The 72089-nt window shown below is 43.8% G+C and overlaps 1 protein-coding gene across 1 annotated transcript; it reads right to left on the reverse strand.

The window, feature by feature from the left end:
• Nucleotides 1-12033: 12033 nt before the first annotated feature.
• BEND4 (BEN domain containing 4) lies at nucleotides 12034-41066 on the reverse strand. Its single transcript, XM_061164784.1, has 5 exons — nucleotides 40580-41066; nucleotides 32432-32998; nucleotides 19045-19136; nucleotides 15795-16035; nucleotides 12034-12251 (listed from the first exon to the last, which is right to left on the reverse strand). Exons 1-5 carry the CDS (start codon nucleotides 41064-41066, stop codon nucleotides 12034-12036), a joined length of 1605 nt encoding a protein of 534 aa, XP_061020767.1.
• Between the last annotated feature and the right edge of the window lie 31023 nt (nucleotides 41067-72089).

The following is a 72089-nucleotide window of genomic DNA, read 5'->3' on the forward strand; positions in this document are numbered from 1 at the left end:
CGGGGTCTTCCCTCGCTCCGCACCACGGCCTCCAGGTGCGTGGGCTTCAGCAGCTGCCGCCCTGCGCTGGGAAGTCCCAGCACAATGCTTCCTTAAAAGGGGGATGTCAACTTCGGAACAGGTTCGTCCATTTGTCTTTCTGATACAGCCTCTTTCTAGCCTAGTCATTTGGGCATACTACTTTTAATACGACATGTGTGACTGCAAAGTCTTTCCATGTAGCCAACAACTGCCAAGAAGAAAAAACAGCTGCAGGATCAGCTGCCAGGGAAAAAGTGATTCAGACCTGAGGAGAAGGTGCTAGATCAGTAGGAGTTCCTAACATGGGGACCACGACAAAACTTAGCGTAAGAATCCCTTGGAATTTCCTGGGAAATTCTCAGTGTATCTAGGGAGAGAGTCCCAAGTTTTCATAAGATTTTCAGAGTGGTCTTTGCCCTAACAGTTAAACTCTTTTAGTGTGTGTGTGAGTCCAGATAGACTAAGTTACGCCGCAGTAACAAGGTAACTTTGAGACCTTGGTAGCTTAAAACCACCGCTTCTCACTCCCTAAGTTACTTCTACTTCCCACTTGTGTCGGACAACAGGTCCTTGTTCAGAGGGGGTTCTGCTCAACGTCTCCTGACTGACTAGGGTCCCAGAGAGGGAGGGAGCAGGTACCCTGGACATCACATGTCATCACCTCTGGACAAGTTCCTCATTTTTCCTTATCGCCAGATTCAATTTGAATTATTGAAGTTTAGTTAATTTAAAAGTTGTATTAGTTTCCACTGTACAGCAAAGCAAGTCAGTTGCACATATACATATATCCACGCTTTTTTAGATTCTTTTCCCGTACTGGGCGTTTTGAGTATTGAGTCACGTTCCCTGTGGTCTGCAGTAGGTCCTTGCTGGTTCTCTATTTTATGTACTGGGTGTGTTTATGTCCATCTCAGCCTCCCAATTTACCCCTCCCTCCCTTCTTCTCCCTGATAACCGTGAGTTTGCTTTCTACACCTGTGACTCTATTTCTGTTTTGTAAATAAGTTCATCTGTAACCACTTTCTTAAGATTTCATATATAAAAGGTATCAAATGATATTTGTCTTTCTCTGTCATCCACCAGATTCTTATCCTCATTGCAGACAAAGAGGGGAGAGAATCCTGGCAGGGAAGTGACCACAAGGGTTGAGAAGATAGATTCCAGACAGGTAAGTTGGGACAAGTAGTCTGAATTGTTTTTGTTAGTGTTGGGGAGGGGTGGATGGGGTAGGTGGCAGAAAGAGGTGCCTTTCTGGGGATTAGCTTTTGAAGGTGACGATATATATTCTAGGAAGCATTTTAATATACTTATCCTCCATACTTCCTCTATTTCCAGGTAAAAATAGCTCATAATAATAAAGCACTGTTACAATAAGCTTTCAAAGATAAATGCAAAGACGAGAATACAAAATGATGGCCAGTGGTGGTGATTGAGAATAAGCAGACTGGAAAATGTGAGCTAAGGGAAGCTGCAGCTGGGCTATAACTTAACACTGGGCTTCCTGGCGGCCAAGGGGAAAAAGGGAAGAACCAACAAGAAAGGTGGACAAGTAGCTGTAAAAACTTTGTGGTTCCAGGGCCCTAGAGTTTTGATATTCATGCCGGCAGTGCTAGCAAACAGCCACATGAACTTGAACAGGTTACTAGAATGTTCTGGGCCTCACTTTTCTATAAGTGATAGTAACTGCCTGCTGAATTAGACAGTATCTAAATTTGTTTTATTCATAACTTCTCAATTATTAATGACACTTCAAAGAAATGTCTTCCTTTATGCATTTCATCAGGGTTACTCACTTCTTCATTAAACATATGTTTATAGTTCACAGTAGATTCATGAGATTTTCCTCATTAAGCATCCTTAAAGAGAAATGTGACAGAATAATCTAACCTTTACTAATTTTAAAGCTAACATATATTTCACATGTCACGTGCCTTGTTTTTACTTTGACATTCTTCTGCAGTCACAGAAAAAAAAAATACCCAAAATTACTTAACAAATGAAAGGGTAATTATTTAGTACAATGTGTTAGTAGAAAACATAACAAGTCACAATCAAACACAATTATTATGTTTTAAAAATTGAATTGAAAATGCTTCTGCGTTGCCAGGAAGGAGAAAGCAATCATTGTCATTGGGACCAAGAAAGAGACAGACTGGAACACATTTCCCTACCCCAGTTCCTCACATCTTGCCAGGGCCTGTGTTTCTTTCTAGAATCTCACAGATACTGAAGAATGTTTTAAATCTCACTTACTGCTGGGAAGTGGACCTTAGCCTTTAAAAACAGCCTATATTTACACATTTTCTGGTCTGTGTGTGTGTGTCCAACCACGCAGTTTATTGTTCACGATGATATTTCATTAGTGATATTCTTATATATACTGTGCCTTGACAAATTTTTAGTTTTTAGTAGTAAAGAAGTTAAAAAAAAAAAATCAAAACTAATCTGGTCCATGACATTTTTTTTTTTTTGGCCATGTCATGCAACTTGTAGGATCTTGGTTTCCTGACCAAGGCTCGAACTCAGACCTTTGACAGTCAAAGCCTGGAATCATAACCACTGTGGTCCGTAACATTTTTGTTAGGTGAGAATGAAAGTTGTATTTCAAGCCCACGTTTTAACCTAATTGATTAAAATTTGACAATGGATCAGAACAAGTTCAAGACAGTCTTTTTTGATGTTTCTCACTCTACCTTACCTATTGTGATCAATCATCTATTCACTCATTTATTTATAGAAGCAAACATGTGTTTTAAACATCAGGATCAGTGAATACAGAGGACTACTGATAGAGGCATTAAGACTGCGTCTCTACGGATCTTCAGGACTGAATCAGAAACAAGACTCACCTGGGACCCAGGAATTGCACCAATATTCATTGAGGCATTTTTTGTTTTTAGGATTTTGAGCAGTTTTCTCAGGCCATATGAACAGGTGAATTATAACTTGATCAAAGCTGGGTAGACTTAAGAGGTAGTTGCAGGCTTCCCGCGTGGCCCAGCTGGTAAAGAATGCGCTCGCAATGCGGGAGACCTGGGTTCGGTCCTTGGGTTGGGAAGATCCCCTGGAGAAGGGAAAGGCAACCCACTCCAGCATTCTGGGCTGGAGAATTCCATGGACCGCATGGTCCACGTGGTCGCAGAGTCAGACACGACTGAGTGACTTCCACGCCACTGTTTTATCAGCGTTATTGTTGCAATTCTTTTTTCAGCCTCGAAGGTCTTCAGAGATCAGTTTTACTGGCATGGGTGAGGCCTGGGCTCCTCACCTGGAGCTGGACTGCCTGGATGAGCATCTTGCCTTCAGCACGCCACCACCACTAGCTGCGACCCTGGGTCCATGTCTCTAAGCATTAGTTCACTCATCTGTTGAACAAGGGATCCTATCGAGTTTTCCTCACAGGCCGTAAGAAGATGCACCGTGACAATGGTAGCAGAGCATTAAACTACTGGCTTGAGATGTTAACTCTTCAAATTATTAAGAACTAAAATGTCATTTCTGTAAAGAAGTCAACTCTCAGGATTTCAGTGAAGGGGGCCCAAACAGACCCTCTGGATTCTCCAACTCGTCCCTTATCAGCTGTGACTCACTTCTTCCCTTGACCCCGTCTCCACCTTTGCTCTGAGTCCTGGGGGGCTGACCTGTAAGGGCTTCCGTTCCGCTGCCCTTTGCTTTCCAGGCGCTTTCGGCCACAGGCGCGCCAGGAGACAGAGAGAGGGAGGTGAGCGTGCTGACTCTCCTGGCTCCTTCCTGCAGGCTTTGCGGAGTCCAGCCGTGTCTCCTCTCATGGAGACCACATTTCCTAGCAGGGACTCCTGATTCCAGGGCCCCCACTGCTCACCTCTTCAGGCTGACGACGGCACCCTGCCGACGCGAGGTCTAGATACCACTCCCCACTGTAGTTTCAGGCTAACCTGCTCATGCCCTTGGACTGTGTTCTTATCAAATTCTTTTCAAATCGACTGTGCCCTCTATTTCCTGACAGACTGGCTGAAACACCAGGTCTGTATCACTAAGATGGTGTCTTATGTGAGGCCTGAAAGACAGCTTTAAGTGGAGCGGGGAATTACAAGAAAGAGAATGAGTCAACCAGGGTTTGGGAGCACATCAAATTATATATGAATAATTCCCTGAACTGTGCTGGGAGCCAGCACACGAGACCCTACCCATGACAAGGCCGTGAGGGAGAAAACCTGACGGGCAAGGCGGATCAGGTTTTCAGGGGTTTCGAAAAGGTCAGCTCATGAGATCCCACCCATGACAAGGTCACGAGGAGAAAGCCTGAAGGCAAGGCAGATCAGGTTTTCAGGGATTCTGAAAAGCTGCCCCTGGTGCTCACCTTAAAGATGATATCTTTCTGATGCCTGCCTCAATAGACTACTCCCTAATTTCTGTGACACAGGCAGAAGGCCTTCCCCGATCTCTTCCCAAATAATAATCAATTTAAAACTTTAATCAATGTTTCCCAGGTGGTGGTATTTTATGAGATTATCCAGGGTGAAAGGAGTGTTTTAATTTAAACTCCTTTGCTGGTAGTTTGTTAGCCAAATGCATTTATGCCCTTGGTACTAATATGCATGACTGCTCATAATACCCTAATCATAAAACAGCATAAAGAACCTGATCATATAAAGGCCCTAATAGACAAAGAGCCTTTTTGGGGGGTGAAGGAGTCCTATTAGAAAACGTAAGAAAATTTATTGTAAAGGTGGTGATTGGGTTAACATTTGCTTGCTGTGTTTTTGCTCTTAATGTGCTGAGGTTGTGTTATAGAAACCATTGTTAATATAGTTTAAGATCTAGAGAAATAAGAACTTAGCCCTACTGTGGTAACAATGAAATGGTTGTTAATTGTCAGCCAGGAGTGCTAGGCAGAAGCTGCCTCACCAAAGTCGCAGAGTCAGTGTGGGGTAAACTTCTTAGATAAACGCAACTGACAACTTCTGCAGAAGGATTAGTTTTTATGTTAACAAGGTTATACTCTACTCTGTACTGTTGCCCTGTGAGACTGCTACCTTTCAGTTAAGGTCACCATAGAAATGGAAAATAGGTCTACATTCACCTGACCTGCATAAAATGTTAATAGCCACAAGGCCAGAAGATCATGTGCTAAGAATTACTATAGAATTAGAAAGCAAAAAACATCCTGCTTTTCCTAAAACACAAAATGATGTAATACTAATCCTGTGTAATCATGAGTAAGCATCTTGTACCTTGAAAACGTTCTGAGAAAGGGTATAAAACCTGTTGTCAAAAACTAAAACACAGACTTGGCCCTATCAAGGCTGGTCTCACGTGTCTTCTCTCTCTCGCCGACGCCGTTCATCCTGAGGTTATCCCCTGGATCCTGCCGAGACTGGACCCCGACAGAACTGGCATGTAGTTTGGCTGCGATGTTCAGATTGAATTATCTTTGTATGACAGAGACAGACATGTATTTTCTCTTTTTATGACTGATGCAGTTTTTAAAAAATATATTGGGAGAACGAGTTGCTCAGTGGAACTCGGAATTTTCTCGTAATAGGTGTTGGTCCTTTTTCTCCTAATAAATTACTTAGCCATCAGCTAAGTATTATTCCATTCTTGGGACACAGTACCTGATATGGTGCCAGGCGATCAGGCTCTGAGTAAATATATTGCATGAATGTATAATCAACTTAAAAGGGTTCATCCATGTAGTCTGTATTTCATTCCTTTTTGATAACTGCACAACACTCCATTCTGTAGATGTATCACATTTGTCCATTTATCACCTGATGGATGTCAACTGACTTCACTTTTCGGTATCGTAAAGAAAGCTCTTATGAATATTTATGTACACGCTTTTGTGTAGACATATGTTTTCAATTCTCTTGGGTATATATGGAATTGATGTGGAATCGATGAGTCAAACTACATTTAACTTTTTAAGGAACTGCCAAATTGTTTTTCAAAGTGACTAACACCATTTTACATTCTTACCAGCAGTGTATGGGTATTTCATCTTTCCATACCCTATCTGATACATTATCACATTACCTTTTCCACTGCCATTTCACTGTGGTTTAGTTTGCTTTTTCCTAATGACAAGTGGTGTTAACCATCTTTTCACGTGCTTATTGGCCATTTGTATGTATCTTCACTGGAGATATGTATATTCAGAACCCTTGCCCACTTTTAAGTAGGTTATTTGTGCTTTAATTAACTAGGTTGTCTTTATTATTGAGTTGTAAAAGATCTATATATTCTGGCTAGAAATCTTTTATCAGATGTATAATTTGCAAGTATTTCCTCTCATTCTGTGGGCTTTTTGTTGCTTTTGGAAACATAAGTTTTCAACTGATGAAGAAGTACAATTTATCTTTATCAGTTATACTTTCCAGTGTCATATTTAAAAAAATTGTTTAACCCAAGATTTACTCCTGTTTTCTTCCAAGAGTTTTGTAGTTTTAGCTCTTCCATTTATTTTGAGTTACCTTTTGCACATGGTATAAAAGTGTGGGTCCAACTTCATTCTTTTGGGTGTGGATATCTTAGTGACTCAGAATAATTTGTCAAAAAGGCTATTCTTTCCTTATTATCTTAGCACCCTTGTTAAAAATCAACTGACCACAAATGTAAGCATTGTTTGCATTTCTATGAGAACTTTAGGATAAGGTTGTCAGTTTCTGCAGAGGTCACCTGAGATTTGGTTAGGAATTGCAATGGACTCGTAGATCAATCTGGGAAGTATTGCCATCTTAACAACATTGATTCCTCCACTTCATTATCATGGAGCATCTATCTTCCCAGTTATTTAGTAGAACTTTTAAAATTTCTTCCACTAATGTATTGTAGTCTGTCGAGTACAAGTCTGGCACTTAGTTTTTAAAATTTATTCCTAAGGGTTTGTTTCTGATATGATTGAAAATAAAATTGTTTTTAAGTTTCAGAGTGTTGCTAGTGTGTAGAGTTGATTTTCATATACTGATCTTGTTTCCTGCAACCTTGCTGAATTTGTTCCTAACATTTGTTTGATTTGTAGCTTTTACTGTGTGACCTGCTACAAAATATTAAAAACCCAAGTTGCTTAATCCTGTTTCAAGGCTTTAGAATAGTAAAATAATTTAAATTTCATTTTAATTGATATCCCAATTCAAACTCAAATTATTTGGACTAAATTTCTTTTGCATCCAAAACTACTGTTTAGAACACTCACCTTGTAGTGCAAAAATAAAATTTCCCCTAAATGAAAAAATGTATTAGTTTTTACTTTTACTTGGTCTAACTTATGAATGATACAGTCTCACTGCTCAATAATATTTGAGATGTCAGATTTATTTTATGTAATAACTAGTGGGAAGCCACCATGCCACCTTATTTAGCCACACTACTTTGCTTTTGGCTCAGATGGTAAAGCGTCTGCCTACAACGCAGGAGATCCGGGTTCAATCCCTGGGTCGGGAAGATCCCCTGGAGAAGGCAATGGCAACCCACTCCAGTACTCTTGCCTGGAGAATCCCATGGACGGAGGAGCCCGTCAGAGTCCATGGGGTCGCGAAGAGTTGGACACGACCAAGCGACTTCCCTTTTCACTTAGCTTTTGTAAGGAGGTCACTGTTCATAAACAGTCAACATCTGTTCACTGTTAAAAGGTCAAGAGAAACTGTAGCGCTCCTCCTCTCCTTGAATGATGGAACTATAGGAGCATGTATGTTTAAAGTGTGAATGTACAAAATGGTGGACAGAAATTTTGGATCACGTGTCACTTTTACTTCATCACTGGTTGTCCCTTTCATTCAATAGATCAAACGGATTTTTTGGATGAGTTCTGGTCAGTTCCCTGACATAACTATCTTTTACATGGGTATTACGCATGTAACATTTTCTTGGCATTCTGAGTCAAGCACAAAAGCTCTAGTGTCAAGGCAAAAAAAAAAAAAAAAAAAAAGTTTTGTTAAAGAAAAAAATACCCAGAAAAGCGTCTTGAATAAACTGGAGAAAGATGCAAAAAGCAAGCTAAAACACTTAACAGAAACTTAACATTTATTGTGCAATTTTATCTCCAACAGAACATGTGGCATTCTAGAGGTATATGAGGTAATAAAATCAATACTCCAATTAGAACACCTGAAATAACTGGCTCTAGTAACAAATGTTTCTTATAATTAAAAATATTGAATGTTTAAAAAACTCTTGTAACATTTTAAGTTCCTAAAAGAAATGTGCCTAACACTTAAAAAACAACTTACTCTTCTATATAAATTATTCACAAAAAATCTTGCTATCCTGTGTTACACTATGCATTGATAGTTTTATTAACGTATCTCTAGTGGGTATTAACTCTACACAGTACAATCAAATAGAAATTATTCATAGAGAATCAACGAGACTTCAACAATAAAAATATCAGGATCAATGGATTTGTCACAGTTTCTGCACACGTGTTCTTCATATAAAAGAGAGTAAAGGCAAGTTGGCCCCAGTGTCAGGCTGCTACAGAAGTTCCAGAGAGGACACACACGCAAAGGCAGTGCTTAATGGGGCGGGGTCGGACCGGAGCAGCCACCGCCAAGGTTTCAGGACCCCTCTCGTGGCCTGGCATGCCCTGTTCCCTAGACACAAAGCCAGGCTCTGATGGCCGAGGCAAGCTCTTGAAACTTAAAACACAGCCAGAGGTGTTAACAGCCACAACTACAGGAGAGTATCAACAGATTACTGTATTTTCCTACAAAATCTTCACGACAATTCTCACAGTGACATCATGGTTAAAACCCTCTCTTCCAAACCAGACTCATCAGATCTAAGGCTACGAATACAACAAACGTGAAAAGTGAATGAATGCTGGCTGACCGATGTCCAGTGCCACGTCTGCCATCTATCTGTTCCCAAAGAACATCACTTCCGTGAGTTCAAAGTTTTACTTTTATATCCCTGCATTTTTGGACTGGGAACCCTATGATGGAAATGTGAACAAATTAAGTCATTTTAGTCACTACTTTGATTAAACAAATCTATCCCAAAGTGTTGATGGGTTTTGAGAACTGGAGAAAACGGAACGAGTCATTCCACTTTCTAAACCCAAAGATTTCCCCTTGCTAGCTGAGTAATAAGCTCAATAAAATGGGGTAACAAGAACAGCCTAGGGGGTGCTTGTGAGGATTAAAATGAGAGGAGGCATAAAGTGCTTAGCAATACACCTGGCACACAGGGCCTCTGAACTGTAACCTACAGCTATTGCCAGTGGTTCTGAATGGGCCTGAATAGCTTCCCAATGCAGGCAAGACCCACCAGGCTGCTTGTGCTGGGGCAATTCTGACCATGAGCACGCTTTTGAGTAAGCCATCTTAGCAGATGTGTTTTTTCCTGTAATCTGGGGAACTGTGATTCAGTGAAAGCCTAGTGCTTGTATTGCCAGTTGTGGACGGTCATGAGGAAATTTAATCTGGTTCTTTTACCACAAAGATACGGTAGTTTAGGGCTATCAGTAAACCATACTGACCAAGCTGGTGATTAGATCAGTGAAGTCCTCTGAATGTTCTTTGCAACTGAACACACCATGGAGGGTAAAAGTGGTCTCTCACAGGTAAATATGCTCATTACAGTTTTGAATTTTAATAAGGACTCAAGTACTGGTGAGTTATTACCTTTGCACTTCATGTTGTCCAACATTAAACTCTTCACTGTCCTCTAACCACTGGCTGATAATTCAAGTAACTGCAGAGGGCCCTCGGCTGGGTGGCATTTTCCTACATTATTTCAAGTGAAGTGGTTATTTTTATCCAGTACTTACATGACTGAAAGAAGCCATCACTATGTTTACAAAAATATATCATAATGATACATACTGCTGTTTAGAGACATTTACACTAGCGTTCTGACTCAAGCATCCTATTTGACATGTTTTGCCAAGCAGTTTTGGCAAGTGTCACCACATTAAACACACACCAGCAAGACTTGCACCATATGTTGAAAATCACTATTACATTTTTAAAAACTGGTATAGAAGAGCTGTCAAAAATCACAAGCATCTGTATGGTGAAATGACATAGCACTTATTGAGCAAGGTTTAAATCTTTTCTAAAATGAAGCTATCCAAGAATGAGACTTTCTTAAAATGAATGAAATCTAAGAAAAACTAAGGAGGTAGTCTGTGGCATTAGGGTCAGGTTCGGGAGTACGTGTTGAATGACAGAATTCAAATGAGGGCAAGATTCATTCGTTTTTCTGAAAACTGCACCTTTCCTACTCGATACTCCATCTGTTTTCTGGTCACACCAGGAGGTCAAGCCATTAAAAGTGCCAGGAAAATGCAGACATCATGAACTTGCAGATTCTCAAGTTTGTACTGTTGTCGAGACTTGGGGGAAAAAATCTGCCGTTACAAGAATTTACTGGACTTAACCATCCTATCGCTATCTGACACGTGGAGAAGCTGGGTCAAGTAATACATTAATATATCACCTTATAATTCTGATGAAGGCTGATGTGCTTATGACTGACAAGAGACTACACAGTCGATGTTTATGACTAAATGAAGGGCTAAGAAAGATCCAGAATATAAAATCACCCACGTGCTCTACAGCTGTGAAGTAGCCACATATATAACATCTCTCAATTTCCCTATCAAAAGAGATGATGACTTTTTTTTTTTTAACAAATGCTCTAATGTTATCCTCTCCATTCCCAGTGAAGCCTAAAACAGCAGCAGCCTTTAATAAAAGCTGCCCACTTAGCCCTAAGCTTTACGAAGAATACAGTTATCTGGACTAGGGTGATAAAGGAGGCCGCCCCTCCTACCCACGCTTGAAGCAGAAACAGATTCTATCATCTCTAGAGCATCTGCTGACACGAAACAGTTCCAAACATGACTACAAACTTGAGCTCAACAAAATAAACTGGGGAAAGTAGGCGGGAAAGGCCAGTGCTAACTCAGCCAAGGCCAGAGACTCAGGGGAACATGGGGGGAAGCAAGTAAAACAACTGGGGTGAAACATTTCCATTGGTGACAACAAGAAACAAGATCTATGCAAATTCTAAAGATCAACTCAGCACAAAAAGATCCTCAAATTTCAGGGAAATGACAAGCCCGTTGCATAGTTGTCGGAATGGCCTTGAAGCTGTGTGTATCCAATTCCAGAAGTTCTGGGAACACCATCAGCCTCACCGTTTGCTTGGTCCTCAGCGTACCCAGCGACTAGCTGGCTGAGATTCTCGTTATTCAGCCCATCACTTTGGCATTGTGTCAACAGAGCCTGGTTTAAGGCTGTGGAAATTGTGCATCTATGAACCTACAACATCAAGCGTTTGAAAATGGTTTGGGATCTTTGGATGTTTCTTGATTGACACAGTGAAAACTTTTACTGTTTGTCAACTCCAGAGATCATATAGTGCCTTCCTTATCAACACAGTAGAAATTTTATTTTTTGGTAAAAAGTAACAGAAACAGCTAGCTTCCAACTCGTCGTTGTCTAGAGGTGACCTCTGATCTCTGGTTTCTGTTTGAGTAACAGGTTCTGTCAATGCAGACACAACATACAAAGTCACCTATCCTACGTATTTGCTGAGAAGTATAAATTCAAGTCTTTGGAAAACATAAAGACAACTTATCTGAATTAAAATGAGAATGCCTGTTCCTTGTCCCTCGGGACAATGCTGTGTCTCTACCTTCTCCCATGAGCACCAAACTAATCTCCACGGGGACCAGCCCTGCTCATGAAGCAGAGCTCACCGGAAGGTATCAGACAGGTGACCAAGAATCCACCTATCTTTTTCCCACCTTCACCATCTAACTAGTCATCATTTGAAATCAAGTGTAGGTTTCTCTTTGTATAATATAGTATTCTGAAAATCTCTGCAGGCTTCATACACTTTCCAAACAACCCGAAAATGGGCTTGTATTGGGAACTGTTTGGCAGTAGGTCAAGAGAGTTAAGGTTTAGGATGTGTAAAGTCTGACAGAGTGACATGTTTTGGATTCTAAAGTGATGGTAACAGAACATTCACCATTGGAACTCGAGAGGACCAGCTGCTCGTGTGCAAAGATTTTGTCCACTAATCACCAGATCCATCCTGGGAATTTTTATTGAAGACTTCATCCTGGGAAGGCTGGTGATCGATCCCTTCATAAAAGGAGCCTCCGTTGTGCAGGAAAGTGCCCACGGCTCGCCCCTGCCGGGCGTGACCCACAGCATCGCTGAACACCTTGTTTATCTGCTCCTCTGAAGGCATCCACCAGTCAGGGTTGGAGGTACAGTGCATCCTAATGAATTCTGTGGGAATATACACAACAGTAAAAAAAACAAACAAAAAAAAAAGAGAGAGAGAAACAGCTGGTTTTTGCAGTGGATGGCAGAAAGGATGCTTAAACAGCAGCTCTATAAGGAAAGCTTTACGGGACATCAGATGTAGTGCCATGATGACATCACTTATTAGACTTTAAAACTTACACCATCTACATTTTCTACTCATGTGCAAAAATAAAAATTATGTGGGTGATCCCTCTAAGACATGTTTGCTATGAAAGGTCAACCTGATTTGTGAGGCATGGTCTGCACCATGCTAGGTTCAAAACCCTGTTGTTACATGCCCACATGTTTAGAATGCTAACTCTTTCCAGAAGCACAGCAAGTATCATGAGCATGGGATTCTTTAACCAGCTACTAATCTGCAGATTAAGAGCAAGAAAATAAAATCTCAGTAAGAACCTGCCTAAGTTTTGGTTCAGAAGAGATTTCCACGTTATTACAGGCTGTATTTCTATAATTGTGATATCTATACATCTACTGACAAATATTTTTTAGATGAATTTTCCTCTAAATATTTAATTTCACCAGATAGCAATTAGGAAGAGATAGTGTATAAAGAGTAGCTAAGACTCCAATGAAACAATCTCAGCCTCCCTCCAGCTGAGTTCAAATCAATCTTTCCTGTTTTCTCAGAGTCAGGGGACATGCAGAGTTCCCAAACAGCTATTTCACTAACATGGGCATCTGAAAACTGAAGTGAGCATTCTAGAAAAAGTCCTAAGTTAAACTGTGTGTGTGTTTTTTTTTTTGCACGGCTGATGGAAAGTTCAGGGTGACTGCTGTTTACACACCATTTCTTCTCCAGCACTGTTCCCCTTCTAAGACCACGGTTCTGGTCATAGGACTGGATTTGTCTGAGATTTATTTACGGAACCCTGATCCTATTTGCCCTTAGAAGCTGATGCTTTAAGAATTTGGACCAGAAAAATCTCATGAACTGAACTGTGTCTATCTTAGCATATAAACAGGGGCATTCCCTTCAATTTCATGCCTGAGGTGAGAGACTCATTCATCTCGTCCAAGTCCCAGCTCCAGGGGCCTTCCCTGGGATGAGAACTGTGTTTATTCAGCATCTCACCCTGCAAAACTGTCAGGAGCCAGATGGCTGATGGTGGGGTGCAAGCCTAGGCAACATCGAAGGACACCCACATCCTCAAACCCAGGTCACGGTCACTACAATGCTGAAGAGAGAGAAAGCAAGTGGGACCACTAGGCCTCACGTGTCTAGATCTCTCCCTATTACCTTTCTTGTGTTCACACTTACTTACAACTGTGACCATCCTCAGATCACCTCCAGCTAGGCTGTGGGCTCCGGAAGTCAGGGACTGTTTTCTGCTCCTCTCTGCTTCTCTTGGGTTTCCCACCTCAAGTATTCATAAGTATTCCCTAACTGTCTAAGCAGGCTCCCGACCTCTGTCCAGATGCCCCACTCTCACAGGAACATAAAAAAATGAAAGAAAGGTGCGCATGAGCAGAAATCAAGGCTAAGTGTTGAGGGCCACCCTGAGAATGTGCTGCTCTGGGACACCTGCACTGCCCCTCCTCAGCACCCACTGCTGTGACAGGACTTTCCCCAACACTGTGCCAGACGGTTACAAGCTCAAACAGATCGGAAGCATTGTCACGTCACTGACCCCCTCTTCCTGCTGGGGTCAAACCACCCCAGGGAACAGGCCAGCCTAGAATTTGACTTCACTTCCTGAAGCACCCCGCTTTCCATCCCTCAAGCGTCCAAATGTCTGCAACTTCCTTGGCCTTCCCAGGCTCGCTGACTACAAGGACGTCACCCTGGGAGTCATCACACCTAAGCCTTCAGGAAGGGAATCCCGTTTAGGTCAAAGGCCCGCCCCAAGATTTCAGCCTCTGGGACACATACAAGGGCTCTAACCAGCTGCCCTGACACATCAGCAGTTCCTGCCTATGCCTTCTCCACCCAAGGGCAGGGGAGGCCTGTGAGTCCTGCCCAGCTCTCCCGTGCTGGAGAGCACACGCTTATTGGGCAGCCTGGCCAGCATCGCTGTCCCAGCGGGCCTGGCGGCATTCCCAGGGCAGCAACACTAGCGCTTTGGGATCTAAATTAATCCCTCAGTTTCACAGACATGCTCATTAAAATGTAAAGTGTTTAAAAGGATTTATGGAAGGGGACAGTGAGCCCCCTTATCCCGATTCTTCATAAGCCTCAGGGCAAATTCCTGAATACAAACTGAGCACACTCTCAGCAGACACCCCCCGCCCCACTGCTAAGCTTACCACCACTCTGGTACCTCTGTCTGCTCTGATGATATTGGGGAATAAAGGAACCTATGGCTAGTTTGCTAAGACAGACACTGGAAATTTCCATCATCCAGACACTCTAAATGGAATTCTTAGACTGGCCAACAGGGGGCGCTAGCGCACCAGTGCCAAGTTATTATTAACAACACTGGTATCTTCATTCCAGGTGGCTTTGTCAAGTACGGGCCACCTGAATCAATCACCTGGGGTGGTCACTATGCCTCCCCTGTCCTCACCCCAGACCCGCTGAATCAGAAGTTCAGGGTGGGTCTGGGAATCTCTGCTGCCAATAATACTGTGCATGCACCTCAGTCACTGTGGGCATCAGGAGGGGGAGTGGGAGTGAGTGTCTTTCTGATGATGAAGGCCTTATCAGTGACAAGGTTTTTCCACTGCGACTTCTTCACCAGGAAATATTTTGATTCCTATCAGGAGTAAATCATTACTAAGTCTTTCCAACCAATTAAATCACTCAAACTATACAGGTTAAGTCTTTCCAACCAATAAAGTTACTCTTGAACCATATGCACGTTAATGTTTTGACATGGACTTTTCAGGTGCGAGTGGAGCGCATGTTGGAGCTGTGATGTTTCCACTGGTCTGTGTTGACTTGCACCCACTGAATCAATCACACATGTCTGGCTTCCTCCTCCTCACCCTCTGCCTGGCCTATCCGCTGTGCGGATCAGCTTCAGAGTAATCAGCTGTTAATACCGATGAAATGGTGTTATCTGAGCAGTATTTTTTAAATATGGAAACTTAAAAAAAACTGGAACAGAATCTGACTGGGCAAGAAATACTTTAGGCCTATGGAAAATTAACTAAATAAATTTAAGGAGCAGGGGCACGTACTCTCGACAAGGGCAGCTAGACTGGGGGAGGGTGCCGTAGGCTTCACACGAAAACGGGGTGAATTTTAGAATCCCTTCTTTCCCTCTGTGCTTTGCCCAGTGTTCCAGTTTTCCTGGAGGTGGCCTTCCCAAGCAGCAAAGAAAATCTGAACTTAAAGTGTGAAACATGAGGTGCTATGCAGCGCTTACGTGCCACCAAGTGCCAAAGCAAACAAGGAATTTTTAAAGAACTTCTCGATACCAAAGAGATGGGCTACATGAAGCCTATAAAGTCTCAGCGGAAAAAACCAAAATACAGTCAAGGCTGAACACTTGCACGGGGAGCCACAGCCAATGCGGTGAAATGAGATCACAGATGGACACTGAGCGGAAGATGCGGTACCTCGGAGGCATGTTACTTTAACTGGATCCAGAGGGCGTCTTTCAGGACCTGTCTCTCCTGACTGCACTGACCTTTTCCTTTTTCCAAGGCCGCATGAGTACTTAAGCTCATCGGTAGTGAAAACAAATCTGATGAGGTATCGAAGGAGCCGCCTCCCATCTTTCTTGGAAGAATTTACAGCCTCATCCCACTGTTTGCTCGTTATGTAGACAGGATAGTTGTTCAACAGCTGCTTGCTTCCCTGGAAAAGCGAAACATTTTCTCATTACCTACTGAGCTGGCCAGTCGGCAGCCCGGGCGATCTCCATTTCAAAGGCAAACATGCTTTTTAACCAAGTGGCTATGCTGACAATGAACCGGGTACTGACGAGCACAAGTAATTGCTCACTCTCAAAACGGGCACTTTTCAAATTACATTTGCATTTTCTATAACAAGAGCCAATGAGGTTTAATGAACACCTTTGAAAGAGGAGCTATTTATAACTTGCATTTTAACAGGTAGGTTAAAACGTGTCAAGATCCAATGACAGGAAACACTATTTAAATATAACCTGTAACTTTCCTTTTCAATCTATTAAAATATGCAAAAATGACTTTGAAGAGGGTGATCAAACAGGTCTCCTCATCCTTTGGTTGGCGGTTAAGTACTTTTAGGAATGACGCTGGTGGGTTATTTCCATAAGGTATTTTTTTTGTGTGTTTAAGGTACTTAATATCTGATAGCTGCTGTATTTCAGTGAAACAATATTAAAAAATGAATTTTAAAAAAGTGGAATTGTGGAAACAGAAAAAAAATAATCACTAATAATAATGCAAAACAAGTTTTCTCAAATTATAGCTTCTGCAAATGCCACTATTTTATCAACTCAAAATTTTCCTTAGTTTTCACCTTTATAATTTATGTCTGCTATAAAATTCCCAGGCTAAATAGCTGCAATGGGACTAATTATAGGAATTTCTGTAACATTTATAAGCCATGTTTAGTCAATTGCACCTACACAACCATTATTTTACTTCTGGTTGTCCATAAAATTCTACAGTCCAGGACAAATTAATTAACCCATGATCTCAGTTTTAATGTACTTCTTCCCCAGTAATTAAGGTGTACAAAATAAAGAAGGGAAACTCATTCAGTTTTACAACTTTGAAAGTTTACTGTAGGTTATAAATTGGCACTGTTTGAGTCTCACGGGTTTTTATTTTAAAAAGTGCTCTTTTCACTTAAGGTCTGAGAAGGGCAAACAGTATAGGAGCCGACAGGAAAGGAAGAGGCCGCAGACACAGCTGTGAATCTGTCACTGAATCACAGCCACAGAAACTCATCACCGCAGCCTCACACTCCGTGAAGCAGGGGTGTGACTGAGTGTCCTTTTTATAGGAAGCAACTGAGGGACGTAGTTTGAGGTTTGAATTTAGTCAGTTTGGGTTTGAACTGAATCTTAGTTCTGCGTCTTACTTGGTGCTTCTTGAGCAAGTTACTTCAACTGAGAGGAAGAACTAAATTATCCTAGGTTTAAACTATGAGTGTTTGGGAGCATAAACCAACCCTTGGCTGTGTCCTACATGTGATGAAAAGATGGGCGGGAGCGCAGAGGTTCCGAAGGGCCCCGTGGCCCAGACTGCTGCTTCACGGCAGGCGCGGCGAGACAGAGGGCTGGCTGGCACGTGCGGCAGCGCAGACAGAAAAGCGAGGGTGAAAGACACAGAACCACGGGGTCAGGCAACCACCCCGTGAGCTAGGCTACGGGGACCGCGGAGTGGCTGATTCCCAGGTGAAACAAGGCGTCCTCCACAAAGGTAAGGCGCACAGGGTCGGGCTGGGGGAGGGAGGAGGCAGATACCAGTGAGGAACGGTGTCTGTCACACAGTGGGCGCAATGGACGCCTGCTGAATGACCCCTGCTGGGACTCCCTGGAGGTCCAGGGGTGAAGACTGCGCTCCCAGTGCCGGGGACACGGCCCGACCCCGGGCCCGGGAAGATTCCACATACTGCAGAGCAGCTAAAGCCACGAGCAACACCTCCTGGGTCCGCACTCTAGAGCCTGGGAGCTGCGACGAGAAGCCGCCACAATGAGCCCGCACGCCTGGACGGAGAGCCAACCCTGCTCGCCTCAACTGGAGAAGGCCCATGCACAGCAGTGAAGACCGGCCCAGTCAGAGATAACATAGAGAGAGAAAAAGGAAGGAAGGAATGGGGAACCAGAAGAGTCCTGACACAAAGGCCCAGAGCGGAGAGCAGGGGCAGGAGGGAGCGGAGGCGAGGCTCTGGGGATGAGGAGAGCTGGGGAAAACGGGCCCTGGACGGGACAACTGGGAGAGGAGCCTGCGGGGGGCTCTCTCGGAGCCGTCTCGTAAGGAGAGGCGCGGCCAGGCCGCAGACAGGGCAGGGTGGGCGCAGAGCGAACGGAAGGAAGAGTGGAGAAGTGAATACAGACCAGACCTGTCTCTCAAGGGTTTGATCACCAAGGTTACCATTCAGCAGGTGCCTTCAACAACGGGCACTGGGACTGACCCCTGAACCTACCCTTCGAGGAGCAGCGGGCTGTGGTGTTAGGATGAAAGTGCCGCAGGGTGCTGTGGGGGATGGAGGGAGAAAGAAAAGATGACCGCTGAGGGAGCAAGGGGGCATCAAAGACGGGAGGATTTTCAGGGTGGGAAGACTTGGAACAAACACCGTCTCTGCCTGAGGGAATGACAGGTGCTGCTGCTGGTAAGTCGCCTCAGTCACGTCCGACTCTGTGCGACCGCACAGACGGCAGCCCACCAGGCTCCCCTGTCCCTGGGCTTCTCCAGGCAGGAACACTGCAGTGGGTTGCCATTTCCCTCTCCAGTGCATGCATGCACGCTAAGTTGCTCAGTCGTGTCTGACTCTGTGAGACCCTATGGTCAGCAGCCCACCAGGCTCCTCTGTCCACCGGATTCTCTAGGCAAGAACACTGGAGTGGGTTGCCATTTCCTTCTCCAAATGACAGGTGGGTTCTCCCATTTCGGTTCCCTCTGAGCCAAAAGAATGGCGGGAGACTTGCCCACGGAATTAAAACTTCTGTTTCTCCCCATCAGAGTACACAGGCGAATGTACTTCATGATGCATGACCTTTCTCCACAGGATATATACTCATTCATAAACCTCAGAGTCTACCGTGTCTTCTGTTAGCCCATCTGTCCTGGGGCACAGATGGCTGAAGTACTGGATGCTTCACCTTAAGGACACTCCACGCGGCGCACCGTCTCCCTTGCCATGGAGACCTACCTCGGCTGGCTGGTCGGCGGGCTGCGGGGCCGCCAGCTGGTTATGATGCTGCAACACCGTCTTCAGGTAATCTAACACGGCCTGGCAGGGCACTGGATGGAAGAGATCGCAACAACTGCACGTGAGCCGAACTGTGCTGGGAAAATAGAAAGCTTCAAAGGTTTAAAAAGATTTTTGATGTAAACATCTAAAAAAAAAAAAAAAAAAAACCGACTCATTTTCTAAAGGAAATAGAAATCTTCTTTCATTTGACATCCGCAGTTATTTCAGTTTGTAAACATGGAACAGATGCTACAGTTTGGGGAGAAATTTTGGGTTCAGCACAATTTAAGTCAAACTGACTCTTAAGATGAATTTGGGTCAATAATAATGATGTCACATTGAACAACTCACAGAACAGACATGTGGTCTTTGATTCAAGTTGTAACCTGAGCACCCAATGGTGCTTTTGAAAACTAAGGTACTGAACACTATAATGCTTCACTCATTTTAAATTGATGATACAATGCTCCTTATTAGTGCCATTCATCCCTAGTTCTTCAGGAAAGCAGTAAGTCATGCACTTTAGACCTGCTTCCTGACATGGACATGCCTTACCATGTAGCTCATCCCCGCTCCAGACACTCACCTGATCTGGTCCAATTCCGATTCAGTTAGTATGTATATCATTAACTGTTGTACTATATTTTTTGAGGCATAGTTTTATAGAACTATTGAATAATTACAATAAAACTGAACATACGAGCCCAATATACAGCCTGACATATTTTTGTACCACTGCAGAAATAATTCTTACATCTTAAGATTTATATTAGAGCCCTTTCTGGAGTATTAACTAATTGCTTTTAAAGGTCTCAGTATCTTAGTTAATAACCTAATTGACATGGATCATTGGCATTCTCTGTCCTGGCTATGTGTTTTCTTAGGATGTTTTTGTCACGTTAGAGAAGATAGTAAATATTTAACCTAAATCCTAATTTTAAAGTATTATCACTGAGCTTTCTTCACTTTTTTTCTCACATTTTTTTTTAAAGAGAGCAAATCGAAGTTATCATCTTTATCCCCTGCTAATAGCTCTGGGTTTTTTAAGGTGACATTACACTGCAACATAAGAAATTAAGCACACTTATAAAAAAAAAAAGAAAAACAGAAATCAAACACTGTATCAACATCCTTTGGGAGAATTTGAATGATAAGTACAAGTAGGTTAGGAAATTTTTCTTCTTGACAAGAAATATCTTCTTAAATAACATCCTTACAGATTTGTCTTACACATCGGTGTCACAGGTCACTCTTGCGTAGTCATCTGAATATATTCTTTAAATTAAAGAAGCATTTTGGGGACAACCACAAAAGTCAACAAAGAGAAGGCATATGTGTTTCAGTTTGAAGCAGGACTTTTACTAAGCCAAAGTTTAATAAAACTGGTCAAGTATCTCTAATTTTACCACTCTATTAAAAAGCCTAACTCACTTTATAAAGTCCATCCTGATGTAACTAAATCCTGTGATTTATAATTCTGCCAGATCCCGCCCAAACTCCTCTTAAGGGGTGCACTTACAGGATAACAGTTCCATGTTCTGACAGACACTTTTACCCTGGACATGGCTGAGTAGAGAGGCTAAGTCACTGAGAGCTAGAAAATCCACTTTCTAAACCATTTCTGCTCGGGTACGCAAAGTTCATGGAAGAGTCTGAGCAAGTTAACGGAACGACAAACAGCAATTTCCCACATTACTAGAGTTCCATAAACAAACTGTCCAACCCACTTGCTGATGCCACGGTGAGTGAGAATGAATCTTCTGGCAATGGGAACTGATGACAGGAAAAGAGTAGGAGACTTGAGAAGCTAATGGAGACAGGAAACAAGCTTGCTACAGAGTTCTGGCTTTTCACTAACTGTGTGGCCTTTGGGACTCCATTTAACTTCTGTGTTTAAGGGTTTCAGTAGCAGCAATGCAACTATATCTACGCCACTGCATTGCCAAGCGACCTGTGTGAGGTATTATCCTGGATTTAGTTTGGAAGTTCTAGTAAAATTTGTAAGTACTCACTGACTGATTAGGATTTGAATGAAATTCCTTTTACTACTTTGTCCACATTTTACATATGTTTATAGAAAATACGTTTAAGAACAAAATGCTTATAAAAACTGAATATTCAGTGTGACCTCAACCCTGCTAAAAATAATTATGTGCAAAGAGAAGAGACTGGACAGGAGCTAAGATGGCGGAGGAACAGGATGGGGAGACCACTTTATCCCCTACAAATTCATCGAAAGAACATCTGAACGCTGAGCAAACTTCACAAAACAACTTCTGATCGCTAGCAGAGGACATCAGGCACCCAGAAAAGCAGCCCATCATCTTCGAAAGGAGGTAGGACAAAATATAAAAGATAAAAAGAGAGACAAAAGAGCTGGGGACGGAGACCCATCCCGGGAAGGGAGTCGTAATAGAGGAAGTTTCCAGACACCAGGAAACCCTCTCACTGGTGGGTCTGGGGGACGTTTCCCAATCTCGGAGGGCAACCTAACTGGGAGGAAAAATAAATAAGGAAGAGACTGGAAAGAAATAAACCAAAGTGTCAATAATTAAAAATGATTTTTAAATTATTTTAAAAAATTAATTTAAAAAATTAATTCAAAATAATTAAAAACTTTATCCTTTACCATCCTTGTAAAGACCAATTTAAAAAAATTTCTACAGTGGGCATGAACCATAATAACTTCAAAGTTGTTTAAAAGAATGTCTACATAGCTGTTATCTCCCTTTCCTATGCCATCTATGACCTTCGGTGTTGCCTGTACAGGCTTGGAGGCAGACTCTCCCATCTCTACACCCCCAATATTCAGGCAGCAGTGCTAACCTCTGAGCAACGGCAGCTGACCCTAACATTCTGGAAGAAAATGGAATTTCACCTGCATTTACCGGCCATGGGGCTCTACTGAAGGCAGGTGGGTCCTGTGGGCTGATACCTGGGCACAGGGCTGAAGCCAGGAACACTGAGGACAAGGCTCAGGTCTAGTTACTTAAATTGACTCTGCAGAGCTGGCTGTTGTATTGTCTGAAAGACTTGTTAAGTAAGGTTCTTCCACGGAAAACTGCTGTTTTTGCCCTTGTTAAGAGTGCTTGGGTGTCAAGTACCTATTTTCCTGGCAGATCATTGCATTAACATCTTGATCAGCTTCTCTTGTTCATTCAGCATTATTTAATCTACTCTGCTATATAATTGCTTTTAAAGACTCAAAACATTTACTCCAAATACAGCACATACTATTTTATAGGGAGACTGAAAATTATTTACCATCCTCTGACAAGCGTGCCATCTGCGTGCTGTATCACCTTGAAGTGTCTGTCCTAGTCACACTGTCTCTGCAGAGTATAAGTTCCTGTGTTGTGAACGTCTAGAAATAAAGTGAGCTCTAAATATTACTCAGCCTACAGACACATGGCTGTTCTTTTGATAATGAAAATGTTCTGATTAATTTAACTGATATGTATAGATGCTATAACAGAACATGCCTGAAACTGGGCTGGAAATCAGGGACACAAGGATGACTGACTTAAGTCTCTGCCCTCAAGAACCTTACATGGCCTGCCTCTCCTTGTACCAAGACACCAGGAGAGAGAGCAAAAACTTGCCCTGCTACTGCAACAGAAGCAAGCATGATGTGCTATAGAAAGCGGTTCATTTTGCCTGAAACTGGGGTACTGAAGGATGAGCAGGAGTTCCTCGAGTGGGGAAAAGGGAGGGTATGTCCTTAGACTGGAGGGACAGCAGGAGTCAAGGGAAGACCAGAAGCAAGCGGTAGTGGATCTGCCTGCCAGTGCAGGAGACCTGGGTTCGATCCCTGGTTCAGGAAGATTCCCTGGAGTAGGAAATGGCAACCCACCTCAGCATTCTTGCCTGGAAAATTCCACGGACAGAGGAGCCTGGCAGGCTACAGTCCACGGCATTGCAGAGTCAGACACGACTGAGTGAGCATGCAGAAGCAAGTGCATGGAGGTTCAGGAATCACACATTGTCCAGAGGGGGTGGAGCACTCGGGGAATGGTGGGAACTGAGAGGCGAGCCTCCAAAGAAGAACAGGAAGACTTAGGGAGCGAAGGACATCATGTCGTGCCGCACTAAGGGTGCTGGAAATTTACTCATGCACCATGCGAAGCCAAGAGGCACTCAGCAAAGAGTGATGAGGGCGTTTTCAACCGGGAGAGCCCAGGATTGAAGAGATACTGCTGTTTTGAGTCAGGCATGGATGAAAGCCAGCGGGGAGAGAGGAGGACTCCGCACCGACGGGCACATACAAGTGGAATCAAAGGACAGAAGATGGACATGAAACAGGAACAGAGACACCTATGAATGGAGCCAAAGTTCCCCACCGGGCTAACTAACTGAACGCCGACCTGTCACAAGGTTAAGACCACCACCACCAACCTAAGAGAACCACCAAGATTTCTGTATCCTCAGGCACAGGACAGGGTCCCTCTAGGTCTCCTGAGGTTGCTCTGCGGGGAGTGTCTCCCAGAAGATCTAGCAGGCCCTTCGTTGTTACTTGATGAACTCAACACTTCAGCATTCCAGCGTTACTGATCTCATGTTACAGAGAACAGAAACTGAGGCTCAGAAGGGCTAAGTAACTTGCCCAAACCACCGCCAGCAAGTAGCAGGAGCAGAAATCCAAACCCAGGCTTGACGCTAAAGCCATTTTCCTCAGCTCATGCTCTTTTGGGTCCCAGTCTCACAGCTTACAGCGAGAGTCGTGTCACTGTTACCAAATTCTAAGTCAAAGAACTCAATTGTTTACTCCCCTGTTCCTATCACTTGCTCTAATCTTTTTTTACTCAGAACATAGTTGTGTCTCTTGACTCTCCCTAGAACACCCGCATTAAATATGATGGCTGTGTTTCTCAGGACCGGAAGTCGACCTGAGCCTCTCCCGCAGGACCGGAAGTCGACCTGAGCCTTCGCCCACAGGACCGGAAGTCGACCTGAGCCTCTCCCACAGGCACTTCCGGCACGTGTGAGCTGGAGCACAGCGCCAGCATGGCAGGCACCGGCAGAGACACTGCAGCCACGCCAGGGCTTTCTGTTCTCGCAAAACTAGCTATCCAGAAATGGACACTGATTCTTTATCTTTTAAAAATCTTCTTCGAATATCCTTACTTAAGATCAGACTGCATAATTCAAGGTTAGTTCTCTAGCGTGTAGCCTGTGAGTTAGTGCAACTGATCCTCATTATTTGCAGACTCTGTACATTTGCCCACTCACTAATGGACTTCCCAGGTGGTGCTAGTGGTAAAGAACCTAGCTGCCAACGCAGGAGACATGAGAGACTTGGGTCCGATCCCTGGGTCGGGAAGATCCCCTGGAGGAAGGCTTGGCAACCCACTCCAGTACCCTCGCCTGGAGAATCCCATGGACAGAGGAGCCTGGTGGGCTACAGTCCATGGGGTCGCAGACAGCCGAACACGACTGAAGTGACTCGGCACACACACGTGACTCACTGACATGGATCTGTAATGGGCAAAGTCGAATCTGAGCTCCTGCTGGCACTGGTGGACTCTGGCAGGTCACCGAGAAACCCGAGTGTCTGGAATCACACACTCCCAGCTGGGGCTGGACAAGGACACCTTCTGCCCGCTCGTTTCAGCCCAATGTGGTAGTGAGGGTTCGCTCCATGGTCTGTTCAGTGCCCTGTTTTTCTCATTTTTGTGCCTCTCCTGCGTGGTGATTTTGCAGTTTCACAGGGGTCCCAAACGCAGAGCTGAAGCCCTGTCTAGTGTTCCTGAGCACAGGCTGTGATGCACTTCAAGGGGAAGATGTGTATTAGATGATTTTTGTTCAGATGTGAGTCACAGGCTGTGAATTCAGTGTCAACCGGCCAGCACTATACATTAAACAAGGCCTCTTTAAACAAAAACACACTTAAAATGAGGCTATGAATTGACTGGTTGACAAAAACATTGCGACCTGAGGCTACACAGAACTACAGTGAATAACAAGAATCGACTATATTTTAAGGGTGGAAGAGGGTAGCAAACTACCTCTGTAAAATGTGAACATTAATTTTTGTTTGGAGTTATAAAGATAAATTGAGATGATCAAAAATGTACATTTAAAAAAGCGGAATGTTCTTTAATAATATCAACAGTTAAGTGTACCTTCCCTATATCTGCACTTAGAAAATTTCAAGGTTTTTTTTAATGTCACAGTTATTTTACTTTGGAAGTTATTATTTTTATATAAGTTAACAATATCATGTTAGTTCCAGGTGTACAACACAGTGATTCAGTTATATATGCATGAAAGTGAAAGTCACTCAGTCATGTCCGACTCTTGTGGCCCCATGGACTGTAGCCTGCTAGGCTCCTCTGTCCATGGGATTCTCCAGATAAGAATATGGAGTGGGTTGCCACACCCTCCTCTAGCAGATCTTCCTGACCCACGGATCAAACCTGCATTTTTATGTCCTACACTGGCAGGCAGGTTCCTTACCACGAGCGCCACCTGGGAAGCCCTCAGTTACATATAAATATGTGTGTGTATACATATATATATTTTTTTTTCTCCCAGATTCTTTTCCCATATAGGTTATTACATAATATTGAGCACAGTTCCTGGTTCTACATAGCAGATCCTTGTTGGTTATCCATTTTGCATAGAGTACTGCTGGAAGTGGTTTTTTAATTACCATATTTTATGTTTTTAATACTGACATTTTATCATATTTTAAAATCTCTAAACTTGGTGTTCAAAGGCAATTATAAAGGGCAATTAAGATTTGAAGTGTTTTTTCTTCTTAATGGAACATAAACTACTGGTGTGTCTTACATTCAATGAGGGTTGAAATTAGATGAAATATGGTATTTTATACCCATCTCCCTTATGAGTTCCCTTGAACCAGTGCTGACTGCAAGCTTTCTAAATAAAAGTGACTACTGTAACCTGACACCTTCTCCATTGAGAAGTCGGCCCATCATTTTTCTTCTTTTAATAACCTCTCAACTCTTTGTATCCCTGACCCAGTATCTTCCTTTTGTGACTTTTTTCTTTTAACCTATTTCCTTTAAAAAATTTAAACTTCTAAAGACTTTGTAATTTCTAGTGTGATGTAATGTCTAGTGTAATGTCTAGTGTAACTTCTAATACAAAAGAAAATGCTACCTCCTGGGATAAAATACTTAGTTACCTACATCTGCAAATAACTCTGGAAAGTAAGGCAAAGAGTACCTTCTAGAAGGCCCTCGCCTGCATGAAGCTGATAATCAATACAACTTTGCTGGATGTTTCACAAATAATACAATAAACAAAGGCTGTCTCACGTGGTGCTGGAAGGAACACCTCTTCCCAGTCTCCTTCCTTGAGGTGAGGGCTGTCGCCTCCCTGTCCCCATTTAAAAGCTGAAAGTACTTTTCCCCGTTAGACTAAATAGACTCATTTCTTTTTAATTCTTAGTTCAAGAACTACTCCCAGGTATGAACGCCTCACTTCAGGGAAAAAGAAAGAGACCAGAATCTCAGAGCTGCTCAACAGCGTGACTCTGGAGAGAGGGAAGCGCCCGAGAACTCTGCCCCTACTCCAGCCCAGGACAGGCGCCCATCATCTCCTGCACCTGATCCCCCTGCTCACTGCTGCATGCCCCTCTCCTCTTCATACTCATCCATCCGGCTTGGCTGTAAGAGGAGCGATCCTATCCTATGAAAAGAAAGCCCCAGGTCCTTCCATGGAAACATACTGGCCTCTAGGATAACAAAGGCTCACTGTGATCATTGGACGGCATGGACACTGCTTAGGGAAAACTGATCCCAAATCTCACAGGAAAGCTGCTGCTTGCAAAATACTCTTGTTATGTGCAAAACCAGACATTACTTGCCACACTTTTCTTCATAAGGGTAAAAAATAACAGACTCCCCTGACCCCCAACACCAAAGGGACAGCTAGCACAGAATGCCAGACTGGTTTCTTGGGTGATACCCACAGTCTGGTTTGTGTTTAGCCAAAGATGGAGCTTGGGGGGTGACGGCAAGAGGTCAATGATGTCCTTTTGATTCAAGTTTTCATATTAAGTGGCACTTTCAACCTGACGCCCAACACTCATGTCCCTGGGCAATGAATCATGAGTCAAGTAATCAAAAATAGCTTGTCTTTCCTGCATTTCACACTGTTTGTTACTATACATAATTGACAAAGTGATTTTTACCTACATAGTTGAGTTTCAGTCTGGACTAAACTCAGCTAAACTCATCAACATTTAGGAAATCAGTGAACTAAAATGAACCTGAATGGGCAAATTTAATTCAGATGACCATTATACCTACTACTGTGGGCAAGAATCCCTTAGAAGAAATGGAGGAGCCTTCAGTCAACAAGAGTCTGAAATGCAGTAGTACTTGGGTGCAATCTCAAGAATGACAGAATGATCTCTGTTCATTTTTAAGACAAGCCATTCAATATCACAGTAAACCAAGCCTGTGCCCCAACCACTAACGCAGAAGAAGCTGAATGTTTATGAAGACTTACAAGACGTTCTAGAACTAACACCAAAAAAAGATGCCCTTTACATTATAGGGGACTGGAATGCAAAAGTAGGAAGTCAAGAGATACCAGGAATAACATGCAAATTTGGCCTCAGAGAACAAAATGAAGCAGGGCAAAGGCTAATAGAGTTTTGCCAAGAGAACGCACTGGTCATAGCAAACACCCTCTTCCAACAACATAAGAGATGACTCTACACATGGACATCACCAGATGGTCAATACTGAAATCAGACTGATTATATTTTTTGCAGCCAAAGATGGAGAAGCTCCATACAGTCAGCAAAAACAAGACAGGGAGCTGACTGTGGCTCAGATCATGAACTCCTTATTACAAAATTCAGACTTAAATGGAAGAAAGTAAGGAAAACCACTAGGCCATTAAAGGTATCAGATCAATTCAGTTCAGTCACTCGGTTCTGACTCTGCGACCCCATGAACCGCAGCACGCCAGGCCTCCCTGTCCATCACCAACTCCCAGAGTTTACTCAAACTCATGTCCATCGAGTCGGTGATGCCATCCAACCATCTCATCCTCTGTCGTCCCCTTCTCCTCCTGCCTTCTATCTTTCCCAGCATCAGGGTCTTTTCCACCGAGTCAGTTCTTTGCATCAGGTGGCCAAAGTACTGGAGTTTCAGCTTCAGCATCAGTCCTTCCAATGAATATTCAGGACTGATTTCCTTTCGTATGACCTAAATCAAATCCCTTATGATTATACAGTGGAAGTGACAAATAGATTCAAGGGACTGGATCTCATAGACAGAGCGCCTGATGAACTAAGGACGGAGGTGTGTCACATTATACAGGAGGCGGTGATCAAAACCATCCCCAAGAAAAAGAAATGCAAAAACCAAGAAAAACACGGCTGTCTTCAGGAGGCCTTACAAATAGCTGAGAAAAGGAGAGAACTGAAAGGCAAAGGAAAAAGGGAAACATATACCCAACTGAATGCAGAGTTCCAAAGAACAGCAAGGAGAGATATGGAAGCCTTCCTCAGTGAACAATGCAAAGAAATAGAGGAAAACAATAGAATAGGCAAGACTAGAGATCTCTTGAAGAAAATCAGATACACCAAGGGAACATTTCATGCAAAGATGGGCTCAGTAAAGGACAGAAATGGTATGGACCTAACAGAAGCAGAAGATATTAAGAAGAGGTGGCAAGAATACACAGAACTATATGGAAGAGATCTTAATGACCCAGATAACCACGATGGTATGATCACTCACCTAAAGCCAGACATCCTGGAGTGTGTGAAGTCAAGTGGGCCTTAGGTAGCATCATTACGAACAAAGTTAGTGCAGGTGATGGAATTCCTGCTGAGTTATTTCAAGTCCTAAAACATGATGTTGTGAAAGTGCTGCACTCAATATGCCAGCAAATACGGAAAACTCAGCAGTGACCACAGGACTGGAAAAGGTCAGTTTTCATTCCAAACCCAAAGAAGGGCAATCCCAAAGAATGTTCAAACTACCATACAATTGTACTCATTTCACATGCCAGCAAAGTAATGCTCGAAATTCTCCAAGCCCAACTTCACCATTATATGAACTGAGAACTTCCAGATGTTCAAGATGGATTTTAGAAAAGGCAGAGGAACCAGAGATCAAATTGCAGAGAATTCCAGAAAAACATCTACTTCTGCTTCACTGACTATGCTAAAGCCTTTGACTTTCTGGATCACAACTGTGGAAAATTCTGAAAGAGATGGGAATACCAGACCACCTTACCTGTCTCCTGAGTAACTTGTATGCAGGTCAAGAAGCAACAGTTAGAACCAGACCTGTAACAACAGACTCGTTCAAAATGGGGAAAGGAGTACGTCAAGGCTGTATATTGTTACCCTGCTTATTTAACTTATAGCAGAGTACATCATGCAAAATGCTGGGCTGGATGAAGCACAAGCTGGAATTAAGATTGCTTCAGTAACATCAACAACCTCAGATATGCAGAAGACACCACCCTAATAGCAGAAAGCAAAGAGGAACTAAAGAGTCTCTTGATGAAGGTCAAAGAGGAGAATGAAAAGGCCGGCTTAAAATTGAACATTCAAAAAACAAAGATCATTGCATATAGTCCCATCACTTCACAGCAAATATATGGGGAAACAATAGAAAACAGTGACGAACTTTATTTTCTTGGGCTTCAAAATCACTGCAAGATGGTGACTGCAGCCACAAAATTAAAAGACAATTGCTCCTTGGAAGAAAAGCTATGACTAACCTAGACAGCATATTAAAAAGCAGAGACTTTGCCAACAAAGGTCTGTCTAGTCAAAGCTATGGTTTTTCCAGTAGTCATGTATGGATGTGAGAGTTGGACCATAAAGAAAGCTGAGCGCCGAAAAAGTGATGCTTTTGAACTATGGTGTTGGAGAAGACTATTGAAGAATCCCTTGGACTGCAAGGAGATCAAACCAGTCAAAGCTAAAAAATCAAACCTGAATATTCATTGGAAGGACTGATACTGCAACTGAAGGCCACCTGATGGGAAGAGTCGACTCATTACAAAGAGTCTGATGCTGGGGGAAATTCTGAAGGCAGGAGGAGAAGGGGACGACAGAGGATGAGATGGTTGCATGTCATCACTGACTCAATGGACGAGTTTAAACAAGCTCCGGGAGACGGTGAAGGACAGGGAAGCCTGGGGTCCTGCAGCTAATGGGGTCGCAGAGAGTTGGACAGAACTGAGTGAGTGAACAACAAATGGACTAATTAAAGCAATCATGGTTCTCTCTGTAGAATGGCTGTTCATTCGAGTTCATGGAGGTGACAGTTTATAGTAACAGTGGTGGGTGTTTACACCAACAGCGGTGATCACTAGCCTACTTTCAACAAGAGTCACTCAACGTCTGACCATCAAGAGGACTCAAGAAATTGCAGTATTTTTGTTTTTCTGGGCAGTAGAAAAGGACAATGATTAGTGGCAGGCCAACAATGATTTACTCCTTACACAGACATTTCACCTGTACAGATTCAGCAAAGAGCAGGTGGAGTGAACCCCAAATTTGCTCAGTAAGTTTATCAAGGATAGCTGGCTTGCCAAACATTCAGGATGAGGAAATTGGTAACAATACTCTGCATGTGTATCACATGTCCTTGTACTGTGAAACCCTTACCCAAGGTTCTGAACGGCTCATTTAAGAATCTGCCATTGGCTGACCCCCAGGACACCATGCTCTCCCCTAATGAAACAGCATGGGGGGTAAGATGCAACATACCCTTTTTGCATTAAAACCCATAGTTAATGGATCATAATTCACACAATTGTGAAAGTGGTAAAATTCCAGTCTGTCAGCTGTACCCCTCCCTCTGACCGGGAGAAACCAACAGCGCTCTGGTTCTACCGCATCCTTCCGGGTCCTGCCAGTCTCTCCCTGCAGTCAGTCTCCCTGCAGGAACAAGGCCAAGACCTTGCGTCTAACTCCAGGGCTCAAGCGCAACAGCCGAGAATGCATTTACCTCACCTCTCGCTTGTCTCCCACAGGACAAACTGCACGCAGTCTAACTCCAAGATATTCTGAGCCAAACCGCAGCACGATCCGGGAAATGTTTTAAATGAAAGGACAGAAGAAAGTAAACTTTTTGGTTTGGCACTTCTAACAAACAAGTGGGTAACTTTCACCAACATTTCCGTCTTTCTACATAAGCTACCAAATTGTGTGACGCAAAGACATTGAATAAGGAAAAGAACATTATTTCTATTTATGGATCAGCCTTAAAAATTTTAAATGTATTATGTATGCTTTACTTCGAACATTATATATTAATATAGTAGTACGTGCATGTAAATAATCAGTGGACGTGTACACTGGTGGATACATGCTCAAAATTTTTTAATCAATGGGCTGCATGATTAAAAAGGTTTTAGTTCCTAGACAAGGGATCGAACCCAAATCCTTGGCAATGAAAGTGCAGCGTCCTAACCACTGGACAGCCAGAGAATTCCTACTAAAAAGGTTTTACTGTCTTTTATTTATTTAGCATTGCTATATATTCTTTTTTTCAATTTTTTTTTAAATTGAAATACAGTTGATTTACAATATCGTGCCAGTCTCTCTGCAAAGCCACAGACATGTAGCCATGAACTCAAAGCTACATACAAAATCAGAACCTTCCCAAATAAGGAAAAAATGGCTTTGCAACCCACAGAAGATCTTGCCATAAAGATGACTTTACTACTCTGCAAATCTAGTGTCTCTGAGAGACAGCGAATGCCTCATGTTTAGCCAGGAGCACAACTAGTTTGGGACTAGCCTATCTTTGAGCTATTCCTTTTAGTTCACAGTTGCCTGTTAACTTTAAGGGGAGTTTGCATGCTAAAGAAACCACACCTGTTGCAACTTAACAAGAAAGGCGAGAGGTTAATGGAACAGAAGGGACAATTTGTTCTCTGAGCGCTGCCTTTGTAGGTGTCATTTCATTTCAGTTTCTATCACAGACTGATAAAACACATATATCAAAATCTTTACAGATACAAAAGCTATTTAGGAACAGGATCACTTTTTGAAGAAAACTCAAGCCCACAGCACACGGCCTATTTCCGTCTCATCGCACTACATCTTGGAATCACGTTTGTATCAATGGAGACATCTTTTAATAGGACTGCAGCCTTCAGGTCTATACCCTAGAGGATGGTGACTTAAACACAGGACAAGACTAGCTCAGTCTGAAATCTGGCTCTGGCAGACTAAAACTGCGCATTCCTGTTGTTTCAACTTTTCTACATCACTGGTTCCAACAGACAACAACAAAAACCACGCATACATATACACATGCACTCACACACACAAATGGGGTAACGGAAAGAAATGAGTGGCAAGTGGCTTTTAAGTAACAGGGCCGGGTACCTGGGATGCTCTCTAACTTTCTTCTGAGCTCTTCATTTTCTTGTTGCAGTGAGATCACCTCCTGCTCCAGCTCTTGGCATCGGGGACAGTAGCCTTCCTCTTCCTCCTCTTCTTCCTCCTCAGGCAGCGTAGAAGATGACGGGTGGCCATGGGATTCAGAGGTTGCTGGGGAGGTCCAGCCACCTAGCGTGTGCACGGGGGATGCCGACAGGGGGTCCACGTCCGCCAGGTGGCCGTACTCGCTGACCGAGGAGGTGTTTGGAGTTGGAAAGCTCCCTGAGAGCAGGTAATTTTGCAGGGAGTCAGTGAAAACTCTCAGAAATGCAGAAGTTTGTTGTTTCCTTTGCATATATTGCATCTCAATGTCTAAATTGTCTGAGGTCTGACTGTGGACCCCTTTGCCAACAGGACATGGTTCCTGTCTTTCAGTGTAACTTGAGCCTTCCTGCTTCACACAAGATATCATGGATTGAGAATGGTTGGAGTCTAGAAGTTTGCCTCCACAATTTAAGAGGCTAAGGACTCGGCTGCATTGTTGAGCAAAAGCGTCCAAGATCATACGACTCTCTGAAACAGAGGAGAAGACACGTCAGAGCCTGACAGCCAAGACACGGGACAAACAGGGTCCTCGACTTGGAGCTCAACATTCAGAAATGTCAGGAACACGGACCTCTGCTCTCTGCCGCACACCCGTGTGACACAGTGAATCCACACGGACCTGGATGCACAGCTTCCTGCTGCTCCCGATGAGGCGCCCCAACTCGATTCTGGGGAGCGGCTGGATGGGACCAGGGCGCCGAGTAGAGACCCCCTGTCCATGGCACGGACTGGCCTGCACAGCTCTGAACTTACGCCTCTGGCTTCACTGATATCCTCACTCTAATGAATCAAGCCAGCCCTGCAGACTCAACTCTGCACTGACAGGGGCGCTCACAGCGATCGTCACTGCTATTTCCGGAGTGCCCTCACGCCCTTGCTATCAATCAGCTGATACAATCCCCACCGAGGGGACGCTGCTCCCAGATGCGAAGTGCTCACTAAACATCCAAGATAAAAGAAGGAGTGGGCCCATGAGGCAGATGAGGAGGAGCCCCAAAGTGAGACTGTGTCATCCGACATCTGGGTTCGCACTCTTTCTTTTCCTTTATCTGATAACTTAGCCTGACCTACAGCAGCAGCACCCGCAAAGCAACAGCGCCCTTCTTAGGGCTTCTCCCACCAGATCTCTTAACTGGCACGTACGCAGAGGGCCACTTAGTTTCCACAAATGTATTCTAAAGCGTATTAACTGTAAATCAGTGGAAAGCAAAAAACTCATAGAAAGCAATCAGTTCACCTCCAAAAGAAAAAATACAGAAAAGCCATCCCCCCACCCCGCCCTGGTCGATATTGTGAAAATCTGACTCAAGGTTGTCAGTCTAAGGGTTTTGAAAATTCACCCTAAACGTAAATGCTACAAGAACATTCTCTTCTTTGTAGACCACCACCCAGAAAGGGCAATTTATAAATACCCAGAGAGAGGTGCTTTTTTAGGGTTTATGTTTGGCAACGAGGGTGTCTCTTCTATGTAAAATACTGGCAACAAACAAACACTGTAGATTCTAGATGCCAACATCTATTGTTTATTATAGAAACATAACTAGTCACTCACTGAAGGACTGATGCTGAAGCTCCAATACTTGGGCCACCTGATGCAAAGAAGCCTGCACATTAGAAAAGACCCTGACGCTGGGCAAGACTGAAAGCAGGGCAAGAAGGGGACAACAGGATGAGACGGCCGGATGGCATCACTGACTCAGCGGACACGAGTCTGAGCAAGCTTCGGGAGATGGTGAAGGACAGGGAAGCCTGGCGTGCCACAATCCACGGGGTCTCAAGGAGTCGGACACGACTGAGTGTCCAAACAACAACTAGTCACTTGCCGTCCCTGGAACTTTAAAACTGTAAAACGGTGAGATGCTCAAGGGTTTCTTTGGGGACAACAAACCAGAATAATTGTGATTTAAGAAAATTAGTTTCTCTAGAAAACCCAGGTTAATGACCAGCAAAACCAACCTTCAGAAACCTCCATGCAGTACTTCACGCTCTTCGTCGTTTTCCCTTACTAGTCTCCCTAAAGTCACTCAGATATCAGGGGGAGGGAGTACAAGGCTCCTTTTCTAACTATTTAATAGTTTATCTAAGGCCCAGAGCATCAGGAAGCACCCCTCACATCTCCCAAGTCTATAAAATGCTACCATTCCTAAATCCCTCAGGAAAAATGACAAGTCACAGAGGCCTGTACCCTTCAGCTCAGCAGAGACCTCAGAGACTGCATATTCCATGAGTGGACTGGAGCTCGAGGGCCAACACAGTATCTCAAGAAATACTTACTGAATACACGCGGGGACTCTTGTAGATAAAATAGTATCTTCGTTTACAGCATTTGTATTCTTATCCTGAATCCCACAAATATGAGGCACAGGCCTGTTTTTTTAAACCACAATTACTTTTGAGTGCTGAAGAAAGAACTACTTGCCAGGTATAGCGTTAGGCCAGAGCTGACTGACGGGCCGGGAACTTGACCCAAGTAGCAGCCGAGGTAAAGCCGGCTTCCTACTTTGGAGAAAAAGGGATGGGCATATGGGAACTATCTTTCCTACACCAAATACCGCAAGTCACGATGACTCTGCCCCCAGCCAGGTGGAAAGGAAGAAATGAGCTCATGGTCTGAACTGAAACGTAATGGAGAAAGATTTCAAATATTCTCTTTTACAATGGCCAAAACCGAATAAATCAGAAAGTAAACAGCTGAACCATAAAAGTGGAGAGGTTTAACATGTTGCATTTTCATTTCTTACTCCCGGGTTTTTGTTCTTTTATTAGTAAAATCAAAGGACAATATTGATTGGGGATTCTCAATCCTGGCACATTAGCAGTTTTCATTCATTTAATCCTATAATCCCATTCCAGACCTGAAATTGTATTTGCTGTTTGCATTTTAATCAGAATAGTCCCAATTGATTCATAGCCTATACACCTTTAATATAACCTTGATGAAAGAAACAAAATATGAAAGACTAAAACAGAATTGCTTACAAAGAACAGCTCGAATATATTTGTCCAGTGTCCTAAAAGGAGTTCAGTTGTCTGAATGTTAATGAGTCACATTACAGTATAGATTTTAAGGAGAAAAAAATCTGATGTATAGACAAGCATGATTTGCTTTCTTAAGTGAAGGATAAACTCGTAATATGTTGAGAAAAAGTCATTATGCATTATGCTATATTATGAAGATAACGTATTAAAGTGCATTCAGAACATCAGAGAATAGTTGTAGCCATAAAACAGTTCTTGCCTGCAGTTTTCCCAAATGTTTTATTCAGAATTTGTTCTCAGAACTGATATATGTAAAAATAGCCACTGAAGCCATTAAAAGGCTGAATTTTCTTCTTTTCAGTACCTTATAATATTTGAATAGTATTTTATGTCAATATATTGAAGAGTGCAATGAAAAATATTACTATCATACTTGGTGGAAAACAGCAAATCTTTCCACTTAACACATATTGCAGTGAGCAATACTTCACCTTTCCAGACAGAATCTAATTAGAAATGCAGCTACTGTGTGATGCCCATTACTGCTAAGAAATGGAGAAAAGTTCTGTTTTCATATGAACACAGTTGTATGGCACACTGATCCATGATTCTTAATTGAGCAAAGTGTGAATGTGTATTTTAAATTTTTGAACTCCCCCCTCCCCCCACCCCACCACTAGTCACAGAATGTTCCACTCAAGTGATAGCATTGTTCCACTATGCTATAACATTCTATGGATAGAATGTTCCACTCAAGTGAAGTCAACAGATTACAGAGAGGCTTTAACACAACCTACTTTATCTCCAACTTCTCTAAAATGGAATATCACAAAATATTATTTAAAAATCACAATCATAAAGCACTCTAAAATGACCACGTTTCTCAAATTTATTTTGCTTTGTGAAACCTGTCGGGAGATAACATCATGTTGCAAACTGTGCCTAGTCTGATTTCAGAATCTGAACGGATGATTGTTTTTGTAATTCAAAAAGTCATTTCTAAAAAAACAAAAACAAAAAAAAAAAAGTCATTTCTAGAAATTCTTCAGAATTTAAGAGGTTTAATCCATCCTAAATCTGGTAAGAGAAGAGGGATGGGAACTCAGCAATGAAACACAGGCTCCCTTCTTTAACATCCTTCTTTGTAAGTAAAGCCTTGAATGGAATTTGCCCATCACAGCAGATCCCCAAGAGTATTCTGTTTCTATGAAGGAGATCACAGTAGTCAAGACTAGTGTTAACCTTTTGATTTTAGCCCAGTGAAGGGTGAAATATATTAATATTAAAAATGCAGAAGAAAAAAATTTCTGTGACCTATACTACCATGTATCCATATATTTATTATAATCTATCAAAAGGATTTCCAACTAGCTCAAAATACATGATTTTCTTAAAACATTATCATAACTTCTTTCTATGAGAGGACTTTGTGGCAGAGAAAATAGAAGTTACAAAATGAAAGCATCTCTGGAAGCATCACCCTGTTCTCAAATCAATGAACTACTCTGTCTTAAAAAAAAAAAATGCCATCAGTTTTTTTTCCCTAATGGCAAACATCAACACAGCAAAACAGGATGCAATTTTTCTAAATAAATAAATCAATGATGTGTCAAAAATTAACAGATGAGTTAATATACTCGGTGCTATCAAAACCAGATGGTGCTTCCTAATATTCATCCTGCTCAGTCAATCCCTGAATATTTTCTGGACCATCGGTATATAAAATAGGATGCTGCTATTTGTGATGGCAAACAAAAGCAATCATGCCTGCCAAGCACATACTGTAACAGGCAGCATTTCAGCTCTGCTAGACAGAAAGTAATTAGAATGCTTTTAATGTCCAAAAGAATGATGCTGATAGGCTGGCACAGATGTGTAGATTTATGAATATTTATATGGTGGTTTATAGCTGACACTTTTATCAGTTGAAGAAGATAAAATATCTGCCTGACTCAAAAGCTTGACAGTCAGGTTAATAAAATCTCATTAAAGAGAATGACCTATGCAATTATATAGGATTTATTGTAATTCATTTTTGATTGTACTCTGCTTAAAGATGCAATTTCCCATTTCCTGATGCCAAATTTAGGCTGCATATCAAGATCTACGTGGGTTTTAACTCTAAGCCTCCCACAGAGGAAAAATATGCTTTTAGAACCATGGTATATTACCCCTTTTAAGGAAAATTATTCTCTTCAGGAGATTTTATAAGAACACTGAAAAATCTATTTTAAATCATGTGTCTCCTCTCAGTGGTTTATGGCCCTTAATGGCAAATAAGGTTCACTTCAACCCTTTCATCTTTTCACAGCCTTTACTCTGGACGCTCAGTTATCTCTCTTCCATCCTTCACTCATTTCATCTCACTGATGTTTTGATTATTTTCAGTTTACCAGGTGGCCTGAGACACTGTAATAACACTGGAGTAACACTGTAGTGAGGGTGCAACAAGCGAACCCCACCCCTACTTCCACTCCACCAAGTATGCTTACATGACTGTCTGGGCACACACGCTTACTGGTTCAAAGTGGAACCACTAGATCCTCGAAGAGCCAATCATCTCTTCAGCTGCCTGTCCTTCTGAGGGCCACTCACATCACTGTGCCCATTAAGAGATGGCTTTGTCCCCAGTGATTAATATTATGACCACAATTCATGATGTCTAGCAATAAGGTCTTTTTTTTTTTTTTTTGCCCCTGACCATTTGCCAAGAACTGACTCACTGGAAAAGACCCTGACACTGGGCAAGACTGAAGACAGGAGAAGGGGACGACAGAGGATGAGGTGGTTGGATGTCTTCACCGACTCGATGGACATGAGTTTGAGCAAGCTCTGGGAGTTGGTGATGGACAGGCAGGCCTGGTGTGCTGCAGTCCATGGGGTCACAAAGAGTCAGACAGGACTGAGCCACTGAACTGAACTGATTTTCCTTACTGCTAGGAAGAAACCCACAACCCAATTCCCATCGTTCCAACACGCACATGGCATCCTATCCTTGGGGCTATCAAGCTTATCACTCCATGAGCTCTCTTAAAAAAAAAAATAAGACAAAAAAAAAAAATAAGAAGAAGAAACGTTGAAAATAAAGGGAAATAAGAAATACAGGGACTCTAAGGAGCGTCAGCAAGCTCCTTTTCACTCTTTTAGATTCAGTGACATGATTTCCACCTGGGGACAGAGACATACTAAACAGGACAACAGAGTAGACACGGAGAGAGGACATTCAGAACAAGGTAAGAAGGAAAAACCCAACAACAGAAACTCTTCATGGATGAGAGTGGGGAAACTGCCAGGGAAGAAGGGACCCTGGAAAGGAGAGCAAGTAACTGGTGCAGAAAACAGAATACAGGAAAAACAGCAGGAAAAAGCAAGATTAAAACTATGGATGAACGTGGAAATGAAAGGGGGCAGGGTAAAGGACTGAAAGACAGTCAGCGAAGTCTGAAAGGAGAAAGCAAGATGAGGTTAAAGACCCAAGTGCGCAGATGAAGAGGGGGAAACCCCCAGTGAACATGGCGGCTTGGAGGTTGTGCAAAGCAGTAAGCAAAGTCCAGAATATGGGAAAAGACCCAAACTTCTGAACAGCAAGAAAGCAGAGCCAGGAAATGAACAAGCAATGACCATAAACTAGTTTATGAGAAAATCAGAACCCAAACCCAGAAAGCACACAAACCTAACTAAGCAAGAAAAATGAGGAAAATGAAAGCAGGACAGCCTATCAACGAATACAAAAGCACAACAGAATACAAATACAGGAAAAAAAAAAAAAGAAAGAAAAACCACCTTTTGCAAACAATGAGGACATCCACACAAGAACCCCTCCAAATCAGTGAGGGATGTGACAGGACAAGTCTTCACTATAACCTGTAATTAGATTTTCTTTCTCAAAACCAATCCTTCATGTGTCAAAATATTGACAAACAGCAGAACAAGAGGTTAGGCTTCTATAACTCATTTCAAGACAATGCTCCTATTTTCATTAGGAGGAAAAAAAAAAAAAAAAAGGCTTTGGATTCACTCATATGCAGGATTCGGAGGGCTCCGAAGTGCCGTCAAAGGCCTGAGCAGGAACTTTTTCAGCTCCGAGGAGCGGGATAAACGGGGCTGCGCGTCCCCAGGAAGCAGAGAGCACCCCTGGGGCCTGCGGCCTCTCCCATCCATCAGCCCGCCTCCCTCCCCGCAGCTGGGCGGGAGGGCCGGCTTCTACCAGAAGTCTCGTACCCGGGGGGAGTGCTCCCGGAACGGGGCCGGGGCCCAGAGAGCACGAGAGGCGCGGGATCCCCGTGCAGTGGCGCCCACCCGGCGGGCGGCGGGCCCTGCAGCGCCCGGGGTTCCGTCCCTGAAGTCGCGGCCGCCCGCCCCGCCCGCGGAACCCGGGCAGGGGGAGCCCCGCGTCTCACAGCGCCCGCGGGGACCCCGGGGGCGGGGGTGGTAACAGGGGCAGGCAGAGAGCGCGCGCGCACACAGAAAAAAAAAAACCAAGAAACCGCCGTGGGGCCCGCGGAGGGACCGCGACGGAGCGAGGGAGAGCGAGCCAGAGAGCAAGTGCGAAGGAAGAGGCAAAGAAATGGAGAGGGGGGGGAGAGAGGCAGGGGAGAGCTAGAAGGGAAAAGTGGAGCCGCAGAGAGGAACGGGAGAGTGTCGCCGGGGAGCGCCAGCCTCTCCCGGAGGGTGTCCGGCCCCCACTCCCAGCCCGCGCGCGGCCCCCGCAGCCCCCGGCCAGCCAGGCCGCCCGTCGCCCCCGCCGCCCTCCCCGGGCGCCGAGCGGCGGAGACACCTGTTAAGACGCGCGCGCGCGCCGTCGGAAGCCCGGGACGCGGCGGCGGCGGGGAAGCGCCCGAAGTTGCCGCCCGCGCGTGGAGGCCGCCGGGGTGCGCTCGGACGTCCGGGTCCTCCCGCAGCCGGTGCGCGCGCCCCCTGCCCACCCGCGCTCTCCCCGCGCGGCCCTCCCGCCGGGCCCAGCGCGCGGCAGGCTCTCCGCGGGGCCCGGGCTTCTCCTTCCCGCGGCCCCGCCCTGCCCTCCCCACCCCGGCCGCGGCGGGACGGAAAGTTGCGCCCGAGAGTTGGTACCTGCGCTGAGCTCCAGGCTGGCGCCGTCGCCGCCCGTGCTGCTGCTGCTGCCCGCGGCGGCCGCCGGGCTCGACCCGTACCTGACGACGGCGGCGAAAGAGGAGGATGATGACGCGGCGGGGGCCGCGGGCGGCGGCGCCGTAGTCCTCAGGTGGCCCTGGGACGCGGCGGGCGTGCCGGACGGAGACGACGACGACGCGGCGGCGTTGGCCCGGCCGGGCCCGGGGGGGAAAGATCCCTGCGCCTGGAACTGCTGCGGCGGCGGCGGCGGCGGCTCGCTGCTGCTGATGGAGACCGCGGCGTGCGGGGCGAAGGGCGGCGGGGGCGGCCGCACGTGCGGCAGCTCCACCAGGGTGGGTCGCTCGTAGCGCTTGGCCAGCGCGGGCCTCTTGCCGGGGAACGTCTTGAGGACGCTGTAGGGGCCGCGCTGCTTGTAGATTTTGGGGACGCTGGGCCCCTCCTCTGCCGGCTGCATCTCCTCCTCCATCCTGCGCCTCCGGGTCGCTTCCCGGCTGCACGCCCCCTCGGCGCCCGGCGCCGGGCTCCGAGGATGCCTCTGCCGCCCGCCCGCCGGCTGTGCCCGGGTGCGCGCGAGTGGGAGGGTGGGTGTCTGTGCCGCGGCCGCCGTCACCGCCGCCGCCTGTCGCGAAGCCTGGCATCGCCGAACCCCTGCGCGGGGGGCTGCCGCCCGAGCGCTGATTGACAGGCTGCCTCGCCAATGCCTGGAGGGAGAAAGGAGGTAAAGAGCAAGTGTTTAGGGTAATATCTGCTAATGATAATGGGGGCGGGGGCGGAGCCTGGTGCCGCCGCTGCGGCCCGCGTGGTGGCCGAGCCCGGCGGGCGCCTCCGACGGGGGAAGGGAAGGAAAGAGCCGGGGCCCCGAGGGCGTCCTGGTAACAGCGCGAGGTTCCGGCCGGGACGAGACTTCGGAGCCCCGTGCACTTGAGGCGCCTGCTCTTATGGGCGGGGCCCAGTTTTAGGCCGGCGCTCTCGGCGCCCCCTGCACGACCCCAAACTCTCGGGTTGCACCCAGCTGGGAGTAGTTGGGGCGGGGCGGGGCGGGGTATCTGGAGTGCGTGTGTACCTCGGGAAGATGATACACCGCGCTCTTCTGCCTATGGGAAATTGCTGCGCCAGCCTTCTGAAAAGAACATCTTGAAGGCTTGACCCAGGTTGCTGCGAGTTGTTTGCGCGCCCGCGGGCTTTTGTCTATATCCAGCTCATGGCCTTCGAGTTCATGCTGTCAAAAGAGCACATAAAGCATCAGACTTTACATTATTTCATTAGATTCCTATGAGAGGGCAGAAAAGAATCCTGTTTCCCCATTCTACAGATGAGAAAACTGAGGCTCTTTGAGGAAATTGCCCAAAGTCAGATACTCAAGTGTGTGGCTGAGTTGCACAAATGTACCCAGATATGCAAATTCTAACTTCTTGTAGCAGGTAGACTGCAATTTAGGGGAGAAAAATATGACCTGATACCCCTTTTGGGGATGGTGGTTAGATACTCTCAACAATGTCATTTGAGGTGTGTGTGTGTGTGTTGGACCAAGATTGCCCAAAAGCTCTGGCTCTCCGCGTTGCGCAGGCAGCTCCTCACTGCGTCTGAGGCCACCAGGGCAGGGTTTCTGGACGACACACAATGTCATTAGTTGAATGAGGGAAGCGCCTCTGTCGTTCAGAGAAGGATCCCATGGGCTAGAAATGCCTTCACATCTAGAGGACTGTCCTGGCTTCTCCCAGCCACTTTGGGAACAAATCACCCCTCCCCTAGGTCAACTCCCTCCCAGGTTTGCTTTCTAGCCTTCAGTCTTCACTCTCCAGGTTAGAATTCTGGGTCCGTCTCCTCCTTGATGTGTGCCTGTCATCTCTCCACTGTGAAGTTAGTTTCCTTTTCAGAGCTTTCCTCTTAGTCTTGGAAAAGTGACCTATTTTCTTCTTCTGAGGACTTTGGTCTCTCATTCGCCAGACTTCCCTTCCTCTGGAAACCTTTCTCTTAGCAGGATCAGCTTCCGCGTTCCTCCACCCTCCATAGTCTCCCTCTCTCCTGCGGCCTCCTCAGATCCTGCTGCGGTTTTCTCCCCTCCATTTATTAGAGATGAAATAAATAATGCCATAAATAAAAGTATTTGGGAGTCCAGGAACTGTCAGGGCTGATTAGGGCATAGAGGACATTTTCTTTCTCATTATGCAAAAGCATTTCATGGGGAAATAAAAGAGGTTTCATTGTAACTCATGCATGTCATATTTCAAGGAATTCAAGATATTAATCATATTTAACATTATTTGCAACGTTTCTCCCTGGCTTCTGAAAACTGCTAAATGAGGACACGTGGATCGGTAAGAAAAAGGAAGACAAGCATGAGAGGGACAGTTAAGAAATAATGAAATGCTGGTGAAAGACAGGAAAAGAGAATGAGATGCCAGGGAGATGTTTCTTAGGCACATAAGTGAAAAATGGGGGAGCTTCTTCTCAGAGGTGAGACAGCTGAAATTGAATGATACACTGCAGGAAATAAATGATAACAAACCTCCCCACACTTTTCTTTCTATAAAGCAGTTCTGAATTTTGCATTGAAATGTTTTCCTCCCACTTTACTCCCAGATAATTTGCCAATAAGTCCTGGCTTTTGAAAAGAAATTGGGTGGTGCCAGTGTGAGTAGGTGGGGGGGGGGGGGGGTAGTGGGGGGGGGGGGGAAATTCATCGGTTCTACTACTGAAGAAATAATTTCCTATACCTGGGAGCTTTTTCTTCTCATGTATTTTTAATTTGTATCAGCCTCACCACTTAAGCACCTTAAGAGACTGGGAACAGTACTTCTGTTGTTATAGTTTACCAATGAAAAGGATCTGCCATTCTGTATGTTGAAAAGTGGGTGTTTCTATAAAACTGAATGGTAAAATTAGTGGTTTAACTAAAAAAATCAAAAGAAACCCCAGAGGAAAAATATTAGAATTTTTTAAATGACCAGCTTTTAGATCCTAATGCTAGCAGTCACCTATGTCTGGATCCATAGAAAAATGAAGTGCTTAATAATCACGTTTTAGAAAATGAAATGGGCATTTACTCCCAAATGTGGAGTTGAACTCAATTTTAAAATTGTAAGTGACCACTGTTCCCTGTCTGGGGTTGTACATACCTGAATATTGTATATAAATGTAATATACTGAAGTGTTTATGAGATCACTCGCAGCACTTTTGTAAGCATCTTGCTGTAAATTTTAGTCCAGATTATCAGTGATTTTGCTGATATCCTCTCTTTAGGGTCTCAGGGGCTGACAGGATGGTAATTACACCTATGATTTAAATCTTTTTATGTATTTACTCTTAGTTAAAAAAAAAAAGTGAACTTTTAAAAAGCCAAGTGGCTATTTATGGATAGGGTGATTTTTTGACTGGCAGCATGTCAATTCCTTGAGCCATCCAGAATATAGCTTTTAAATAATAAGTCAGCCATGGGAAATGCTTTTTATTGCACCAATTTCAATGATATTTAATGAGCTTCTGATTGACTGTTTGATCTCCCAATGTTTTGTGCTACTTTTAATTCATTTCATATAATAGGAAAAAAAAGTAATTGGAATAAAATTTTGTGACAAGATAATGACCTTCCACTTTGAAATTAAATGTCTGATTAGCTTCAACATTTTAATGCTGAGATGATATTGCAGCAGGAACAGGGGTGTGCGAACTATCACTTGGTGGGAAATGACTGAGGAATACTCCCTTTGCTTTTCCCATTTGCATAGTAGAAAGGGCATGGTAGCCACTGAATCATCAGCTCACAGTCCTAGAGGGACCAAAATGGTCTTTTATTCTTGTGATTGCGCCTATGCCCATAGCTTTCCTAAGACCCTGTCAAGCGGTTGTATAAACCATGCTTAAATACCTCCAGTGATGAGGACTTCACTACTTCTAGGAGCATCATGCACCCAGGGATTTATTTAGCAAATATTTATTGAGTGCCTACGATGTGCCTGGGATCTTCCTAGGCAGTGGACAATATGCATGCTAAGTGGCTTCGGTTGAAACCACATGGACTGTAGCCCACCAGGCTCCTCTGTCCATAGGATTTCCCAGGCAAGAATACTGGATTGGGTTGCCTTTCCCTTCTCTAGGGGGATCCTCCTGACCCAGGGATCGAACTCACATGTCTTAAGTCTCCTGAGTTTGCTGGCAGGTTCTTTACCAATAGCACCACCTGGGAAGCTCTGGATATAGTGGAGCCAAATATCAAGATCCTATTATGATAGAATTGGGGTGGGCAGGTAATAAAGAATCAAGTAGCTAGCTGAATGATATTAATATATTTATATAACAAATATATATTTATAAAAAGTATAATAAATTATGCTTATTATATGTTATGACATTTAAAATGTTAAATAATATATAATGCATAATAACACTATTATTATTATTATTTCAGATAGAAATAATTATGATTAAAAAACAGCATGGGGACGTTACTTTTGATAGGGTGATTGAGAAGAGTTTTTTGAGGTGGAACCATCCAGTTGAGAGTAACTTCTAAGAAAGAGCCATCCATCAGAAGAGTCTAAAGGAAATCAGTACTGAATATTCATTGGAAGGACTGATGCTGAAGCTGAAACTCCAATACTTTGGCCACCTGATGCGAAGAACTGACTCATTTGAAAAGCCCCTGATGCTGGGAAGGATTGAAGGTGGGAGGAGAAGGGGACGACAGAGGATGAGATGGTTGGATGGCTTCACTGACTCAGTGGACATGAGTTTGAGTAAACTCCGAGAGTTGGTGATGGACAGGAAGGCCTGGCGTGCTGCGATTCATGGGGTCGCAAAGAGTCAGACACGACTGAGCGACTGAACTGAAGTGAACTGCTGAGGAGAGCGGTTTAGGCTGAGGGACAGTACTTATAGGAGCCACAGGGCGGGAACAGGCTTGAAGTTCTCAGGGAGCTGAAAAAAGGGCCAGTGGTTCCCGGAGTCCTGGCAAAGGGCAGAGTGAGGAGATGAGGTCCAAGAGGCAGGCTGGGCCCTGGCCGGGCGGGGGCTTATCCATCTGAGGAAATGTTTGGGATTCATCCTAAAAGCAGTTGGGAAGCTTGGAGGCAGTTAACCTGGGGAGTAACATGACCAGATTTATGTTTTTAAAAGATAATTTTCAGGAAAGGTAAAATCATGACTCCCATACATAAAAATGAACAGATGTTAAAGCTTTTATTTAACTTGCTCAATGCCATCACAGTATTCAAAGGACAATTTGATGTGGAAAAAGGAATGTTGAATTGAATGCATAAATATTTTGTATATGTTAGTTGGTTTTCCCACGAGGAATGTGGCTGACAGCTTGAAGGGAACCTCTACCATGAAGGATGGTTTGCATATCTATCAGTTATCTACACTTTCAAAATTGTAAAAATAGTTCAAAGACAATGAAAGAGTACAGATAACTGGGGGAGGTGGGCTGTATGTAGACAGTGCAGTTTTCCACTGAAATACAGTTTACTTCCTGCAACACTTTTTAAAAAAAAAAACCTTTTAATTTCGACAGTTATAGATTCTAAACTTTTCATTTTAGAATAAGCTTATTAATGAGCTTATTATTTTTAAATAATTACAGATTCACAGGAAGTTGCAAAGATGGTGCAGTGAGGTCCCAGGTGCCCTTCATCCATTTCCTCCAAAGGCTGGAGTCATGCAATCTGTGATCTTTTGAGATTTTTCGCGTACTTTAATGCCCTTGAGATCCATCCATGTTGTTGTATCAATAGTTTGATCCTTTTCGTCGCTGACTAGTACTCCACAGTGAATATCCCACAATTTGTTAAACCCTTCACCTGTTGTAGGATATTTTGGTTGTTTTCAGTTTGGGACTATTTCAAATAAAGCTGCTCTGAATAGTCCAGTACAGGTTTTAGTGTAGATGCAAGTTTTGTTTCTCTGAGTCTCTCTACAGTATTTAAAAAGGTTCCTTCTGCTTTGTGGACAATGGACTGTAGAGGATCAGACTGGCAGCAGGGAGACATTTATTTCCTAAACAGTGACTGAGTAACCCTTTCAAAATATAATCATGTGTTTGCACTGCCCTCCATTGTCTTCCCCCTCCATAGAGTAAAATCCAGAGTGTGCCATTGCCTGCTAAAGTCTCCTTAGGAGCTACAACCACCCCTTGCCTCTCAGGCCTCATTCCTTCTGTCCCCTCCCCGCCTCACTCCACTGCAGCCTTAATGGTCTTTCAGTTCAGTTCAGCTCAGTCGCTCAGTCGTGTCCGACTCTTTGCGACCCCACGAATCGCAGCACGCCAGGCCTCCCTGTCCATCACCAACTCCCGGAATTTACCCAAACTCATGTCCATCGAGTCGGTGATGCCATCCAGCCATCTCATCCTCTGTCGTCCCCTTCTCCTCCTGCCCCCAATCCCTCCCAGCATCAGGGTCTTTTCCAATGACTCAGCTCTTCGCATCAGGTGGCCAAAGTATTGGAGTTTCAGCTTCAGCATCAGTCCTTCCAATGAACACCCAGGACTGATCTCCTTGAGGATGGACTGGTTGGATCTCCTTGCAGTCCAAGGGACTCTCAAGAGTCTTCTCCAACACCACAGTTCAAAAGCATCAATTCTTCAGTGCTCAGCTTTCTTCACAGTCCAACTCTCACATCCATACATGACTACTGAAAAAACCACAGCCTTGACTGTTATGCCCGATGTCCGAATCCCCGAGCGGGAAGAGAGAGAAGGCTTCCAAGACAATGCAACTCGCAAAAAGGGAAGTTTACAGGGTGGGGTCTGCACGGCTCTGGGAGAAGAATGTTGTTTCTATGCAGATCATACAGGAGTGGTAAGAGAATCTATGGCAAAAGTAAGAGAAGGGCTGGCGCAACGAAAGAGGGAACGGGAGGCCCAACAGGGATGGTTTGAGTCTTGGTTTCAACGCTCCCCCTGGCTGACCACCTTAGTTTCCACCCTCCTGGGCCCGCTTATAGTGCTATTATTAACACTTACATTTGGCCCTTGTATTTTAAACCGGCTAATGTCATTTATTAGAGAACGTCTAAATACCATTCAGATTATGGTATTGAGGCAGCAATATCAGATGCTAGCCCAGGATGAAGAGAAAGATTCCTCTACAGGAACAAGAAGACAGGGGGGAATGTGAGGCTGCCAGGGTTAATACCATGACGGGCGGCCTGGACCTAAGTTTTAGCTTCCCCCGAAATGGTAAGATTCCCTACCCCCATCAGGTAACCTGGAGCCAGCCAATCAACATGCGCCCAGTAAGAACAAAGGGAGAGCTGAAAAGCCCGCGAAAGTCTGTACCGATAGAATTGCTTTGCAAACATGTAACCAATCCGCTTAAGCCAGTTACTAACCGCTTTTGCATATCTTATAAATTTGTGTAACAAGCTTGAGCTCGGCGCTTTCTGACCCTGCACCATTGTGATGTTTGTGGCAGAAAGCCCTGGCTCGAGACAGTAATAAACTTCCCTTTTTGCGAGTTGCATTGTCTTGGAAGCCTTCTCTCTCTTCCTGCTCGGGGATTCGGACATCGGGCATAACATTGACTAGACGGACTTTTGTTGGCAAAGTAATGTCTCTGCTTTTTAATATGCTATCTAGGTTGGTCATAACTTTCCTTCCAAGGAGTAAGTGTCTTTTAATTTCATGGCTGCAATCACCATCTGCAGTGATTTTGGAGCCCCCCAAAATAAAGTCTGACACTGCTTCCACTGTTTCCCCATCTATTTGCCATGAAGTGATGGGACCAGATGCCATGATCTTAGTTTTCTGAATGTTGAGCTTTAAGCCAACTTTTTCACTCTCCTCTTTCACTTTCATCAAGAGGCTCTTTAGTTCTTCATTTTCTGCCATAAGGGTGGTGTCATCTGCATACCTGAGGTTATTGATATTTCTCCCGGCAATCTTGATTCCAGCTTGTGCTTCTTCCAGCCCAGCGTTTCTCATGAAGTACTCTGCATATAAGTTAAATAAGCAGGGTGACAATATCCAGCCTTGACGTAATCCTTTTCCTATTTGGAACCAGTCTGTTGTTCCATGTCCACTTCTAACTGTTGCTTCCTGACCCGCATACAGGTTTCTTAAGAGGCAGGTCAGGTGGTCTGGTATTCCCATCTCTTTCAGAATTTTCCACAGTTTATTGTGATCCACACAGTCAAAGGCTTTGGCATGGTCAATAAAGCAGAACTAGATGTTTTTCTGGAACTCTCTTGCTTTTTCGATGATCCAGTGGATATTGGCAATTTGATCTCTGGTTCCTCTGCCTTTTCTAAAACCAGATGGCCTTTACCAGGTTCCAAATATCCCTTGTCAAGATTCTTACTTTTAATGTTTCTTCTGCTTAAACTGTTTCTTTTTCCATATGTCTGCATAACTCCCTACCTTATCTCATTCTAGTGTTTGCACTAGTATCTTTTTCAGTGAGCCCTTCGCTAGTCACTCTATTGACAATTGAAGCCCCGCCTCCCTCCCCCTATACTCCCCATCTCTTTTTCTATCCAGCACCTACCACCATCTATCATGCTATACAGACTATCTGCTGTGTGACATCATGTATGTCACACGGTCAGCCCTGCATATCCTTGCCTTCCCCATCTGTGATTTCAACCAACCAAGGACTGAATTTCAAAGTTTGATATACTGATACCTAGAGCTGACTGTACCACTGCCATTTTATGGAGGGGACTTGAGCAGCCATTTTATGGAGGGACTTGAGTAGCCATTTTATACAAGGGGTCTGAGCAGCCATTTTATGTAGGGTCTTGAACAGCCATTTTGTGTATGGGACTTGTGCAGCCATTTTATGTATGGAATTTGTGTAGCTATTTTATGTAGAGACTTGAGCAGTCATTTTATGTAGGGGCTTGTGCAGCTACTTTACATAGAGATGAGCAGCCATTTTATCTAGGGAATTGTGCAGCCATTTTATGTAGGGTCTTGAACAGCCATTTTGTAAATGGGACTTGTGCAGCCATTTTATGTATGGGATTTGTGTGGCCTTTTTTTTTTTTTTTTTTTAATAATTTTTATTTATTTGGCTGCACCAGGTCTTAGTTGTAGCATGTGGGAGCTAGTTCCCTGACCAGGGATGGAACCCAAGCCCCTTGTATTGGGAGTGCCGAGTCTTAGCCACTGGACCACCAGGGAAGTCCCTTGTGTAGCCATTTTATGTAGAGACTTGAGCAGTGATTTTACATAGAGATGAGCGGCCATTTTATGTAGGGAATTGTGCAGCCGTTTTATGTAACCTACTTGAGCATTGGAGGATCTTGGTATCTTCAGGGAATCCTGGGACCAATACTGAGGAATGAATTACTTATTTTTTGCTTGTAGTGAGTAGAATGCACATTCCTTAATGGCAGGAGTTCTGTTTTTGTTCTGTTCCTTGAGTCTGAAGCATCTAGATTAGCACCTAGCACAGAGTTGAGGCTCAGGAAAGGTTTGTTGGATGAATGGGTGACTTTAGGAGGGTCTGACAATAGTCCAAATGAGAACTTAGACTGCTTGGACCAGTGCAGTGGTGGTTTCAATGAAAGGAAATAAATAAATGCCAAATATATTCAAGAGGCAGTTGTTTCTTTTTATGTAGCTTTGGAAAGTGGAAAGTTTATGCTTATGTCAAGCCCAAATTTGCTTCTTTTAACTGTTGGCTGTTGGGGATATTCAGAAGAAGTTTAATCCTCTCCCTAACTTGATTTTAGAATGAAATCTTAACAACATTTTTTCTTTCCTTCCTGTGGTGGTTCCTAGGACCTTTTTGAAATGAATCCATCCTTTAAACAGTAGATGAGGATAGTCATCTTTGGTCTAATTACTATTTTTCTCACTAATAAGATTGTGTGTTCATTAGGACTCTTTCAGTAGCCTGTGGCAGAAACCCAACACAAATGAGTTATGCATAAAGATGCTTATGGCTGTCTTAACCCAGAAGACCAGAGGCAGGGCGTGTGGATAGCAGGTACATATGCTCATATAGTAGTAGTAGTACTCTACCTCTCCCCATTGCTTGCCTTCAATTTTCTTTCTGTTGATTCATCTTCTGACAGGCTCATCCTTTGTGGTGTTCATCTGGCCACCAGCAGTTATCACCTGTGTGAAAAGAGAGCACCTTTTTCCCCATCAGCTCCAGGGAAATACCAGAATTAACTTTCATTTTTTTGTGTGTGTCTTGATTAGTTTACTTGTTCCTTGATCCTTCCAATGTTGTGATGTTGGGGCTGTTTCCCTTAAGAGGAAAAGAACTAGAGAACAAGGAATTGAAGGAATTTCCCCAAAGTCAAAAAGTGAATTAATTGAAGAGTTTAACTCAAGTGAAGATTCTTATGTTTAATCAGAGTAACAAATATAACCTGTTGAGTGTAGTAAATATAATCTTTTATTCTCTATTCCTCACTTCCCTCCAATTTCTGAACGAACATTCCTCCCAAAGGGCTGAAAGCACCCTGGACAGAAGTATGAGCTTTAGAAATATATGAAAATCAAGTTGGATATTAAAGCTGGAGAGCAAAAGGAGGAACAAGTTATTAAGAGAAAGTCGAGGAGATGTAGTAATAGTAAATTGAACTGTGGGAGATTCAGTTTTTAAGAAGAATTTGCAGTCTTCATCAGCAAGGTCAGTTTCCATTTTGCCGTCTATTTCTTTAATTAATTTATTTTAAAACTGTTTGGCCATGTGGCATCTGGGATCTTAGTTCCTTGATCAGGGATCAAACCTGCACCCCTTGCATTGGAAGCACAGAGTCAGGGAAGTCCCTCTTAATTTTTTTTATATGAGTATTGTATCACAACAGGAAATGATCAGTTCCTAATGTTAATTAGTATTTAAACCAGAATTTTAGTACATAGTACCACCAGAAGACCAACTTCCATTCAGAAGGTTCTGAAATGAGCCAGTGAAATGCAATATAAAGTATTTGGCAGTTAAATATTGAGGTTTTGTGACATCACACATTGTATGCTTTACCGGAATTTTTACAAATTAATGCATGCCATATGTCCCCAATCAAGAAAGTGATTTTTCTGTTGTCCTGGCTGCTTGGAGTATTTCATGGTTTGCTAACAGAGCTTCTTTGTTTTATTTATTTACTTTAAAAATTTTTTAAATTTTAAATCAATTATATTAAAGTATAGTTGATTTACACTGTTGTGTTAGTTTCTGACATACAGCAAAGTGGTTCAGTTACACACATATATATATAAAGTTTTGAATTTTCTAATCCCAAACTGTCAATTCCCTGCCCCCCACCCTTGGGAACTTCAGTTGTGTACTCTATGTCTGTGAGTCTGTTTCATAGGTAAGTTCATTTACATCATATTTTATATTCCACACATAAGTGATACCATGTAGTATTTGTCTTTCTCTGTCTGGCTTACTTAATATGATAATCTCTAGGTCCATCCATGTTGTTACGAGTGACATTATTTCATTCTTTTTATGACTGAGTAATATTCCATTATATATTTGTATACCACATCTTTTTTATTCATCCATGTATTGATGGTCAATTTAAGTTGCTTCCATGTCTTAGCTGTTGTAAGCAGTGTCATGAACATAGGGGTGCATGTGTCATTTTGAATTAGAGTTTCATCTGGATGTATGCCCGTGAGTGAGAATGCTGAATCTGTGGGACTTCTCATTTTGGTTTTTTGAGGCAACTCCATGCTGTTTTCCATGGTGGCTGCACTCACTTACATTCCCAGCAGTGGGAGGGTTCCCTTTCCTCCACACCCTCTGAGGATTTGTTATTTGCTGACTTTTTAATGATGGCCATTCTGACTGGTATGAACAGATACCTCATTGTCATTTTGATTTGCATTTCTCTAATAATTAGTGATATTGAGAATTTTTTTATGTGTTTTTGGCCATCTGTCTTCTTTGGAGAAATGTATATTTGGGTCTTCTGCCCATTTTTTGATTGGGTATGTTTTTGTTGTTGTTATCGAATCATATGAGGTGTTTGTATATTTTGGAAATTAAGCCCTTAATGAGGCTTCTTTAAATACTCATTTTTGAAAATCAAGAGAAATGTGTTTTCCTGCAAAAATTATGATAATTTTCTAGCTGAATTCTATAATGTCCAGGCAGCTGGGCTTTTGGTATCTGTTTTCTAGGCTATAAAACAGGAAAGTTTTATTTTTTCCCCCTGTGCTTTTGTCTTCAAAAAGCAACTGGTAATAAATGTCATGTGTTGTATGAATATTAATGATAACACTTTGGCCTTGTTTTCAGGTTAGTCAGACTCCTAGGTTCCCCACCCCCTAATAGCTTCAAAGATGACTGATTATAGAATCATAGACTTTGCTTTTCAATAAGAGATGATATTAGTTTCCTAGGGCTATTGTAATAAAGTAGCACAAATTAAGTGGCTTTAATCACAGAAATTCTCTCAGTTTTGGAGGCTGGAAATATGAAATCAAGGTGTCAGCCAGGCTGGTTTCCTTTTGAGAACTATAAGAAGAACCTGGTTCGCCTGACTTCTGGTGGTTGGCTTGCTGGCTGTCTCTGACGTTCCTAGGCTTATAGAAGCATCACCCCAACTCTGCCTTCATATTCCTGTGGCATTCTCCTTGTGTGCCTGTCTCTGTGTTCAAATTTCTGTTTCTATACATTCTTACCTCAGCCCTAGCAAACTAATACACATACTGTTTAGGCAGATTATATGATAATCTCTAGTAACAAAGATGAATTATGGCAGAAAGGTCAAATGTTTGATTTTTTTTAAAAAGCAAGACTACCAGAATTTGTATGATTTAAAATACATTGATAGAAGACTTATTTGCACACAATAGATATGCACAATTGAGCATAAACAGTGGCTTCCCACCAGGCTACGGCTCACAGGGCCAATTGTAAGTGATGTTATGAGCAGGGACCTTTGACTATTCCCATCATGCCCCTTGAATTTAATGAATTCAAGCACATCCCTGAAAATGCTGAACTAGAGTTACACAGGGCTAATACCTCCATGCCTTCTCCAACTCCACCCCCAAAGCAATGGTCAGAGAACAAGTTGAGTCAGACATAAAACTTATTAAAAGCATGTATAAATATATATTTAGTCAGCCAGTCTTAATGTTGGCTGACTTAACTTTGCTGGGAGGATTTTCAAAGCTACTGTTGCCTAGATCTTTCCTCAGACCGGTCAAAACAGAATGTCTGGGGTGGGGCCTCGGCATTGGTGGTTTAAGAATCTCTTTGGATGATTTCAATATACAGCTATCTTTAGACTCACCGATTGAAGCATCAGCAGTGTCAGTAGAATACAGACATCATTATATCAAGGTAGCCGTGTGGAAGCCTAGTATATATTGGGATACCTGAGCATTTTGCCGTTAATGAGCGAACAACATATCTCCCTGTTGCCCAAAGATAAACTGAACAACTACAGTGAGAGAGCAATAATCTTGGCCTGGAGTCTGAGCTAAGCAGGGCTGAGACATAGGAAGAAATGGACTGAATGCAGAAGAGATTGAGACTAGCCAGGCAACAGATTTACTGGGTATGAAAGAAACTCAGTCCTTTGCAAGGGGAGAAAATATAGTCAGATCAAACAGGCATCTTCATGAGAGGTCAAGGCAGCGATTTAAACTTTGAGTCTTTAATGTTATAACTCTTTTGGTTGCAAGAGACAGAAATCCAACTCAAACCAGATTAGCAAAAAGGGAAGTTTATTGACTCATTCAACTCAGAAAGATTTCTAAGATACCTCATAGGGAAGGTGAAAGGACTGCAAGAATTAGTCTTTGAGATTAGAGAAAGGGACTCCCTGACGGTAGAATTTTCTCTCTCTCCATCTAAATCTCATCTCTCCACGTTGCATGAGAGATGGCCTCCAGTGTTGTCTTACCAGCTTAAAATCCACAACAGAAAGATGGCTGTCTCATGCCATCCTTGGTTCAGTCTTCACTGTTTTGGCGAGAGGGTTCTGTTATGGGCTCGGCCGGGGTACTGCACATAGGAAAGTGATTCCTTGAGGGAGGGATGCAGGTAGACAAAAACAACTGCTCTCTACCGAATCTTGAGAGTAAATTAATAGCTCTTCTTTCAGCCTTTAATAAAAACCATTTTTATGGAATTCAAATGCTACCAAAATCAAGGAAAAAGACTTCTTTGGAAATGTAAGGGAAAAATGAAATGACAACAGAAGACAAGCTTGAATATCAAGAGTGAGAATCAAATGGTTTTAGGCTTAACTGTCTCTCTTTTCTAGTTGGTGAAATTTAGGACTGTTCTGGACTTGTTTGTTCAAGGACAGGTAAACCTGTGCAAACAAGGACTTGGCTTACTCTTGACATAGTCTGCTCTCTAAGCCAGGCACAGCATTTTCTGTAACGTGCGTGACAGCAGTTCAGTCAGGTCAGTCCAGTTCAGTCCAGTTCAGTCCAGTTCAGTTCAGTTCAGTCACTCAGTCGTGTCTGACTCTTTGCGACCCCATGAATCGCAGCACGCCAGGCCTCCCTGTCCATCACAACTCCCGGAGTTTACTCAAACTCATGCCCATCGAGTCGGTGATGCCATCCAGCCATCTCATCCTCTGTCGTCCCCTTCTCCTCCTGCCCCCAATCCCTCCCATCATCAGGGTCTTTTCCAGTGAGTCAACTCTTCGCATGAAGTGGCCAAAGTACTGGAGTTTCAGCTTCAGCATCAGTCCTTCCAGTGAACACCCAGGACTGATTTCCCTTAGGATGGACTGGTTGGATCTCCTTGCAGTCCAAGGGACTCTCAAGAGTCTTCTCCAACACCACAGTTCAAAAGCATCAATTCTTCGGCGCTCAGCTTTCTTTAAGTCCAACTCTCTCATCCACACATGACCACTGGAAAAACCATAGCCTTGACTAGACAGATCTTTGTTGGCAAAGGAATGTCTCTGCTTTTTAATGTGCTATCTAGGTTGGTCATCACTTTCCTTCCAAGGAGTAAGTGTCTTTTAATTTCATGGCTGCAATCACCATCTGCAGTGATTTTGGAGCCCCCAAAAATAAAGTCTGACACTGTTTCCACTGTTTCCCTATCTATTTGCCATGAAGTGATGGGACCGGATGCCACGATCTTAGTTTTCTGAATGTTGAGCTTTAAGCCAACTTTTTCACTCTCCTCCTTCACTTTCATCAAGAGGCTTTTTAGTTCTTCTTCACTTTCTGCCATGAGGGTGGTGTCATCTGCGTATCTGAGGTTATTGATATTTCTCCTGGCAGTCTTGATTCCAGCTTGTGCTTCTTCCAGCCCAGTGTTTCTCATGATGTACTCTGCATATAAGTTAAATAAGCAGGCTGACAATATATAGCCTTGACGTACTCCTTTTCCTATTTGGAACCAGTGTGTTGTTCCATGTCCAGTTCTAACTGTTGCTTCCTGACCCGCATACAGGTTTCTTAAGAGGCAGGTCAGGTGGTCTGGTATTCCCATCTCTTGAAGAATTTTCCACAGTTTATTGTGATCCACACAGTCAAAGGCTTTGGCATAGTCAATAAAGCAGAACTAGATGTTTTTCTGGAACTCTCTTGCTTTTTTGATGATCCAGCAGATGTTGGCAATTTGATTTCTGGTTCCTCTGCCTTTTCTAAAACCAGCTTGAACATCTGGAAGTTCACAGTTCACATATTGCTGAAGCCTGGCTTGGAGAATTTTGAGCATTACTTTACTAGCGTGTGAGATGAGTGCAGTTGTGCGGTAGTTTGAGCATTCTTTGGGATTGCCTTTCTGTGGGATTGGAATGAATCCCTGTAATGATACAGCCTAGTGGTTTTGTTTTGCTTTTCTCTCCCAGTGGAGCTCCAGGCTTCCCAAGAAAGGTCATCCATGAATTTGGAAGATAAGAACAGACCCATGGATGTGACACCCACCCTGGGGAGTTTTGAACTTGGGGCATGTGTTTTCAGCCTGTTGAAACTATCATAGATGTTTCCAATTTCCAAGAACACAGATATGGTTTCAAGTGTATAGATTTGTTTTTCTATGATGTAAAGTTGAAAGAGATCTCATTTTGTTGTAAGCCACTCCATATCCCAGGTGCCTCATTTTTGCTAGTAGAAGGATAGCATGATTAAAAGTCTGGGTGGTGCAATGGACACTTACAAAGTTGTGGCTGGGCTCACCATTCAGTATCCCTGTGTCGTAGTAGAAAGCAGAATAGAAGTTCGGGATATGCGCTCTGGAGCCAGTGCCTTGGGTTTTATGTTGGCTCTTCTGCTTACCAGCTAGCTATATGTTGTTGCACCAGTTACTTGAGCCTTAGTGCCTTGGTTCGTCCATCTTTAAAATGGGCATAATAATAGTGCCAGCTTGGCAGCATTGTCCTGAAGTTGAAAGGAATGTGGCATATAAGCAGAGCCTGGCACACAGAAAACATTTGGTAAAGATTAGCTTTTATCATTGTCTGTATCATTAGATACAACCCAAGTGAAGTCTTTTGGGTGTATCTTAATCCCAAAGGACCAGCTGCCCCAGAGAGGGATCTATGAAACTTATGCTTCTCTGCTGGCCTCTTCCCAAGCCCCATAAAGAGCACAGACCTTGGTCCCAACAGCCCTGGGCCCAAATTTAGGCTCCACCACTCTTTGAAATATGGGCAAGTCTTGTGACTTCAGGCAGATTAGGTGTGCCTGTGGATCCCATTGTCCTCGGTCACGTAGCCAGGATGGCCATGGTACACTCATGGCTTTACTGGGGGGGGGGGGGGGGGGGGGGCAGGTCAGTGAGACAGCCCTTGGTGGCTGCCCCAGGCCTGAGGCCAGCAGTGGTGAGTGGCCAGCAGCTCAGATGCACTCCACACTCTCCTTCCTCCCTCCTCCAACACTGGTGATGTTTCAGTAGACGAAGACACCTACAGTGCTCTTGTTTTTAACAGTCTCCCATTTTGTCTCTGTCTTGCTCTCAAGTTTTTGCTATTCTGGATTTCAGAAAATAGTTCAGTTGCCAAAATTGGTTGAATGAGCTACTTTTAAAATTAGTCAAGTGATACGAAATATTGCTTTGCGGAGCGGTTCTAGCAATTTCCCTTCACAGAACCATCCTCTAAGAGGGTGTTTTGACAAAAGGGGAGGATTTACAAAATTCACTTTATTAGAAACATCCACACCCAGGGAAATTCATGTCGTAGAAATCTCTTCCCTTCCCTAACTACGATAAATCAAGACATGGATCATCATCCAAAGATAGACATTTAAAATTTATTATTGTTATTCACTTCAGCGTGAGGTCCTTCTTGGGCTACTGGTTTAGTCCTATCTGGATGGCCTCAGGTTCTAACCTCAGCTATTTAATTTCAGCTCAGTTCAGTAGCTCATGTTTATGGATAAATGAGCAAAACAGTAAAGATCAAAAGCAAAAAATAAAATTACTATGGAATTCAATATTTCAGAAGCAGGAGCCCAGTAAACGTTAGTGAAGTGTGGCGTTCAGAACGCAAGGCCCGTACTTATGATAATAGGCCTAACAAGGAAATGAGATTGACCCAGCAATTCTCTGTCTCTGTTGTCCCCGGAGGTTAGAGATTATGCAGTGCGTGTTTCTGTTTTTAGCTTCGTTGGTAATTCCTGTGGTGAGAGTCTACACTCTGCATATTTGTCAAGGTTGCACTCCTGCGAGGCGCTGGGTCTTTGAGGTAGCGCAGGAAGCACGGTTCTCCTCTGAGCCTTGAACCCCATCCCTCCTCACCCCGGGCACCCCGTGATCCAGGGGCCCCCTCCTGGGACGGATTTCTTTATTTATGCTCAGTTGCCAGGGAACTCCACAGAGGAAGCGTAAGTCTATCTTACCCGCAGTGGTTGCTGTGAGAAGTGTTGAAATGGGTGTCCAAGTGACAAAATGTTTATGTTCTTTATTTGATATCTCATTGTAACTGTGAGGCTTTTTAACCCCAATTGAACGGAGCCTAAGAATAGGAAACCATGGAACATCAGTGTGGATCTGAATGAAAAATAAACTAGTTTGGCTTCTTTTGTGACAAAAATTTGGGTTTGGGTCTGGTGCCTCTTTGATGACAGTTATTCTGACCAAGTCCTTGGGTTGCAGTGTCATCAATAAACTCAACTCAGACCAGTTGAAGGCGCTTAGGGCTGTGTCCGTTGATGTGGCTGGGAAGGGTGTGGGGTAACAGATTTACTCCAGCAATCAAGGGTGTACGCTGGCATCAAGGGGTCCGTGCTCCAGGACCCCTCCCTCCCCACCCAATCCTTATCCCCGCTTGCCTATTTGTTTTTTAAATGTATTTGTTTATTTGTCTGTACTGAATTTTAGTTGCAACAGGTAGAATCTTTTAGTTGTGGCATGCGAACTTTTAGTTGTGGCATGTGGAACCTAGTTCTCTGACCAGGGTTTGAACCTGCGCCCCCTGCACTGGGGATATCGGGTCCCAGCCACTGGACCCCCAGGGAAGTCCCCCTGCTTGTCTGGCTTCTGTGTGAGTCATCCTCACTCTCTCCTGTCCTCATGGCAGAGCACGCAGCCTCAGCCTCAGCTTAGTTCCCGGGTGAAGAGAGATCCTTTTGGCCAGTGTGTGCTCCGTCACTCAGTCGTGTCTGACTCTTTGCAACCCCGTGGACTGCAGCCCACCAGGCTCCTCTGTCCATGGAATTCTCCAGGCAAGAAGGCTGGAGTGGGTTGCCATTTCCTACTCTAGGGAATCTTCCAGACTCAGAGATCAAACCTGAGTCTGCTACATGGGCAGGTGGATTCTTTACCACTGAGCCACCCGGGAACCTTCCAGTGTTTGTATGTAGATCCCAGGTGAGGAAACAGGTTTGCTCTACTTTGGAACATATGCCCACTCCTTGGACCAGTCAATCTCTGTGGATGGATATTATGATTGGTGGACCTGGGCCTGATGCTTCCTACTATAGCCAGGGCAGAGAGTGATTCCCAGGAGAAGAGGCAATCCAATAGTTATTTGAGTCCAGGACAGTCCACCCCTTGTCTGTCTGATGAGCAGATCGTGCAATCACTAGAATGCATTCACTGATCATAACTGTGCCATGTTCAACCAAAACACACTCGCATACTCCCTCTGAGAGAAACAACCTAATGTCACATCTGGTTACTACACCTAGCTCCAAAGCGTGGCTCTTTATGATCCAGCAACCTGTGACTAACCATTTCCAAAATACCCAATGAATATCACTGGAGGCAAAAGAAGATAAATACATAAAAACTCCTAGTTAGAAAAAAGGGAAAATGGAGAGCAAATTGTATCAATGACCGGTCCTTAGCCTTTTCCATATGCTGCTAGATAGACAGGAATAGGAAGCAGTCCTTCCCCTAGCAGCGAAACCCTTCCAAAGATCCAGTGACTTGAAGTGGTTTTACTGGCAAGCTTATAATTAAGCAATAGGCTGGGTATGGCACATTCACTTTAGAAGATGTGGAAGACATACTCTGATCCCCAACATCCATGCCATCCTCAAACCAGTCTGTTTATGGGTTGGATTACGTGCCAGTCCTATATTCCAAAACCCAAACCCAGTTTCCTGATCAGTGATTCAGGATTTAGATAACAAAACATTAGCTTTCACAGACTTGCTTTTTTATCTGAACCATTTGTATTGGAACCTTCTACAATATAATGCATACTTTCCTGCCTCTTAAAAAAAAGTGAGCAATCCGTGTTCATTGTGAAAAAGGAAAAAATACAAATGAACAACAAAAATATTACCTGTAACATCACTATCCAGAAAGCGACTGTAAACACTTGACTTACATTCTTCTGGATGTTCTTTGTTGGTATGTGCATGTGTGTTGATGTGTATGTTTAGCAAAAATGAAATCATAGCGTACAACTTGTTTAAAGCCTGCTTTTCAATCCTTCTGCCATTCTAAAAAGCGATAGGGTAACTCAGAAGAGAGGGAAGAGAATTGGTCTTTTTAAGCGCCTGGGTGTATGCACATTATCTCGTTTAATCAGAACTGTGAACCTAGGAACACGGGAATAAATAGTGGTTCCAGCCTAGGGCTTAACCACTGTGCCCTGTTAAATCTCCTCTGTCCACTTCCTCCTCAATCCTGAGTTAGTTTTCCTTGAAAGAATCTCTCTTCCTCCAGCCTTCCATTCTCTTTCCTCTCTCTGTGACAGACAGCCCTGCTGCTTTCTGTTTGCATCTTTGTGGGAAGTTCTTTAGGTTCATTTAAATGATTCATGGGGCCAGTGGGATACAAGCTATGAAACCGTGACTGTCCTGGGATTTCTAGAACTAGAGGTCACCATCCAGCATCAGAGTAAGTGCCGAGTTCCTGGTAGAGAGGGCATGCTGCCGTCTGGGGCAGTAATCCTTGGTTCTGTCATCAAGACGGAATTTTAGGATTTGGGTCAGGTGCAGTCTTTTTGTTTTTTTCCTTTCTTCTCCCCTCAGGTTCCTCTTAGCCACTGTACCTGCAAATGTTTCCCTGGACCAAAACTGAGCTCTGAGTGTGGTCCAGAGGCTGTAGACTTGGATGCACATGGAACCTGGCTTCCTGTGGAGGGGCAGCTCTGTACCCACCGTGATTTTACACATCAGGTATAAAATGCCAGAATGGCTGTTTTCTGCATCTTTGCCAAGTGACCTCTCAGTCCAGTTTTGAAAATCTCAGTGGGAATATTGAAGTTGAATTGGTGGATGGGTACGAACTCTGGGAGCTGATCTTCATCTTTTTGGGGAACTTCAGGTCAATGTATCCGGTGCCTATACTGCTGCCCCAGTGGATGCTTTTTAAGGGGAAGTTGGGTCATCACTGCTTTGCTCAGATCCCCAGTGGTTTCCACTCTCACTCAAACTGAAGCCCACACAATGCCTGCCAAGGCCCTTACTATGCACCCCTCTTTTTTTTTTAAGAGTATTTATTTATTTTAATTGGAGATAATTACTTTACGCTATTGTGATGATTTTTGCTATACGTCCGTATGAATTGGCCGTAGGCATACATGTGTCCCCTTCTCCCACTTCCCTCCTGACCCCATCCCTCCAGGTTATCACGAGCACTGGCCTCGGGTGCCCTGCATCACACATCAAACTCCCACTGGTTTGTATTTTACATCCGGCAATGTGTATGTTTCAGTGCTTTTCTCTCAAATCATCCCACCCTCTCCTTCTCCCACTGAGTCCAAAAGTCTGTTCTTTACGTCTGTGTCTCCTTTGCTGCCCTGCACATAGATGGTTGGTAACATCTTTCTAGATTCCGTATATGCGCATAAATATCCCATATTTGTCTTTCTCTTTCTGACTTACTTCAATCTGTAGAAACAGGCTCTGCGTTCATCTGCCTCGTTAGAACTGACTCAAATGTGTTCCTTTTTTAGCTGAGTAATATTCCACTGTGTGTATGCACCACAGCCTCCTTATCCATCACCTAGCTTGTCCCCTGTGTCTGTCCTCACCCTTTTGTGCTCCCCCCACCCCATGCACACCAGCCCTGCTGCTTCTGGGGGTCACTCGAGGGGCTGCCATTTCAGTGCTGGCTGTTCCCTCTGCCTGAATTCTCTTCCCCGCACATCCACACCACTTGCCTCTTCAGCAGCTGCTGCTTCTTTTTTTTTTTTGGCCACACCATAGCATGCAGGATCTTAGTTCCCCAACCAGGGATTGAACCCACGTCACCTGCAGTGGAAGCTAGGAGTTTTAACCATTGGACTGCTAGGGAGGTCCTTCCTCCTTTAAGTCTTTGGTCAAATTCTCCGTGTAAGTAAAGCAGGCCCTGAGTAAGAGAGCAGACCCTCAGTTCTCACTGAGATCGTCTCTGCTCCCTGACCTGCTGACCACTTCCTGTCCAGAGTTGATCACTTCTTCTTTCTGCTTGCCTCCTGCATTTGCAGTGTACCTCCCCTCACAAAAAGGAAGCTCCTTGGAGATGGTGTTGTTCTCTGCAGTATCCCTAGCATCTGTAACACTGCCTGGCTTGATAAATATTTGTTGAATTAATGAATTGATGGCAGTTTCTTCAGAGGCTAAATGATCATTACCTAGAAACCCCCTTGCCTCCCCATTAAAAATAAATAAATACAGATGTCCACTCACTAGTGGAATAGGTATTTTTTTGTAAGTTGGCTATGAAATCAAATCTGTTTGCCTCTTGATTTTCATTATGAAATTAAAGATGCATTTCTACGGAAAAAGTCTCCCAGGAGATTAAACAAAGATTAGGAGAGCTTCCAAATCTATGACGTTCTGGGCATCCCTGTCATGCTGTGTTTGCCTGCTGCCGTGGCATTCACCTATCAGTTCTTTGCTTCTTTACACTTGCAGCCCACAGTGGCAATTCTAATGCTGCCCCTCTCTCTCCAAGGAGGGTATTTTTTTGATGCTAGGATCCCCTCACTCCATGTTATACAATGTTCTGATCTTTCCTCTCCTTTCTTTCTCTGAGAGCCTAATGGATAATGATATTGTCCACGCTTATCAAGCACACCATCTTACAGTTTACAGTTAGAAGTGAAGCACAGCTTCAGCTTAGATTTCCTGCTCTTACCCTCACTCACGCTGCAGAGTCTCTTGCCCTCAAACCCCCTCTTCTAACAGATAATTCTTAGAGTCCTCAAAGGTGAGCCCCACAACTTGAATGTCAGCTGTAGACACCATTTGGTATCTGCCGTATCCTTTCTCTCTTGCTTCGGCTGTCCATAATTGAGGTCCACTGCCAAAGACATCTCTTGAAAGACTCATCATTATCAGCGCAGGCGGTGTTCACTGGGGGTCGCTGTTTCCAGATGCTCCCAGGACTGCCAGTCCTCTGGAGTTCTCACTGCCGAGAAGTGGAGGATTGAATGTGGGCCAAGGGTATCGCTGCATTTGGTCCTCTGTATATTGAAAAGCATTGCTTGGGTTGTTTTTTTTTTTTGGTTGCTGTTTGTTTATTGTCTTCTTAAAGCATTGAAGTGATGGTTGACTTGACGTCTACCATTCCTACCAATGTTTCAAAAATCTTAAGGTCAAGTTTTAATCAGAACTCAAACCCAAGATTCCACGTGAGCTTCTTTTTAAAAATAATTTTATTTACTAATTTTTGGCCGTGCTGGCCGTCTTCACTGGTGCTAGGGTTTTTCTCTAGCTGCATCATTCCAGGGCTACTGTAGTTTCAGTGCTTGGGCTTCTCCTCTTGCTGAGCACAGGCTCTAGGGCACACAGACTTCAGTAGTTGCAGCTCCTGGGCTCTAGATAACAGGCTCAATACTAAACCTGATGCTCAGGATTAGTAGCACCATGGCATGTAGGATCTTCCCAGATTACGGATTGAACCCATGTCTTCTGCACTGGCCGGCCGCACCAGGGAAGCCCCACATGAGCTGCTTGATGCTGTCTGAGCTTGCAAGGATTTGAATTATCCCATGGGGGAGGTCTGGGAATGAGAACCTTGAGAAAATGATCCCCTCTTGCTCTAAGAATAGCTGCTTTATTCTTGTAGGGGAACCCATTACCCCAGTGAAGCTGACTGTTGCAAGGATCCACGGTGGTGTTCGTGCGTAGTTCACGCTGTGTTCCATTCATTCCGTTATTCACCAGATCCGCTGAGCACTTACTCCAGGCAAGATGACATGCTGAGGGGACAGCAGTGAACCATACAAACATGACTCCTGACCACGTGGAGCCCACCTGTGGTCTAAGGAGGGAGGCAGGTATTACACAGGTAAATGCACATTGAGTACAGCTGAGTCAAGACCATTAAAGGAAAAGCCAGGTTTATTGAGATTGTATGGGGAGGGGGTAGTGGGACAGCCTCCTGGGTTGTGGGAAAGGGGTTCTGGGGCAGCCCCCCTTGAGGACTGACAGAGAGAAGCTGAGACCTGAAGCATGGGTAGGAGTTACATAGGAATAAAGAGGAGAATGATGTTCTAGGGAGAGAAAAAATTTTTTAAAGATCAAGGTATCAGGGAATCTATAAAATATGTAAAACATTAATTTATCACTAGTAAAATGGCTGACTGCAGCATATTCAGTTTAAACATGGGTTGTAATAATAATATCCAAAATAACCCATCTTATTCCCAGTGACTCAACACATTTTCTTTGCACCTGCTTCCTGCTCTGCAAAACCTGTGGCAAGTGAATATTTATGAGAATGCCAGGACCCTTTGGTTGATCAGGGTTTTTTTTTTTGTTTGTTTGTTTGTTTGTTTAGTTTTGATAATTTAAGTCATTTCCAGGGAATCCCCTGAAAGTCCAGTGGTTAGGACTACACTCTCACTGCCGAGAGTCCGGGTTCAATACCTGGTCAGGGCACTAAAATCCCTCAAGCTGCATGATACAGCCAAAAAATAAGCAATGTCCAGAACCTAGTCCTTTGCTTAAGCCATGGAATTTCTTGGTATGTTTTTTAAAGTGGTCACCAGCTTTATGCTTTGGTGGGCTGGATCAGTGCTTGAAAAGCCCCCAAGTGTACATGTAAGGGAATTTCTGTGTCTTGATGCACAAATGAAGGGGAAAAAAGCACATTGCGTAAGAAAGGTGCAGCAAGAATTTTAGTTTGGAGGCCTTGGACATCAGGGCACAGTGAGGCAGCTGGATGATGAGCACATTTGTTGCTCTTTGGCTTACCCGGTGGCGCTAGTGGTAAAGAGCCACCCTGCCAGTGCAGGACCCGGGTTTGATCCCTGGGTCCGGAAGATTCCCTGGAGGAGGGCATGGCAAACCACTCCAGTATTCTTGCCTGGGAAATTTCATGGACAGAGGAGCCTGGCGGGCTACAGTTCATAGGGCCACAAAGAGTCAGACACGACTGAGTGACTTAGCGTGCACGCATGCTCACGTACAGGCATAACTGCTTCTGGGAACTGACATGACCTTTCTGGAAGAGGGTGAGGTCAAATTAAGAAGCCAGGGATCCTCCTTTCCGTGCAGCCTCTGGACATACTGGATTTTTCAGGAATCGTGGACCACAACCTTGGTGGATGCCAGAAAGAAGCATCCAGCAGTGGCCTTTGCGTCTGTTATTCTCATATTCTTTTATTTTTAGAGTTTTATTTATTTATTTATTGGCTGTGCACGGGCTTTCTTAAGCTGTGGTGAATGGGAGCTCCTGTCTAGTTGCAGTGCACCGGCTTCTCATTGCGGTGACTTTTCTTGTTGTGGAGCGTGGGCTCCGGGCAAGTGGGCTATAGTCATTGTGGTGGACCAGCTTAGTTGCTCTGAGGCGTGCAGGATCTTCCTGGACCAGGGATTGAACTCATGTCCTCTGCATTGGCAGGCTAATTCTTAACCACTGGATCACCAGGGAAGTCCTCATATCCTTTTTGATAGTTCCTGAAGCTTGTGAGTAAAAATAACCTGCGTTCATGAGGTTTATTTCCACCATCCACAAACCCATCTCTGTGTCTCCTATATCTAAGACTAGGACACAGAATCTGGATATCCAAGCAACTTGTACTCTTGGGTGTTATGTACATGATAACACCCAAGTGTCCCTTTTCTATGCCAATTTTCATAAGTTCCCGAATTTGTCTATAGAATAGTATTGACTTACGCATAGCACTTTAAAACTGCCTCATGAGCCAGGCATAAGTGTCTCATCCATCCATTCGTTCAATCAGTACGTATTTATTGTACTAATTGAATATGGGGCTTCCCTGGTAGCTCAGCTGGTTAAGAATCTGTCTGCAATGCAGGAGACCCCTGTTTGATTCCTGGGTCGGGAAGATCCCCTGGAGAAGGAAACAGCAACCCACTCCAGTATTCTTGCCTGGAGAATCCCCATGGACAGAGAAGCCTGGCGGGCTACAGTCCATGGGGTCGCAAAGAGTCGGACACGACTGAGCGACTGAGCTCAGTGAGCACTGTGTATCAGGTGCTGCTTTGTGAGCTGGTGGTGAACAAAACAAGTTTCCCATCCTAGTGAGCTCACATTTAACTGAGAGGCACAGGCAGTGAACTAGTATATATGTGTATGAAGAGAGAAATGTGTCAATGATACAAGTGCCAAGAACAAAACATGACAAGGGATAGAGAGTGATGGGGGTAGGGTATGCTACTTGCCTCAGGGCAGCCAAGAAGACCTCTCTGAGGAGAGAGCATTTTAGCAGAAATAAGGGAAGAAACTTATTTCTTATTCTTATTTCTGAAAGAAATAAGGGGAGAAACTCCATGGTTTTTGTGGGTAAAGAGCATTTTGCACAGTTGTTTAACCGCTAAGTCATGCACAACTCTTCTGCGACCCCGTGGACTATCTGGAGCCTGTCAAGCTCCTCTTGTCCATGAGATTTTCCTGGCAAGGATACTGGAGTGGGTTGCTGCTTCCTTCTCCAGGGGATCTTCCTGACCCAGGGATCAAACCTGCATCTCCTGCATTGGCAGTAATAAGCGTTATATATGTTGGCAGGCAGATTATTTATCATTGGGCCTCCAGGGTTTTGCACGGAGGGTACAATAAATGCCAAAGAACTGAGAAACGAGTGTGTTTTACTTGTTCAAGGAGCAGTAAGCACAGGTGTGCGTGTGGGATGGGGCGCTGAGATGATGGTGGGTGGGAAGGAAAATGTGTTAGGACATAAACGTCTGAGAAGTAGTCAGAGGCCAGAACAAGTCGGGCAAGGTTTTAACAAACTGTGTGATGGGCAGGACTTGGAAGGTCTTGAGCAAGGTCTGACATGATCCAACTTAGGTTCTATCCAAGAGATCCCAGAATGGCAGAGACCTTTGTTGTTAGACTGTGAGCAGTTGTCCCTGGAAGAGCTCCAGGACTCCCACCTCCCTGTAATCAGGGCAACCTCACTTTGGTCTACGTCACATGTCTGACTTCTGGATAGAATTTTTTTAAAGAAAGGTTCTCATTATTTCAAAAACTTCTAAAAATTTTTGTTTTATATTACTTTTGATACTCATAAAAATGAGTGGCAAGTGGAAAAATTAAAGTAATAGGAAATGAGTATCTCATACATTTTACTCCATTGAGAAGACAAAAATGGAAACTACTATGAAGGCAGGGGTGGTGGATCTGAACCTCAGCTGGACCATCTATATTTAGAGCAGTTGGTTGTTCCTTTGTGTTAACTACAAAGTAAAAGGGTGAAATTACAGGTGACGATTATGTAGGGAATTTATGATACTTGTCAGTTGGGTGGGAAGAGAAGGCTGTTTGAAATGAGTGGATTGCTCACATCCATCTTTAAGAACACATGGAGTCAAGGCAGGGATTCCTTGGGCAGTGCAAAGCTGAGCTTTGAAAACATAAGCTGGCAGTTTATATTTTAGATAGAGCTTGTCGCTTTTGCCTCTTACCTTTTGCATTACTTTTTTGAGTGGGGAAAAAAAATCTAAGGTCGGAATTTTAAAAAATTGATGTTTTAAAATATTGTCATGAATTTTTAAATTCATTATCTCGAGAGGTATTTTTAAGGTATTATTAAGTTGGTTACATTTACTAAGTGACAACAATATGATAGGGTGTGTGTTTTTAATGTGATTGATTTAAAAAGACATAAATCTTTAAAACTCAAAACCTCAGTAGAAGTGTCATTATTGAAAGGAAGCTTGCTCTCTGCTAGCCTCTGTGTTGAACATTTTACACGCATTAGATGTTTTAATCTCCACCGCCACCCAGAATCGGGCATTATTTTACGCTCCACAGATAAACTGAGTCACAGAAAATAAAATGATTGACCCGGACTGGGAGAGCTGAGCTTGGGAAATGGATCTGTCAGCCTCAAGGCCAGCCCATTGATGACTGCATGGAGCTGTTCTCCCAGGAAGGGAAGGGTGGTTTGTCTGGAATACTCCAGACGTGGTCCAGATCTTGGTGGCAGAGAGAAATTTCACAGCCTCTGTGCCTTTGTGAAACTATCTTCACATGAGCCCATCATCCTGTGACCACATGAAAGTTGTTCCTAATGCTCTGAGTGTGTGGAACCTTCGCAGATCAGCATCTTGAGGTTCTTCTGGGGATGGATATTTACCATCTGAAGTAACTTTTAAAAAATTACCTGATGGAAAAAAAAATTACCTAATGAAACCTCAAAACTTTGATAGCCATAAAATAATACTAATTGTGCTTGCCTGCATAATGTGTTGCTAGATGTGAACCCCTGATTTTGAGATATGTTTGTCAATATCTTTCTCCTCAAGAAATCAAGATATCTAGGAATATCATTCCTTAGATGGTGAACAAACCACGCTTATTCTTTGCTTGAATACATTTATTTCTTAATCCTGAAAACATAAAAGCCTAGTCTATAGTATTTGGGTTTTAATGTGTAAAAAAAGGGAAATGGATCAAAAGTTAGATATTGACACTAGAGGAGAAGGAACAGACATGATGGTGTGAATGCCCTTGGATCACACTGTGTTCATTAAATGTTGATGGAATCTGAATTCTTCAGCTGGAGGAATCAGGTTGAGGAGGAATTAAAACAGTCAGTTGTCTTCAGCGTCATCTCTGCCTTCTCTGTCTGTCTCTCTCTCTGTTGCCCTCCCTTGATGTGAAAGAAAAAAGGTACTAGGGTAACCGACAAAATTACCAAAAAAGTATACTAGAAAGTGGGAACTGAACCTAGTAATTTGAAAGCGTACTGTAAGGTTACATACACTAAAACAGCGCTTGGCCAGGAATTAGGCGGCAGGTGCTGAGTTGCTTAGCCGTGTCTGACTCTGTGGCCCGTGGACTGCAGAGCTCCCAGCTCCCGGTCCTCCACCTCCCCCAGAGGTGGCTCACACTCATGTCCGTTACAGTGACGCACCCAGCCACCTCATCCTCTGCCATCCCCTTCTCCTTTCGCCTTCAACCCTTCGCAGCATCAGGGTCTTTTCCACTGAGTCAGCTCTTCTCATTAGGTAGGAGATCAGATTAGAAGGTCAAGAATCAGATTTACTTCCAGGTGGGTAAAGGAAAACAGAATCAGTGGGAAAGTGACTGGGTGGATATTTAAAAACTAATTTGTTCTGTCATTTTCTAATTCTTTAGGAAAAAAGAATGACAAAGGATTTTCTCATTGCTTCCATCAAAGTAAATTCCATTTGGAGGAGATTTTAATGTGAAAACTTAGCTCCATAAAATATTAGAAAGAAAATAAATATCTTAGGATGGTAAAAGGTTTTTAAAGCATAACTCTAAAGTAGAAACAGGAACAGTTGATTGATTTTATTAAATTCTAATTAAGAGCTTGTGTGTGATTAAAAATATAATGTCCAATTGAAAGATATATACAATCTTATAAACGTTATTATCTTTATTATATAAGGAGCCCTTCTAAGTAGAAAAAAATCATCCCTCCAATATCATAGTTTAATAGAATGATGAACATAGTTAACATCAATTTTGCTGAAAAGAAAAACTGTTTAGTAAGTGTTTAAGAAAATACTTTTAATGTCACAAGCAATCAGTTGCATATTGAAATGAATTTTTTTTTTTTTTTTGCTTATCAGACTCAGAGGTTAGAAAGCATAATATTTAGTCTATGGGGTATAAGAAAATTGACACCATGGATAAGAAGAGGATTATATAATATTTCTGGTAAAAAATTTGGCAGTGTGCATCAGAAACTTTTAAAATGTTTAAGCTGTCAACCCAGTATTTTCACCTAAAAGTATTTATCCTAAGAAAATAATTTAAAATGTGGACAAAAACTTTATACAGATGTATTTATTGGGCTTCCCTGGTGGCTCAGTGGTAAAGAATCCGCCTGCCAGTGTAGGAGGCACGGGTATGATCCCTGATCTGGGAAGACCCCACATGTTCCGGAGCAATTAAGCCCTTGAGCCGCGACTGCCAGGCCTGCGTGTCCAGAGCTGGGAGCCGCGACTGCCGGGCCTGCGTGTCTGGAGCCTGAGCTCTGCGGGAGAGAAGCCGCTGCAGTGAGGAGCCCGCGCACCCCGACTAGACGGTAGCCCCGTGAGCTGCAAGCAGAGGAAAGCCTGAGCAGCCACAGAGACCCAGCTCAGCCAACAGTAAACACATATTTAGAAAACGCATTTATTGTGGCATGAAGGATCGTAAATAGTGAGCACTATAGGAGATTGCTCATGACTAAATTATATGTAAAAAGGATCTCAATTTGATTAATTTTCTCCGCAGAAATACTGGAACAAAGTATATCCAATTGTTAATAGTGATTGTCTCTGGCATTTTAGGTGATTTTTGTTTCTGTCTTTAAACTTTTGTGAGTTCTCTGAAATGTCTACAGTGCTTGTGTATTTCCTCCAAACTTAAAGGAGAAACAATTAAGCATTTAAAAAAAAAAAATTCCTTCTCTTTGGCTTCAGACAAATTTGGAGCAAATCCTCCTGGGATGGCTACCCGGCACCAGTCTTTGGTGCTGCAGTGAATTAGTCTATGCATCTTTTCCTTGGTAGCTGAGAGAAGGGTCCTTGACAAGGTAGTCAGAGGGAGGAGGCAGACAGGCTGCCTTATCCCCTAAGTGCTTCTGCTTTTGTGGACCTTTTTTTCCATAAAAAAATAAAAAATTGTATTTTAGAATTGGGTTGATATGTAGAGGAATATAAACCAGTGTAGATTATTCTTTTTTTCTGATTTTAAAAGAAATTAAAACAATTTTGTGGGCTCCTGAAAGGATCATGGCCCGAGGTACTGCTAACTGGCCCTAAAGAAGGAGGCTCCCAGGTGGGAGGCTCCAGGGTACAGGAATGGGGAGGGGCTGGTGGAGGATTCTAAAAGGAATATTCTACTCCACTGAGTGGCCTTGAGTAATCCAACTTATTGTTTGTGAGAACAATGCAAATTTCAGGGCCCCAGGGCATGCTTCCTAAGCCCTGTTGTGAATTGCGCATTACGTTTTCAAAGTCTTTATTGGGAGGCTGCTCGAATTCTAAGTGAATTTCTGGTTTTGTTCTATTTGGTGGGGGACCTTAGTTCTCCAGTCAGGGGTCAAACTGGTGCTCCCTGCGGTGGGAGTGCAGTCCTAACCGCTGACTGCCAGGGAAGTCCCCTCTCTGTGAATTTCTGATTGAGGGAGAGAGTGGTTCCCGAGAGGCAGGGCGGCTCCCAGACTTCTGACCCGGGCACCTGGCTCGGGGATGGTGCCATTTTTCACCAAGAGGGGGAAGATTTCTATCTGGATATGTTGAATTTTAGGTGACTTGCAACCCAAGAAGGAGGTGGAAAGTAAATCCTTGGGATGTCCTAGAACTCAGGGGAGAGGTGTGCTAGATTCATGAGCTTAAGACGTCAAAGGACAGGAGGTGGGTGATGACACAAGATGGGTGAGTGACTGAGACAGCGGTGAGAAGAGGTGACGTAAAAACGGTACTACCAGAATGCTTCCAGAGGTTTCGGTGGAGAGCGCCCGGGGGCAGGAAAAGCTCTGGCTACTGATGGTGACACTGAGAAAGGATATAGTTCCTGAAGGAGGACGGGATTCACAGGTTGAAAAGCCACAAAGAGGTTTAGCAAGATCAGGGTGAAAAAGAAAGATGTTTAAAGGTTAGACAGTTGTTGGCAGCCTCCCTGAGAACATTGGGTGCCTGGCCAGATTACAGTGGGATTAGGAATAGATGGATGAAGAAATTGAGAGATGACTCTTTTGAGAAGCTGGCTGTGAAAGGGTGGAAAGAATTCAGATTATGGTAGGGGCCATTATTATTCTTTAGCTTTATTTATGAGAAAAGAT

The sequence above is a fragment of the Dama dama genome, chromosome 17 (assembly GCF_033118175.1).
Source record: "Dama dama isolate Ldn47 chromosome 17, ASM3311817v1, whole genome shotgun sequence".
Taxonomy (NCBI): domain Eukaryota; kingdom Metazoa; phylum Chordata; class Mammalia; order Artiodactyla; family Cervidae; genus Dama; species Dama dama.

What these genes read in the sequence shown, in the direction of transcription:
- BEND4 (XM_061164784.1), bottom strand. Translation starts at nt 41,066, where the DNA reads ATGGAGGAGGAGATGCAGCCGGCAGAGGAGGGGCCCAGCGTCCCCAAA. An exon ending in CAGCCTGGAGCTCAGCGCAG is followed by an intron (nt 32,999 to 40,579) that starts GTACCAACTCTC and finishes CCTCTGTTTCAG; the next exon opens with AGAGTCGTATGATCTTGGAC. An exon ending in TAAAGTAACATGCCTCCGAG is followed by an intron (nt 12,252 to 15,794) that starts GTACCGCATCTT and finishes ATATTCCCACAG; the next exon opens with AATTCATTAGGATGCACTGT.